General features: G+C 34.6%; 4 protein-coding genes and 4 long non-coding RNA genes across 8 annotated transcripts; 4 read left to right on the top strand and 4 right to left on the bottom strand.

Moving 5' to 3' along the window:
* Positions 1-33,629: 33,629 nt before the first annotated feature.
* Positions 33,630-34,368, bottom strand: LOC144345469 (uncharacterized). Its single transcript, XR_013419380.1, has 2 exons — positions 34,219-34,368; positions 33,630-34,080 (listed from the first exon to the last, which is right to left on the bottom strand). It is a non-coding gene; the product is annotated as an uncharacterized LOC144345469 (long non-coding RNA).
* A 377-nt stretch (positions 34,369-34,745) lies between these two features.
* On the bottom strand, positions 34,746-35,512 carry LOC146733797 (uncharacterized). The gene is made up of 3 exons (XM_085490963.1): positions 35,378-35,512; positions 35,136-35,264; positions 34,746-34,922 (listed from the first exon to the last, which is right to left on the bottom strand). The coding sequence occupies exons 1-3, from the start codon at positions 35,510-35,512 to the stop codon at positions 34,746-34,748; spliced, it is 441 nt and encodes a 146-aa protein (XP_085347089.1).
* Positions 35,513-38,996: 3,484 nt separating this feature from the next.
* Positions 38,997-39,763, top strand: LOC144345471 (uncharacterized). Its single transcript, XM_078006901.1, has 3 exons — positions 38,997-39,131; positions 39,245-39,373; positions 39,587-39,763. The coding sequence occupies exons 1-3, from the start codon at positions 38,997-38,999 to the stop codon at positions 39,761-39,763; spliced, it is 441 nt and encodes a 146-aa protein (XP_077863027.1).
* A 367-nt stretch (positions 39,764-40,130) lies between these two features.
* LOC146733798 (uncharacterized) lies at positions 40,131-40,870 on the top strand. The gene is made up of 2 exons (XR_014926723.1): positions 40,131-40,280; positions 40,420-40,870. It is a non-coding gene; the product is annotated as an uncharacterized LOC146733798 (long non-coding RNA).
* Positions 40,871-49,582: 8,712 nt separating this feature from the next.
* On the bottom strand, positions 49,583-50,318 carry LOC146733799 (uncharacterized). Its single transcript, XR_014926722.1, has 2 exons — positions 50,169-50,318; positions 49,583-50,030 (listed from the first exon to the last, which is right to left on the bottom strand). It is a non-coding gene; the product is annotated as an uncharacterized LOC146733799 (long non-coding RNA).
* Positions 50,319-50,695: 377 nt separating this feature from the next.
* On the bottom strand, positions 50,696-51,462 carry LOC146733800 (uncharacterized). Its single transcript, XM_085490964.1, has 3 exons — positions 51,328-51,462; positions 51,086-51,214; positions 50,696-50,872 (listed from the first exon to the last, which is right to left on the bottom strand). Exons 1-3 carry the CDS (start codon positions 51,460-51,462, stop codon positions 50,696-50,698), a joined length of 441 nt encoding a protein of 146 aa, XP_085347090.1.
* Positions 51,463-54,942: 3,480 nt separating this feature from the next.
* On the top strand, positions 54,943-55,712 carry LOC146733801 (uncharacterized). Its single transcript, XM_085490965.1, has 3 exons — positions 54,943-55,077; positions 55,191-55,319; positions 55,533-55,712. The coding sequence occupies exons 1-3, from the start codon at positions 54,943-54,945 to the stop codon at positions 55,710-55,712; spliced, it is 444 nt and encodes a 147-aa protein (XP_085347091.1).
* Positions 55,713-56,077: 365 nt separating this feature from the next.
* Positions 56,078-56,817, top strand: LOC146733802 (uncharacterized). Its single transcript, XR_014926725.1, has 2 exons — positions 56,078-56,227; positions 56,367-56,817. It is a non-coding gene; the product is annotated as an uncharacterized LOC146733802 (long non-coding RNA).
* Positions 56,818-60,948: the final 4,131 nt, after the last annotated feature.

A 60,948-nucleotide genomic window follows, 5' to 3' on the forward strand; every position in this document is an offset into this window, starting at 1 on the left:
TGTTGAAACAATGGTGAATTAGTTGGTGCATTTTAATCTCTCTGACTTTCAGTGGTTCTCGACTGTCCCTGTCAATGAAGAGATGTATACAATGTGCTCCCATAATTAAGATTTTTTTCTGCTATAGATTTTAGATGATTAAATTTATTACATATTTCCGGTGATGGTATCTAGAATTTCTTCTTGCCATCAATGGATTCAATCACAATGCGATCATCATATATTCCAGTTCTGCATTCCCCATTGGTGCTGCACGTTGAAAGTTTGTAGTCAAGTGTTGGCCCCTGTATCTCCTATATGCATAAAACAGATGGGTGTTTCTCATACATGCATTGGACTGATCATAGAGTACTACGTATGATTCTATGAAATGTGTTGGGTTGGATTGTTTGTAGACCTTTGCTAAAACCATTTTTCCATGTGAGCGCCGAAATGTACACTTAGCGAGTTTTAGACAATTTGTTATGGCTGTTTGAGCTCAATCAGTTCTTGTTAGTTCGGTTTCTGCACCATGTTGTGAAGTTGTGTCACCAGACTTGTGTAGACAAGTTATGTGGTTGGTGTTCTGACAGATACCACAATTAATGCGTGAGTTGCACTCTGTTGCAAGGTGTTTCTGTGTGCACCTAAAACAGAATATATTGTTTTTGCATAGATCAATCCTTTTATTGGTTGCTTAGCGATTGCCTTACAGTCGGATAAGTCATGTCCGGTTAGTTCATGGTACACACACTGTGATCATAATCTTTCATGCAGGAGGCATAGAAACTGACTAGAATACACATGTAGTGGTTAGAATCTTTTTAAGTTTGATCGTTAACCTTATTTGACGGGTGTTTTTGACGTTCTGAGGTTGCGAGTCCCATTTTAATTTGCACAGAATGTGGATTGATGTGAGATTGTGCAGAGCACCCTAGCGGGGATTTTGTTTAGAATAACGTGGTAGAGCCTGTGAACTCGCATTGTGTTCAGTATTGTAACGAAAACGTTATGCACGATCATTTGTCCACTGTAGTGGCAATGTGTACATTTGTTGGCAGTTGTCTTATTCTACAGCATTTTGAAAGGCCTCAGTGGTTGCTAGTGTTATGACTGCATTCTTTTCTGCTACGGCCTTTTAGCATGTTTGCTATATACTCAACTTCTCTGGCAGCTTTGTGGCTTCTTGGGTTATAGATGGCTTCTTCTCTGGACTTTGTTTCTCATATTTGTGTCTTAGTCTGTATGACGTTCTAGATGTGATGCAACCAAAAATATATAGTCTATGACCACGTGATGGCTTGATAGGGAGAGTGCGATCAAGTCGTCTGCTTGATATCTCATTGATTTCAGAATTAATGACTTGCATATTTCTAAAGTATACCATGTGATCGCTCGTTTCGTCTGAGCCCTTGTATGTGTACATACAGGTTTCAACGTATATTGATATTATTGTGTAAGGTATTCAATTTCGGCAAATATGGTATGTCTAACAATTCTGTTGACACATGTAAGTTTGTTAGTGTTCGTTTCAACTGTGTTTACACAGTTTTCATGCTTTTCTCTGCATCAGTGGTAGCATTGAATATGGTCTTTATTGTAATTTTAATTTGAAGTTGATGGCGCACTTTATCGTGTACAATTTCCAGATATATCTCATCCTCTGTTTTCGTGTCTATTCTTATCAGTAGACAACAACAGTAAAACTGGGACTACTCTTGCTGGAAGTAGACTTGTTGTACTCTTCTTGTCGTTATCTATTCAGAATTGTCACCGTTCCGATGTCAAGGCGCGTTTGTACTCGTACTCGTGTCAACAACTCGTTCACAGTTGATTTCCATAGTAGTTATAACGAACTCTGGCTTACACTGAATATAACATCGGTGCCTAAAGAGGGCGATATTCTGTTAAAAAATGAAAGGGCGTCCAGCACATGTTTGTTGTGAATAACCCTTGGTAACATAAACGAATCCCGACATGAGCTCACAACGATTACAATCATATATACTTATATCCAACATACTTAAAAAGAACTGAAACAATAGCCATCTAAAAATGGATGGAAATCTTTCTTACTAGCTGCTACATCACGCTAATTAAGAATGCCAAATTGTACAGATATTTGTCATGATTGCACTACTCCCCAAATCACAAATTTGATGGCTTCAAGTATCAATCTCTTTTCTGACATATACATTATCACATAACACATTATAAACACATTGATTAGGGACGGATACAGGATTTTTTTAATCGGGGGGGGGGTCCAAAGTTTAAAATCGCCAGACTAAGTTAATGATTTTCTTATATTAGAAAAAAAACAAATTGAATAAATTTGTCAACGGGGTAGGGGGGGGACAAGAACCCTCTTATTATTATAAATATGTCACCGTATCGCCATAAGTTACAGCGTGCCCTAACTTTGCGATATTTTACGGGGTATTTTCGCTTAGACAGCACGCTGTCGTATCGAGACTGCCGCTGTACTGTCTTCGTGCATACTTTGAGGTATCTTTGTAATAACCTTATAGTATTTAAACTAATTGTTACCAACTGAAACTTTTGAAACTTTTGATATATATTATTTATTTGCCATCTACATTTGTTACTCATTAAATGAGTACTTATCGTTGAAAACAGCCTAGTTGTGGAACAATAAATTGTGTGTACGCTTATATGGTCTTACCAACCTATAAGTACAACTGGGAATTGAGACACGTGCAGAATTAGATAATTTGTAGTCTAATGAAATTTGATACTGTTAAATTTGGTGAACGGTGGTTTAAAGTTTATGGCTACCTGCTCGGCCCTCTAATTTTTAACATATACATAAATGATTTGCCCAGTCTTAGACTACCTATTACATCGTCATGCTACATGCTGACGATGCTAACATTTACAAGCCAATTAAACTCGACCTGCACTGCGCGTCGGTCGACACTCCCGCTGTACTCTCTTCGTGCATACTTTGAGGTATCCTCGAAATAACCTTATTATTATACATCTTTTCCTTCCAATGATACATCGTGGATATGCCGAAATTCAAAACAATTAGAACATAATCAGGGAAATTCTTTGCGTGGAGGCCGGTCATATTTGTTTTTATTATTAGAGGACGCTTACGCGCGTAATCATTCCATATTTGGTATTCGCATTTCCTTATTTAGCAGGATGAAAATACCCCTGTAAAATTCCGCAAAATTAGGGCGTTACGGTGACAGATGTATAATAATAGCATATATGATTCATCTGGAATTGTTATGTCCCAAATCGTGCTTTTATATTTTACCCCTGTGGTTTGTCTATCAATATATTTAAACATACCCCACTTATGAGTTGCTTGAACAATTTCAATAATTTATTGCAAACTGGTTCAGAACTTGATATTTGAGCCGTTTGAAATCTAAGGTACATCAGTTAATTCTTCAAAATAAATAAATTAATTGTATTTTGATGTGTGTGTTGGGCCTGTAAATGAGACTTGTGCCCGCAAGTCTTACCAAGTAAGTACATAAATAAATGACCATATGTGTTGCAAACCTCATACTTGTCGAACTATGAAAGGAAAGATAGAAAAGGAAAGCAGAAACAAAAATTCAATGGATCACACAAACACTGAACAAAAATGTTTTACACAACATAATTGCGTTACATGAGGAGCAGGAGCTAGATTCAATAAGAAATTTGAACCTCTAATTAAAATCTGGAATAGCGATATTACTGCTTGGAGACCACAAACAATGAAAACAATACGACGTTGTGTTTTAATAAATAAATACATGTTATTCATCAAACAACACATTACGGGTGATAGTGGACATGAATATGATAGCGATAACATTCTTCTGATTGCAAAACGGTTCGATTCATTAGCTGCATCATAACCTCGGAGCAGCTCCATTAATACATAAACGACTTTTCCGAGAGTTTATGCGACGATAACATTGAGATGCCCTCTGAATCGCATGAGCAGTTGTGACTCAGTTGTCACAACATATCATCATACACATCATCTATCATCAAAAGTCCAACTTGTTCTACCACTGCTGAATCTTTCGCTGAATCAGAATTTTCCCACAAATCTATCATATTATCAGGTATGTAATGTAACGTAGTTTATTTTTTTATTTGGCGCAGTAGAGAAAAAAAATATTTGATAAACTTATTACGAAACATATTATCACTAATTTCATCTGTAAACAAATACCCCACGCAAAGCGGGCAGTCCAAGTTCAACATCATCTATCAGCAAAGGTCCAACTTGTTCTACCACTGCTGAATCTTTCGCTGAATCAGAATTGTCCCACAAATCTATCTTATTATCAGGTATGTAATGTAATGTAGTTTATTTTTTATTTGTAGCAGTAGAGAACAAATATTATCGCAAATTTCATCTGTAAACAAGTTTGACATATTATCAAAATAGAATGTGTAAGATAAATCACTGTTGCAAACCTTAAACCTTTGTTTAGGCTATAGTATTTGCGATGATGAATTAGAGAGTAATGAGCTTCACCAATTCATTCGTCAGGCTTTACGCGATATACATTTTGAAAAAAACTTGCCACCTGTTATAAAGCGTTTAGGCGTATCTATTCAGAATTCGTCATCATTTTCCCACACACTATACTCGTGTACTATTTGGGAGATTTAAGTCAAACCGCAGTCTGTGTGTCGCAGCCTGAAAATCATTATTACCTATATATTGAAATTTCAAACATATAACTTATGCCCTATTTATATAACTATCGATTATATATTATTTTCTCTCTTTTTTTGATCTTTTATGGCACATAAGTGATTCTGGCTTTGATTCTCATTAGAAAGAGTGTATATTGACTTTTCGATATTCTCAGTTTTGTAATCGATTTTTTACTTACTCATATTGTATCTTTCGTCGTGTTAAAAAAGAAATACTTAACCATGATAGAACTTTTTACTCCTTGTAACTGTTTCATAAATTTAACTTTATTTATCACTTTTTATTATTATTATTATTATTATTTATGTTACTCACTTTATTTGTTTTTAATTGAATTTTTTACTTACTCATATTATATTTCTCTTGACGTTTTCGTAGCAATCACATTTTTTACAGGGTAGGGTCGATAACCCGACGCCCAACCCTCCTCCTTTTCCGGGATTGGGACCGGCTTGGTGGTGTGTGCAAACCAAGGCGGAGGGCAGCTAACAGATGCATTCAATGTGACGACAGGAGTAAGACAAGGGTGTCTCCTCTCATCCTTTCTCTTCTTATTGGCCATTGACTGGATTATGAAGTCCTCCACCACTCACAAGAGGAATGGAATCAACTGGATGATCTTGATTTTGCAGATGACATCGCCTTGCTCTCACACACTCACAAGCAGATGCAAGATAAAACTGACATCATTAGAGATAAGTCAGGTCGCCTTGGTCTAAATGTTAACCAAACAAAGAGCAAGATTTTAAGAATCAATTCCTCAAATCAATCTGCCATCAGGTTGGAAAATACATCACTGGGAGAGGTTGAATGCTTTACATATCTGGGAAGTAACGTGGATAAACAAGGTGGGACAGATGCAGATGTAAGAATAAGGATAGGGAAAGCAAGGAGAGCATTCCATCAGCTAAATAACATATGGCGATCTACAAAACTACCAAGGAATATTAAAATACGCATCTTCAACACAGTTGTCAAGCCAGTCCTCCTTTATGGTGCAGAAACATGGAGAACTACTCTTGCCATTATTAGGAAAATACAGACCTTCATCAATACTTGTCTTAGGCATATCATCAGAATTTCCTGGCCTGAGGTAATTAGTAACCAAGACTTGTGGGAGATTGCTCATCAGCAACCCATTGAGGCAGAGCTCTTGCAGAGACGATGGCGGTGGATTGGCCACACCCTACAGAAACCAATGCCTAATATTACTAGACAGGCATTGACTTGGAATCCTCAAGGAAAAAGAAAAAGGGGAAGGCCTCGTAACTCATGGAGCAGAGACATGGAGGCAGATGTTAAGAAGATTGGCCGCACATGGAAAGAACTGGAGACGCTGGCTCAGGACCGCTCTGCCTGGAGGAACCTGGTTGACGGCCTATGTCCCAGGAGGGGCGATAGGCGTAAATAAAAAAATAAAAATATTGTATTTCTCTTAGCATTAAAAAAAGAAATATTTAACTACGCTATAAATGCATACTCCATGTAAGTATTTTATCAATTTTTACTCCCCCATAATCTACGCTAATTTATGTAAGAATTCTATTGTGGCGTCATAATTATTCAAGTGTCATATTCAAATTATTATATAATGTACCCTTAACTACTTATGATTTTTGCATAAAAACGAAAACAAATCACAATGTCGAAAACGTAATGTCTTTATCGCAGTGTTATTGTTTAGTGACCCTTTAAATAAACATAACCCGAAATCACCAATTTAATATTCTATGTCGACAAAACATACCTACATACATTTACTGTAAACAAAAAAATACTGTAACAAAATTATCATTTTCGTAAATATTTAACTTGTTAAAGAACAGAAACGTGAGAACTAGTGATAAACTACAATTATACTTCATATAGACAGTCCAAGCAAAGTTCATTAATTGGACCGTCACCTGATCATTATACCATGACAGAATTCACCGTCGAGGGCGCAAAGGCGCGTTCCCATGGTAAAACAAGCATGAGGTCAAGTGTTGTATAGTGTGTTCCTGTTAAATAGAACAAGATGTCAAGTGTCGTGACGCGTTTCTATGGGAATTCGAACGCGAAGTTGCGTATTATTTGGTTAAGCTATGACATGATGTAAGAAGGCAACATGTATTGGTTTATTATTGAAATTGATGGAGTTGTTGTTGCAGGAATGCAGATGCAGTATTTTGGCGCGTCCAATCAAATCATTCAATTTAACTAAGATCAATTTAGGTAATAAACATAATAAATTCACATCGTGACGTATTAATGACCCCCAGTCAACGTAGTAAGTCACATAATAAATTAATTATTCAAAATGAAAATGATTTATATGCATAGTCGTAGTTAAAATACATACTGCAGAAATGGAACAAGCCCACTATCACAGACGGGTTGGGGAAACCCCGAAATTCAAAACATAACCTTCTATTCAGTTGTTCGATGTCTATGCTTCCCAGATACCAAGAGACAGTGTAATTTCATCGTTCTAAAGTGGACGAAGTTTTGCAGTAATTGCAATGGAATATATTTTTTTTATCAAAGAACAAGATAAGATAAAACATATTTAGAGAGGAAAACATAACTAATCCAAGCTTGACCGATTGTTTCTTGAAGGTATTTTGTTTGGCCGGAATTGAAGAATTTATTTTGTTTCTTCCAGTTAGTTTCACGGGCCAGTATACAGCAATATACACTCCCTTGACTGTTACCGTTTTGCGAATAGAGTTAACGCTGAACCGAGGCGTTCGGGTCAAGCTTGTTCACCGACGCTACCGTGTATACAGCTAACAAAGCTCTATCCGGCTATGCCAAACCGAGCACGTCTCTCTTTGATATTTAACTATAAACCGAATCATGGCTAATGATTTCGTAAATGCTGAAACCAATCGCGTATTCCTGTAACTTGTCCGAAAAAAAATGGAGTTTGTAATAATTGTGTTTGTTCAGGTTTCTCACTGTGTACAGTCTAGACTGGGTATACCATCTGTATGTGAATATAAGAATGACTTTTGTTTGGACTTAATGCCATTATAATTAATCACTGTCGACTTAAACAGAATATCTTTACATTTTTTACATCTGTTCTCAGTACGTTCAAGTAAAGGGTGGGGTGGACTTATAAAAATAAATGGCACACGTCAAGTTGTTCAGATAAACGTTTCAGTTGGTCACGCCTCTGTTCTTTATTGCTTGGGTGTCAGTTAGCTGTTTTGAAATTTTGATAGCAAGTCTTCTTGCAAAACTGCAGTTATTCGCATGTTCCACAACAGTAAACTACCACTCCCTGTGGATATATGTCGTGATTTATACAAGGTATTGTGGTATACCCGAGTGCGTCGTGCCCCACACATTTATTAACATATGATAAAAGAAAACATGAAGTTTTAAGATATGACCGTTTCTACAAACTTCATATATACATCACTAGAGTAAGCACACGGTGATTTATCAATGCATTTTGACCAGTTCGTACAGAGTGTGCTTGCAGTCATTCACCTGTTCAACTGCCATAATTCATACTAACTAAATTACCCACTGACCTTCTTAGTGACGAGACGAATTGTGTGAACCATGTGCTCTCAGGAAATGATCATCATGCTTCGGTATACCAAGGTTGTTGTATTCTCCATATTATGAGAAAAGCAGTCAACTTTTTTGTAACCGCAACAAAGTATCAGTAATTATAACATGCATTTCTCTTTAACTTTAGAAGGAGGGCTATCCAGGTAAGTTTAAATCGCTTTAAATTTATATGATATGGTTTGAAAGTTGTCCATATTTGTAGTAATATGATGGCGGCCATATTTGATTTTTCAGTAAAGAGTAGTAGTCAATCTTTGACCTGTAACGCAAAACTGAACTGATAATGACCTCAAACATATGTGAATGATATGTAGAATAACATGTGTGAAGGTAATCGCCAACCACTCGACTGAACAGATTTTTTATTTGATTTACGTAATGTATGTCCCAGTGTTAATATTGCCATGACCAGAACGCAGCTGTGTTACATATATGTACTTGTTGCTGTGTACATTTAAAACTAGGTGCTTCCATAAGACATTCCCAAGTTATAACGAATTATCTAGCCATAAGTTTTGTTTTCTTCTTTTAACACTGCTTACTGTGTCGTTAAATCACTTCAACGTTTGTCTGCATTACGACCAGTACACACGACCATAAAACATAATATTTATTGTGACGGATATTACTCCGACTATTAGAGTTTTGTCTTGCCATTATATTACTTAAATAGTTAATGAGCTCCCACTCTAGTAGGTGATTTACCGTCCCATCTCGTGTAACGCGTGAAGGGCGAGGACGTAACGTCCGCAGCAATTTTTTTTGAAACTTGTACATATTTTGAGCAGACTACTAGCTCATGTGCACATTTCGAAATGATATTAATTATGTTTAGCTTATATTGTTGGTGAACATTGGCCCCTGGACGGATTTTACAGATTTGTTCATTTATTGGCAATATCGTTATTTCTGTGTGTTATTTCTTTGGTAAAGAGTAATATTTTCTTGAAAACTACCAGCTCAAGCATTTGAATATTTGATATATAGGTATCTTTGGTAGATCACTATCAGATTTGTTTAACAATATTATTACTTTATATTTTTGTGAAATGCTTCATTACTTATATGCTTTATAGGACATCAGTTTGTTTTCAACTGTCAGGTCTCCTGTCAGTATAGTTTTGTATGTAATATAGAGTTGCTATAGCAATGGACAGGGTCTAAAGATTATAACGCTCCCATTGAGTAACATGCATTATTAACAAACAGAATCATCTTGTTATTAAAGCTGGTTGATACGAATGATGTCATGGCTAGGATTCCTATGAATCGAAGATCTATGAACAATTGATAGTAGGTGTTTTTTATCACATGACCAACTTGAATATCAAAACTACGGAGAAATTGATAATTTATATATTTTTCATATGCCAATGTATGCTAATTAGGAGCGATCGTTTATATTTGTTATGTATTCCTATCAAGTACTGGCAACGATAGTTCAATAGCTTATTAGCACAATCCGAATATTTCGGCTTGCTGCTGAATTTAAACAAACCGGTGACTGAGAAAATAATAGAAAGAGACACAATGACATCTAAATTACAACTATTTAATGATTCTTGTTGGCGTTAAGGATTCCCTTAGGTAGACACATAACCGGATTTTTTCGTTCAACACGGCAAAATAAGGACACAGTACACCTATTCAGAACGTAAAATTCACGTTAATTATTTAATAGAATTGCATTAACTTATTTAATTCACTATATCATAACATTAGAAAATATAGTGTTACGCTAGGTGCGATCTTTCGCGTCATAAAAAGAAACGCAAAAGTCAAAGAGATATTTAATTATATTTTTTGAAATGTTTAAACGTGTGTTTACCAGAATATGTTGTTCGTTTCTGCATTTTGATAGCGTATACTTTATAATGCTTAAATTTATTTATAATAGTTTATATTGTCTGTGTACTATCAATGACCAATGACAGTCTTAATAATTGATAGAACACGTATTTAAGTTTTGCTCGATTAAGCCATATCTACCGTTATTCGTTATCAATTTTGCAGAATATTGCTTTTCAACAGTTTCTGATATTATTTATTTTGCTAGTCATATGCAGAAAGATTGTTGTAATTGATCACACGTCGTGAATTTTCTTTGTACAGCACAATTCACTCGATCCACCAGCCCGTGACATTTACAATGTTCTGACCAAAGATCTGTGTTGTAACCGTGACAAAATCCTTTAATTCACGTTTCCATACAAATATCGTGGTTGGAATGATGGTAAGGATGCTTATTGGTGAGATCGATTTTGTAAACTTTTAGTTCCATATATACAAAATGAAAATCAATGTCTCAATTGAACATCTATGAATATGCATATAGAAATTTGACTTATTCGATTATATTGGCATAGCTGCAGAGGTGTTTTCTCTAAAAGGGCAATGGAGGGGTTGTCCATCAAATTATTAATATTTTTAATGCATATAATACTAAATCAAAATTATGAGTAAATTAATGGTAACAACATACGACGTGGCATGTACTTTAATTTACTTTTATTTGACACATTTTGTGTTACGCAATGCTATCGGAGAAACCGCAGCTTCCGGTGTCGATAAAAATTCTAATGTCTGAAAATTACAAATTACAAAACGCAGCAGAAATGACTAAAATACCATGTCAAAGACACACGCACGCATGTAGGTCTTATATTCGTGGCTGTTTCAAATTTACATGGCTGAATATATATGATACATGCTTTGTCGGATTAAGGCCAGAAAAGTTTACACCAGGGACATAGTATTCGGGTGTTTCGGGTTTGCAATAGATGAAATATAATATGATTGCACACTACATACAGGGTTTGTATTTGTTTTTTCATGTCTCAGAATTACATTTAAAATATACTTGGTATGACATAATATTCCTAAAGCACCGTCACATTTGAGTGTGACACTCCCTGTGTCGTGAATTACACAATGTATAGTGGTATACCCGATTGCCTCGATGCATTACTCTTTTATCATGTGAATACAAAGAAAACTTGAACTTCTAAGGTATGACCATCTTTAACTTGACATCATCAGAATAAACACACAATTATCATTCAATGCACTTTGACCGGTTTGTATATTACATGAGGTAATTGCCATAATTGCTGTGTGAATTTGCCTTTCAAAACAAATTCCTTATAACGAAATAATTAGCATTGATGTTTTAGACCAGTTAAATAATTGCATAGGACAGGCAGTTAGTTTAACTTATTAGTCATCATCATGTATTCACGTGTCACTTAATTATTCGTTATATGGGCAGCTTAAAATTAAGTACGTGGGGCCAATTCACATCGAATATGTAGAATAATTGTTTTGACCAAGATTTTGTTTAATCAACTAATCATATATAATATTCCTAGCTGTTCTCGAATACGTTCACGTGCGTCGTCGCTATGCGTTTACAGTTGATAACACTAAGACCATGGCTAGCACTGTATTAAAGGTCTGTGGTCGTAGTCTAGCGTTCTGTTCGATTTAGGACTCATAGCAGCGTACACAACGCGTGTAAAATGCATTGTTTGATTACATACAATTCGAACATGCTCTGAGTGTTCATTCGTTCATTCATTCATTCATTCATTTGAAATTGCTGACACATAAAGTCAATATGTTTATTCGTTTATTCGATGACATTATCACTAATATATAGCTATATTCAAACACAAGCAACAATTATTAGTTTGCAATGTTGTGTAATACAATAAACAAACACACATATCCATTACTACGGTCCAATATTACAGTATTTTTTATATTTAAAGTTATTTCCGCATAAACTCAAATGAACCTAGTAATATGGAAAATAATTTGGTATTGCCCATGTTGGATTGGATTCACAAAACTGGTTAAAGGGTTAATAAACTTTGAATAAAACGAAATATTATAACATGAAAAAAGAATCGATTTTACTAGCAAACAAGCGAAAATCAATCAATATAATTACGTAATACAAAATGAGACACTAGTAAGAGAGCATGGTACTACTGTGATCTTTACTAGGTTGGACGTGCCACAGCAGCAAAGAATCCTTCAGCAGTACGCCAACCATTACCAGTACCACCCCACCCATTATGCAGATATATGTCGTTATCCCACTCGGTTACCCATCCAAAGCAAAGCCACCATATGCAATGACGGTAACGACGTGATCGACGGCGTAGTTTGGTTGCTACAGCGTAATGTTGTGCGAGGAAATTCCCATTAACACGATATCCAACGATGACAGGTCGCCCATCTTCTAAATTATCAATAATATTATCTGCAACTCGTGTACTGTAAAAACCAGCAAGGCCAAATGGTCCGCCAGTTTTACAGGTTGATATTCTTGCACGGCTTCCTTGTCTTGCTCGGTAGAATTCTTCCACATTATCCATATCACTTTGCAATGTTGCACCCTGACCTGCCAAACAGAATGTACCAAGTTCGCGACGGATATCCTCTACGTAACCTTTCACTGTATCTGTCATATACCTAGGGGCTTCGCAACTATCGGAGCCAGTTGTGCCAGATGACCCACATCGATACAATGATCGATAATGAGGGGACCGGTAGTTATAATGCGCCATACGATCATAGTACCCAAAAACCATTGCCCATGCCACTGGACCACAACCACTCATGCATCCACCTATGTCATGTTGATTATAATCAGGAAACAAGTTTTCGCTCGGTATATATGTATACGTGAACCCAGTCCAACTTCGCCTTTCTGTACGTCGTTTCTCTCGGTGTCTTGTATCATAGCTCAAATCAATCCCGAATCGTCTCAATACAACCTCTCCGTCGCCGAAGTGTATTTCTATATGAAAACCTATTTCAGTTTCCTCAAGTAACTCATTAAGAAAGTTACTATCCTCATGTAATTCCAACACAAGTACGCGTCGACCCATTGCATCTACGTGTAGTTTATTTTCATCTATTGTCTTATAACTTTTCGTATCACATACGTCAAGGAGAGCTTGACAGAGTCGTAACTGCCATGGAAACATTTCGTCTGGCCTCATACTTATGTTTATTGGCACCACCGTAATTATGAGCTCATCTACTGCATTGCCAAGCGGTATGTATATTTTTTCCCCTGAAGCAGAATACAAGAAGAGAAAATATCACTTACAATGATGTGATACAACTGCTGATTTATTATGAATTTCCGGAATGAATTGTATAATGAATAACGTTTCGTTACTAACCTGGTGATATAGCTTGTTCGGAGTAGGTTTCATTATAAAATAGGTTGATATGGTCATTTTCATCATCGTTCTCTAATGTCAGTTTATCGTATTTTGATATAGTTGACCATACACCAGACTGTTCAACTGTTACTCGGCGTTGGTCCCACTCCTCTTGTATTTCTTTTTTCTGTTCAACAAGAACCTTAGTCAGTTCATCCATTTCCATTTTGGTATTCTGTAAATAAATATAGATACCCGTATATGTATTGTTTTGCGTCTGATAAGATGCAACACGCGTAAACTGATATTTAAATCTCACAAACCACAAACCACAATTTAAAACATTTGCTTCGTACCTCAACATCTTTCATTAATATCGGAGATATTTCTGTTGTAATAGCTACAATTTCATCTAGATTGTTACGACAGATCATTTGACCAGCTGGTGACAGCATGTAATAACGGTGGCATTCAGACTCGGCCAGTGATGCATAGTTGTCAAGTAATGTGATAGGACTTGGCAATGGACCTTCTTGTGTTAATCGATAGTCACCAGTCTTCTCACTTGATGATATAATAACGAACTCTGTTTCATTTATCTCTAGCTCCCAGTAAGCTACGTAGTCATTTGGAAGATCTTCACGATAAATTGGACATGGCTTTCCTAAATGTAATATAACAAGCGGTGTAGACAATACATGATCAGAGATTACTTCGTGATCAGAAACTTATTGTTATCAGAGCAATAAAAATAAGATTCGTGGTCGTTATTTGGCAAAATGTTCATTCGTGTTATTTCTATCTACCGTACTGTATCTGTTTTCATTTGGTTATTATGCAATGAAATATGGTGTCTTACCTGTAAAATTTGGTGCATAACCAAACACATCTTCGAGTTGTTCCAGTTCGTCCAGTGTTTCCCAGGATAAGTTTGAAATATCAAACTCAGCATTACAAAAAATAATGCTACAAAGAAGAAAAGCTGTGCATAGGAGGATCCGTCTTCCTTCCATTGCCACCAAAAATATTATGTTTGCTCGTCGAATGCAACTACTTTTATACCGTATGAACCTATAAATCTTAACATCACGCCACTCTTTTATGGGTTGTTCCTGGTTCACGGGGTCAGAAAGGACATTTCTTGGTTCACGTCTTTTCGATGATGTAATCTAACTATTATTCAACGACTTTTTTACTGAATACAATGGAATATTAAAATAATATAAAATAACAAAAAAAAACATTTTGTAAGAGTGTGGAAACCCATTGTTAGGAATAAACTCAAGCAAGTTTTCTATTTGATAGAGTGCACGTATCAAGCTGACAGATGGTTTTGACATCTAATCATAGTTTTGTCACATGCCAATTCTATTCGGACAAGAAAAAAACTACGCAACACAATTATACCAACCGGGTCGTATATTAACGATTGTTCAGAAAGCGTTTTCTTGTTCACTGTGATATGTACCTAGTTTACATGGTTTACAATCTAATGATACTGTGTCATATCTATTTCTCAAATTGCATCTACCACACATTTTCAGCTATGCAGGGCCACTAATAATTTATTTAATTGATGGATTGGTGTTCAGTATCTTAGAAATAAATGAAAATAATTGTTGGGTAGTAAATTGGGTACTGCTGTCCTAGTTTATTATCAAACTAATTTACAAAACTAATTTATCATGTCAATCTGACTTTTGAAATTATTTGCAGTCATTCATTGATTGCATTCAAGTCTTGTTTCCTGTTTGTTCCAGGCGTGTTAAAATGGACAGCTGTAACTCACTGTCAGAAAATCATGGTAAAAGCGAACATTTGGAAACAGTTTTCGTTAAACTTACCTACCATTTTCACACAAACATACTTCTAGAAATACATTTGACAACTATGAGATGTAGCTGGTGTATACATCTGAAATACTGTAATTTCAATTAACTGTAACATTTTTTCCAACCAATATCACCGGGTTTTTAAGGGGCTAACAGCATCTTCCTGATTCATAATATGAATAAAGTTATGTTATGTGAAATTGCGTTTACTTCTTATGAGTTGTTCATGGTTCACGGGTCGGAAAGGACATTTTCCTGCTTTACGTCTGTTGTTTGCGATCAATATTACCGAATCTCCTTGGAGGGCTATATGCATAAAAAGGGCTTTTCCGGGTTCATATTGTTATAAAAGGTAAATATGCAAAATATTTTCTAGTTTTTATGAGTTGTTCCTGGTTTACCGGTCGAAAAGAAAATTTCCTGATTAAACATCTGTTGTTTGCGATCAATATTACCGAACCTTCTTAACGGGCTAACTGAATAAAAAGAACTTTTCCTGGTTCATAGTGTTATAAAAGGTAAATATGTTATATCTGGCTATCATTAAAAGGCTTGTCTGGGTTCATAATGTTTTAAAAGATAAATGTGTGAAATTATTGTTTCTTTTTTATGACTCTGGTTTACGAACACGAAAGAACATTTTGCTGATAATAATGCTGTTTTCAAACTATATCTCAAATTGTCTGCACCAGACATTCTCAGCTCTGCACTACGCATTTATTCAATTTGCAAATCAGTTTGAAAGCTTCTTCTTTTTCACATGATTTCGCAGTGTAGTATCTAAATACAATGTTCATTAAAGCTTCAGGCTATTTTGTAAATCAGTCTTTAAAAAATAAAATTCGCTTATGCCTATAAAAGCAGACGCCACGTAGTACGCTATAAACATAAATCAAATGTTTGACGTTTTTGATTTTAAGAAATTACACCCATTGGAAATACGAACACCATTTAATATTGGAATGTGTTGTTTTAAAGTCATGTTTCCTGTGCAGTTGCATACTAATTCCTTACAGTTTAAACTACTGAACAAAATTTCAAAAATGAATTAGGAAAATATGACGTTCTATTGAGAAATTTGTAAAATTAGAAGCTGTGCTTCCGAGTCAATTTACAGGAAAAGAAAAAAACAAACATATGATGCATAATATAAATTGGATTAGTCAAGAATAAAGCTTCATGCAGTTTTCAATGAATAATTATAATTAATATAAAACGAAGTACTTATGTAATGATAGAATAACATCTATAGATACTTAAAGATTATCCACATTATACTGGAAATCAAAACATTACCCATGAAAAAGTCATAACCATGTGAAAAGCCAATGTAACAACTCCACTATTTCGATATTCAAATAGTGTAAACCAGTGTATACCTTTCTTCAACCAGGTGTGCTTTAGATTTATATGACAGAGACACACTAGGAAGCATGTTCTATTTATAAACTAGGGGATTTCTGTGAGTCATTCATTTCGCCTGTTTTAATGTTCTATATTTAGATTTGGGAAATTTCCGTAAGCTCTTGGGAGCGTTATTTATCTGTATTAAAATTACATTCAGGGTATGTTGTTTGATGTGAACAACCCTTAGTAATGAAAAAAATAATCCCACATGAGCTCACAACGATTTTATCATATCTGCATATATCTAACATACTCAATACTGACTGAAACAATAGCAAACTAAACAGGGGTTGGATCATTCTAACTATCTACATCATGCTAATTAACAACGCAAAATCGTACAGATATTTGACATGATTGCACTACTCTCCACAAATCAAAAAATTCATTGCTTCAGCCTAGACAATATATTATCGTAAAACAGATTATAAACACATTGGTGTATATAAACTTGTATTTAAACTAATTGTTACAGATTGAAACTTTTAATATCCCTTACTTCATTTGCCATCTACATATGTTGCTGATTAAATGAGTACTTATGGTTACACACATATTGATCTTATAAGTGATTACGTATTATTTGTCTTGATTAATATTTGTCTCATCGGGAAAGCAAGGTAAAAATATGTATTTCAATTTTTTGTTCTTACTATGGTTTATATGGAAATGATCATCAACATGTGTCCTGTCAAGATTAAAACTCGAGAAAACTAACAAGTAATGAATTAGTGGCTAGATTTGTTTACCAGTATATCACTTGATAATACACCATGCATACAAGTAATGAATGCTTTATATGCACGGGTCTAACTATTCAACTACGCATGCAGTAGGCATATGACATGATTCAAACAAAATAGTTTATTGCAATGTAAAAATTGATTACTAATACATTATCAAAGCTATTGCCAGACATTCTGCTACATAGACAATATCCATAATAAATACTTTAGATTGATGCACATAACAAGCCTGGCATGCTAGGTTTTACGATTAACTCCCAAAGATTAACAAAGATTAAAAAGCTTAACTCTCTTTATTTATTTTTTTATTCTGACGTTAATTTGTCATTGCATTATTTTATTAAGGTTGACATCTGTAGGCATTGTTCGTTCAAACGTAACCATTCAAGCAATCATCACTGCTAGTAAATAGAAATACAGTAATTGTAATTAGTTGTTTTGCAATCAATAACGGGCTTATAGATAACAGTTTTTTCTTAGTTCATAATATTATAAATGGTAAATATGTGAAAATATTATTTCCTTCTTATTAGTTGTTCCTGGTTCACGGGGTCGGAACGGACATATCTTCGTTCACGTACTCTAATTGTTATACATAGACTTGTTTGCTTTTCGCAATGTATGAAACCCAGACAGGCGGCCCACAAGCGTGACGATACAATGAGTAACGTGGCATATCCTTTGCCAATAAGCAAATAAATATATATTTAGAATCCTTTCAAGCTGCACGAACAGCCATGGTGTACTCATTCATTTATATTTGCCTTTCTCAAGCTTTACAATGAGACTAGGTGAAAGGCTATGGAAGACCCAATCATCCATTGTCACCGCACTAAATGAGCATATCAATAACAACATATCTTTCTAAATAAGAGGCCGAAAAGGAAGACACGATAGAGAGCACGCTGTATTTATGAACTAAGGGATTTCTGCAGGGTTGTTCATTACGCCTGTTTTAATGTTATATTTTTAGATTTGGGGAATTTCGATAATCTGCTGTGAACTTTAGTTCCGAAGTCCAGGTGCGTTTTTACTCGTATTCGTGTCAACCACTTCTAATATAATTCATCAGGGTAGCCAGTTATTCAAGATAGCTATAAAAACTTTAACAGTATAAAGAAATTGCATATCAAATGACGATGACTAAATGAACAGGCATGAACAATTTACGGAAAACGCATGAAAACTGCGAGATATACAAACATTACAACACCCGACACTAATGTCGCCTGAGTAACTCACGAGTCAATAAATGTAGAAATAAGCTTAGTCTAGTGTTCTTTCAGAAGGACTCTAGGTAGCAATTGTTGGTCATACAAAATGCGTTCAGCGTACGCATATGAGACTCTGTCAACAGGATTCATTCACCTTCATTGATGTTAATAGTCTGACTCCACTTGCGTCTTGGTTGACGACTTTGTAGCAACTCCTGCATTCAACGCACTCAGAATTGGTCGGCTAGATATTGTATGCAACACCATCTTTTGCTGCTGTACATGTCTTGCTGTATGAATGTACCTGAAGGAGAGTGTATTTGTTCTGTTTTGATAGTGAGTAGCATGTTAGAGGAGTAGTTAGAGGTATGATGGTATGATGACCACGGCACAAAATTCAGCTAGTAATGTGGAGAGTAAATCGTGGTTTGCCAAGTTGGACGCACATATAGTGAAGAACTTATCTGATGGTACCAATTTGTCTTTCACATTTACACTTGATTCTGGTCAAGTTTCTTAATTCGTTCTTTGCTCTAATGAAGTTAGTGTCACATCTCAGTCTTTTAACAGGGCCATGAATAGCTATGAAGCAACGCAGTATGTTGATGAAGGCAGATGTATCTATTGAGTAAAAGATCTCAATGAGTATGGCAGTTGTATACATATAAACATAAAAAGATCACAGACCATCATTTGGCTCCTGATGAACCACCTCTTATTACCTCCTGATTACTACACTTCAGGGACTGCGGACATCTCTCCCCACTAATCCCCATTCAGTTCTGTCTGCTGGGAAGGCACTCATCACTGGTATCAGTCCTCCTCAGCTTTTTGCAGGTTGTACATTTATGTAGCATGGTTCACGTAGGCTAAGACCTCACAAACATGTAGCTCTAATAGCTGTATGTGTGAGTTGATGGCTTCTGTGTGTTCAGACTCTTGATGAATCGATAACTGGTATGTGGCTTGTTTTGGCAGTAGTAATGGATGGCCGCCGCAGGGATTGGGGTCAGTTTGTTGAAGTCTGCCTCCAACATGGATGAGTTTATTCCTTATCCAGGAATGGATTGAGCCGATAGACTTGGCTCATTTTATGTTATTGTTACGATCATCTGCTGTGAAATATCTTTAGTTAATCTGGAATGCCTCTTCTTGTACTGTGTTGAGGATAATGATTTCTGCTCATGCGGAAGTGACAATCTTAGTTGGAAGTTTACAATTGTCACTCAGGTGTTTCTGTAGCTTGGTTATAATAAATCGCTTTCGCCATACAGTAGACATCTCTTGCTGGGCTGAAACAGATCTCATTGTAGTATCGGCATGATAATGTTCCATGATCACATGTTGTCATTGGGTTGGTACATTAGGTATATTCTGTACTTGATTTGCCACATAAACATGGAAGCGTTTTAATCGATTGTTAAAGTGACCGAGGACTATCAGTGTGATAAACTGTACAGTCTATAGTGTGATCGCTCATTTGTTCCAATTGTGTTACTTAAATGACTGTGCAAAGTTGTAAGTGAGGGATTGACACGATGTGTGAGATGTTGACTTTAGCTTTGCCAAGAAGTGAGTACTTGAACCTATCCATCTTGGTTCACTAGTCGTAGATGGATACCGCTATGAGAACAGCTTGTCCTTGAAGTCTACTTTGAATGTGAAAGTGTAAGCTTGAAGGAACCATTGCATCTCCAGCGATTGCTGTGAGGGTAAAATGTCTTGACTACAATCAGAACATGGCAGGTTCGTAGCTGTACTTTACTTGGAAGGCCAATCATAACATTCTTGTCTTGGAGACTATTTTGTGGAAATTAATGTTCTTGGGGGCTAAGATTTATTGCTGTCACTGCATCAGGTTGAGATATTTAACCATAATCTACATAGAAATAATTTTTTATGAAGTTTTCACGTCTTCACTATAGGTGGATTGTTAGGTAGTTCGATTGGATTTCGTTTAAAAGGTAGAGGGAATTGAAGGTTTCTTTGAGGGTTTGTGTGAGCAACCTCTTGTAAAATAACGAGGAACTGTTTGCCTTCAACAAAGAGAACAAATTTCTCATCATCTGCAGTCTCTTCTAGTATGTCTATATTGGCACGTGTAGAGGTTACTGGGTCTCTAATATGCAGGTGGTGGTCACATTTGAGTGTTGTATCTGTTCTATCTGCCATGTGTGTGTCCTGGTGTAGTTCTGGTGTAGTTTTACAGTGTAGCAAAGCTCTGATCACATCCCTTACAGTTTCCATACACAGTTCACGAGATACCGTCCACCTTAGGTTGATGTGTTGAAACAATGGTGAATTAGTTGGTGCATTTTAATCTCTCTGACTTTCAGTGGTTCTCGACTGTCTCTGTCAATGAAGAGATGTATACAATGTGCTCCCATAATTCAGATTTTTTTCTGCTATAGATTTTAGATGATTAAATTTATTACATATTTCCGGTGATGGTATCTGGAATTCTTCTTGCCATCAATGGATTCAATCACAATGCGGTCATCATATATTCCAGTTCTGCATTCCCCATTGGTGCTGCACGTTGAAAGTTTGTACTCAAGTGTTGGCCCCTGTATCTCCTATATGCATAAAACTGATGGGTGTTTCTCATACATGCATTGGACTGATCATAGAGTACTACGTATGATTCTATGAAATGTGTTGGGTTGGATTGTTTGTAGACCTTTGCTAAAACCATTTTTAGCGAGTTTTAGACAATTTGTTATGGTTGTTTGAGCTCAATCAGTTCTTGTTGGTTCGGTTTCTGCACCATGTTGTGAAGTTGTGTCACCAGACTTGTGTAGACAAGTTATGTGGTTGGTGTTCTGACAGATACCACAATTAATGCGTGATGAGTTGCACTCTGTTGCAAGGTGTTTCTGTGTGCACCTAAAACAGAATATATTGTTTTTGCATAGATCAATCCTTTTATTGGTTGCTTAGCGATTGCCTTACAGTCGGATAAGTCATGTCCGGTTAGTTCATGGTACACACACTGTGATCATAATCTTTCATGCAGGAGGCATAGAAACTGACTAAAATACACATGTAGTGGTTAGAATCTTTTTAAGTTTGATCGTTAACCTTATTTGACGGGTGTGTTTGACGTTCTGAGGTTGCGAGTCCCAATTTAATTTGCACAGAATGTGGATTGATGTGAGATTGTGCAGAGCACCCTAGCGGGGATTTTGTTTAGAATAACGTGGTAGAGCCTGTGAACTCGCATTGTGTTCAGTATTGTAACGAAAACGTTGTGCACGATCATTTGTCCACTGTAGTGGCGAAGTGTACATTTGTTGGCAGTTGTCTTATTCTACAGCATTTTGAAAGGCCTCAGTGGTTGCTAGTGTTATGACTGCATTCTTTTCTGCTCCGGCCTTTTAGCATGTTTGCTCTATACTCAACTTTTCTGGCAGCCCTGTGGCTTCTTGGGTCATAGATGGCTTCTTCTCTGGACTTTGTTTCTCATATTTGGGTCTGAGTCTGGATGACGTTCTATATGTGATGCAACCAAAAATATATAGTCTATGACCACGTGATGGCTTGATAGGGAGAGTGCGATCAAGTCGTCTGATTGATATCTCATTGATTTCAGAATTAATGACTTATATTTCTAAGGTATACCATGTGATCCCTCCTTTCGTCTGAGCCCTTGTATGTGTACATACAGGTTTCAACGTATATTGATATTATTGTGTAAGGTATTCAATTTCGGCAAATATGGTATGTCTAACAATTCTGTTGACACATGTAAGTTTGTTAGTGTTCGTTTCAACTGTGTTTACACTGTTTGCCATGCTTTTCTCTGCATCAGTGGTAGCATTGAATATGGCCTTTATTGTAATTTTAATTTGAAGTTGATGGCGCACTTTATCGTGCACAATTTCCAGATATATCTCATCCTCTGTTTTCGTGTCTATTCTTATCAGTAGGCAACAACAGTAAAACTTGGACTACTCTTGCTAGAAGTAGACTTGTTGTACTCTTCTTGTCGTTATCTATTCAGAATTGTCACCGTTCCGAGGTCAAGGCGCGTTTGTACTCGTACTCGTGCCAACAACTCGTTCACAGTTGATTTCCAGAGTAATTATAACGAACTCTGGCTTACACTGAATATAACATCTGTGCCTAAAGAGGGCGATATACTGTTAAAAAATGAAAGGGCGTCCAGCACATGTTTGTTGTGAATAACCCTTTGTAACATAAACGAATCCCGACATGACCTCACAACGATTACAATCATATATGCTTATATCCAACATACTGAAAAAGACCTGAAACAATAGCAATCTAAAAATGGATGGAAATCTTTCTTACTAGCTGCTACATCACGCTAATTTAGAATGCCAAATTGTACAGATATTTGTCATGATTGCAATACTCCCCAAATCACAAATTTGATGGCGTCAAGTATCAATCTCTTTTCTGACATATACATTATCACATAACATATTATAAACACATTGATTAGGGACGGATACTGGATTTTTTTAATCGGGGGGAGGGTTCCAAAGTTTAAAATCGCCAGACTAAGTTAATGATATATTAAAAAAACAAAACAAATTGAATACATTTTTTCAACGGGGGAGGGGGGGGGGACAAGAATCCCCTTATTATTATACATCTGTCACCATAACGCCATAAGTTACAGCGTGCCGTAACTTATTTGTAATAACCTTATAGTATTTAAACTAATTGTTACCAACTGAAACTTTTGAAACTTTTGATATATATTATTTATTTGCCATCTAAATTTGTTACTCATTAAATGAGTACTTATCGTTGAAAACAGCCTAGCTGTGGAACAATAAATTGTGTGTACGCTTATATGGTCTTACCAACGTATAAGTACAACTGGGAATTGAGACATGTGCAGAATTAGATACTTTGTAGTCTAATGAAATTTGACACTGTTAGATTTGGTGAACGGTGGTTTAAAGTTTAAGGCTACCTGCTCGGCCCTCTAATTTTTAACATATACATAAATGATTTGCCCAGTCTTAGACTACATATTACATCGTCATGCTACATGCTGACGATGCTAACATTTACAAGCCAATTAAACTCGACCTGCACTGCGCGTCGGTCGACACTCCCGCTGTACTCTCGTCGTGCATACTTTGAGGTATCCTCGAAATAACCTTATTATTATACATCTTTTCCTTCCAGTGATACATCGTGGATATGCCGAAATTCAAAACAATTAGAACATAATCAGGGAACTTCTTTGCGTGGAGGCCGGTCATATTTATTTTTATTATTAGAGGACGCTTACGCGCGTAATCATTCCATATTTGCAATTCGCATTTCCTTATTAAGCAGGATGAAAATACCCCTGTAAAATTCCGCAAAATTAGGGCGTTCCGGTGACAGATGTATAATAATAGCATATATGATTCATCTGGAATTGTTATGTCCCAAATCGTGCTTTTATATTTTACCCTGTGGTTTGTCTATATATTAATATATTTAAACATATCCCACTTGTGAGTTGCTTGAACAATTTCAATAATTTATTGCAAACTGGTTCAGAACTTGTTACTTGAGCCGTTTGAAATCTAAGGTACATCAGTCAATTCTTAAAAATAAATAAATTAATTGTACTTTGATGCGTGTGTTGGGCCTGTAAATGGGACTTGTGCCCACAAGTCTTACCAAGTAAGTACATAAATAAATGACCATAGGTGTTGCAAACCTCATACTTGTCGAACTATGAAAGGAAAGATAGAAAAGGAAAGCAGAAAAAAAATCAATGGATCACACAAACACTGAAATAAATTGTTTTACAATGCATAATTGCGTCACATGGGAGCAGGAGCTAGATTCAATAAGAAATTTGAACCTCTAATTAAAATCTGGAATAGCGATACTACTGCTTGGAGACCACAAACAATACGACGTTGTGTTTTAATAAAAAAACAAAAAAACAATAAATAAATAAATAAATAAATAAATAAATAAATAAATAAATAAATAAATAAATAAATAAATAAATAAATAAATAAATAAATAAATAAATAAACTCACGAAGCACTGTCATTCGTAGATGACTTCTCAGGTGTGCTGTCTTCACTGAAAAATAAGCGAGATATTATTCTCAATCTCACTCTCATGCAGACGGCATTTTGTAGCACGACGAGAACTTCACATTATTATAATGCATTTAAACGGACAAATGATGATTAGACGGCACTATGACACATTGGCAACACAGCAGGGCAAGTTTCATACGCTACATTTATACATGGGCGATATAACATTTGTCATTGTCTGTAACGAAATATAGTCTTCTGTCTGGGAAAATAAGAAACAGAATAATGTTGGGGACGTCTTAGTTATTTTCTATGCTCGGATTTAGAGCGGCCAACCGAGAGTTCATCTCGCCGTGAGAAGTCCCTTGTTTGACATGAATAATACCAGTAATGTACAATATGTCAAAAACTTGTTCGACCTCCATTTCAAGCAAGATCACAAATCAGTTAGCGTGCGTCTAGTTCCCGAATATGATGTCATATAAGAAAATTTAAGCTTGTGCGTTGTTGGACTAACCGTCGACTGAAACTATGCAAATGACTGAAAAGTCCCCCTAGCGATTCAATGAAATGAAACGCTCCAAATTAAAAATAGGATATTTTTGTCGCTCATTTCAAAATCCTATTTTTGAAAACTAAATACCGCCACCACGGCTTCGAGATACACAGCTAAAATCTAAATTGTGATTACTTACTGCCAATTCATCAATTGAAATTCCTTAAAAACCAAAATGTCAGATTCCGGAAAAATAAAATAATCGAGTTTCACTTAGCTGCCATTAGCCATGATCCTGAATCATTGGCGGGTGTTTACAATAGAAAACGTGTTGATAACCTTAATTTTACGGTTGACAAAATATGGCGTCCGAGGTGTAGAGTTCGCTTAGCCGTTATATCTTTTATGTAGTCACACAGCTTATAGAGTGATTTGGTATATACACTTTTAAATGAACTTTGCTTTTTATAGGCAAAACTCAGTTGTGACATGGACGTTAACCCCTAAGAACATGTGTTATTCATTAAACACTTTACAGTTGATTTTGGCGATTCGGGAACATTAAACTCCAAAACCAGTCACGCTCATAAAAGCACATGTTATTCATCAAACAACACATTACGGGTGATAGTGGACATGAATATGATAGCGATAACGTTCTTCTGATTGCAAAACGGTTCGATTCATTAGCTGCATCATAACCTCGGAGCAGCTCCATTAATACATAAACGACTTTTCCGAGAGTTTATGCGACGATAACATTGAGATACCCTCTGAATCGCATGAGCAGGGCTAGGGTATATACCCCGGTACACAGTTGTCACAACAATATATTGACACAACTCGCTCCAAAAAACAAATACCCCACGCAAAGCGGGCAGTCCAGGTTCAACATCATCTATCATCAAAGGTCCAACTTGTTCTACCACTGCTGAATCTTTCGCTGAATCAGAATTTTCCCACAAATCTATCATATTATCAGGTATGTAATGTAATGTAGTTTATTTTTTATTTGGCGCAGTAGAGAAAAAAAATATGTGATAAACTCATTACGAAACATATTATCGCTAATTTCATCTGTAAACAAGTTTGACATATTATCAAAATAGAACGTGTAAGATAAATCACTGTTGCAAACCTTAAACCTTTGTTTAGGCTATAGTATTTGCGATGATGAATTCGAGAGTAATGAGCTTCACCAATTCATTCGTCAGGCTTTACGCGAGATACATTTTGAAAAAAAAAGTGCCACCTGTCATAAAGCATTTAGGCGTCTCCATTCAGAATTCGTCATCATTTTTCCACACGCTATACTCGTGTGCTATTCGGGAGATTAAAGTCAAACCGCAGTCTGTGTGTCGCAGCCTGAAAATCATTATTACCTACACAAGAAATGGATTGTCAATTATCTGAAATCACACAGTGGTATATAAAATGATTTATACATCAAAATTTCAAACATATAACTTATGCCCTATTTATATAACTATCGATTATATATTATTTTCTCTCTCGTTTTTTATCTTTTAGGACACATAAGTGATTCTGGCTTTGATTATCATTACAAAGAGTGTGTATTGGCTTTTCGATGTTTTCAGTTTTTTAATCGATTTTTTTACTTACTCATATTGTATCTTTCGTCGCGTTAAAAAAGAAATACGTAACCACGCTAGAACTTTTTACTTCATGTAACTGTCTCATATTGTATTTCTCTTAGCATAAAAAAAGAAATATTTAACTATGCTATAAATGCATACTCCATGTAAGTATTTTATCAATTTTTACTCCCCATAATCTACGCTAATTTATGTAAGAATTCTATTGTGGCGTCATAATTATTCAAGTGTCATATTCAAATTATTATATAATGTTCCCTTAACTACTTATGATTTTTGCATAAAAACGAAAACAAATCACAATGTCGAAAACGTAATGTCTTTATCGCAGTGTTATTGTTTAGTGACCCTTTAAATAAACATAACCCGAAATCACCAATTTAATATTCTATGTCGACAAAACATACCTACATACATTTACTGTAAACAAAAAAATACTGTAACAAAATTATCATTTTCGTAAATATTTAACTTGTTAAAGAACAGAAACGTGAGAACTAGTGATAAACTACAATTATACTTCATATAGACAGTCCAAGCAAAGTTCATTAATTTGATCGTCACCTGATCATTATACCATGACAGAATTCACCGTCGAGGGCGCAAAGGCGCGGACTCTAGTGCGTTGCCATGGTAAAACAAACATGAGGTCAAGTGTTGTATAGCGTGTTCCTGTTAAATCGAACAAGATGTCAAGTGTCGTGACGAGTTTCGATGGGAATTCGAATGCGAAGTTGCGTATTATTTGGTTAAACTATGACATGATGTAAAAAGGCAAAATGTATTGGTTTATTATTGAAATTGATAGAGTTGTTGTTACAGGAATGCAGATGCATAGTAGTAGTGATTCACATAATAAATTAATTATTTAAAATGAAAATGATTTATATGCATAATCGTAGTTAAAATACATACTGCAGAAATGGAACAAGCCCACTATCACAGGCGGGTTGGGGAAACCCCGAAATTCAAAACATAACCTTCTATTCAGTTGTTCGAGGCAAACAAACAAATCAGTGAAATGGGTCTATGCATCCCAGATAACAAGAGGCAGTGTAAATTCATCATTCTAAAGTGGACGAAGTTTGGTAGAAATTGCAACTGAATATTTTTTTATCAAAAACGGTGCAAACAAGATAAGATAAAATATATTTAGTGAGGAAAACATAACTCGTCCAAGCTGTTGTCGCATGACCGATTGTCTTTTGAAGGTATTTTGTTTGGCCGAAATTGAAGAATTTATATTGTTTCTTCCAGTTAGTTTCACGGGCCAGTATACAGCAATATACACTCCCTCAACTATTACCGTTTTGCGAATAGAGTTAACGTTGAACCGAGGCGTTCGGGTCAAGCTTGTTCACCGACACTACCGTGTATACAGCTAACAAAGCTCTATCCGGCTATGACAAACCTAGCACATCTTTCTTTGATATTTAACTATAAACCGAATCATGGCTAATAATTTTGTAAATGCTGAAACCAATCGCGTATTCCTGTAACTTGTCCGAAAAAAAGGAGTTTGTTCAGGTTTCGCGCAGTGTACAGAGTCTAGACTGGGTATACCATCTGTATGTGAATATAAGAATTACTTTTGTTTAGACTTAATGCTATTATAATTAATCACAGTGGACTTAAACAGAATATCTTTACATTTTTTTACATCTGTTCTCAGCACGTTCAAGTAAAGGACGGGGTGTACTTCTAAAAATAAATGGCACACGTCAAGTTGTTTAGATAAACGTTTCAGTTGGTCACGCCTCTGTTTTTATTGCTTGGGTGTCAGTTAGCTGTTTTGAAATTTTGATAGCAAGCCTTCTTGCAAAACTGCAGTTATTCGCACGTTCCACAACAGTAAACTACCACTCGCTGTGGATATATGTCGTGAATTATACAAGGTATTGTGGTATACCCGAGTGCGTCGTGCTCCACACATTTACTAACATGTGAATACAAAGAAAACTTGAAGTTTCAAGATACGATCGTCTCTACAAACTTCAAAATTACATCATTAGAGTAAGCACACGATGATTGTTCAATGCACTTTGACCAGTTCGTGCTTGAGTGTGCTTGAAGTCATTCACCTGTTCAACTGCCATAATTCATACTAACTAAATTACCCACTGACCTTCATAGTGACTAGACGAAATGTGTGTACCATGTGCTCTCAGGAAATGATCATCATGGTTCGGTATACCAAGGTTGTTTTATTCTCCGTAGTCAGCTTTCTTGTAACCGCAACAAAGTATCAGTATTCTCTTTAACTTTAAGGATAGTTATCCAGGTAAGTTTAAATTGCTTTAAATTTATGTGATACGGTTTGAAAGTTGTCCATGTATGTAGTAATATGATGGCGGCCATATTTGATTTCTCAGTAAAGAGTAGTAGTCAGTCTTTGAGCTGTAGCGCAAAATTGAACTGATAATGACCTCAAACATATGTGAATGATATGTAGAAAAACATGTGTGAAGGTAATTGACAACCACTCGACTAAACAGATTTGTTATTCCATTTACGTAATGTATGTCCCAGTGTTGATATTGCCATGACCAGAACGCAGCTGTGTTACAATATATGTACTTGCTGATGAGTACATTTATAACTAAGTGCCCCCATAGGACATTCCCATAGCATAACGAATGATCTAGCCATCAGTTTGTTTGATTTTATAACTGCTTACTATGTCTTTAAAGAACTACAACGTAACACGTACTTTGTTTGCACTTGAAGTACATACGACCATAAAGCATTATAACATTTATTGTGGCGTATATTGCCCCGCCTATTAGAGTTGTATCCTCCTTTATATTACTTAAATAATAAATCAGCTCCCACCTTAGTAGGTGATTTGCCGTCCGATGTCGTTTAACACGTATAGGATGCAGACGTAACGTTCACAGCAACAATCGATTGCATTACAACTTGTACATACTTTTGGCGGGCTCCCTGGTCATGTGTACATTTCGAGAAGATATTATTTTTAGCTAATGTTTATGGCAAATATTGGCATTTCCGATAGTTACACTTGGACGGGTTTTACAGATTTGTTCATTTCTTGGCAACATCATTATATGTCATCAGATTGTTTTCAACTGTCAGGTCACCTGTCAATATAGTTTTGTATGTATATAGAGTTGCTATGGCAATGGAAGAGTCTAAAGGATGTAACGCTGCCACTGAGTAACATGCATTATTCAGAAACAGAATCACCTTGTTATTAAAGCTAGTTGATACGAATGATGTCATGGCTAGGACTACTGTGAATCTATGAATAATTGATATTAGGTGTTAACTTTTTTTCATCACATGACCAATTTGAATATCAAAACGATGGGGTAATTGTTAATTTATATATTATTCACATGCAAAATTATGTTTTTCATGTATCCCTATCAACTGCTACCATATTCATAATAGTGAGATTTCATTAGCTTATTGGCACAAGCCGAATATTTCGGCTTGCAGCTGAATTTAAACAAATCGGTGACTGGGAAATAATAACAAGAGGCACATTCTTAGTTAGACACCTAACCGAATTATTCAGTTCAACACAGCGAAATAAGGATGCAGTCACAAAGCAAAATTCACGTTAATTACTTTTATAGAATAAATGCATTAACTAATCTAATTCACTAAATAGTAAAATTACAAAATATAGTGTTACATAAATAGAAAAAAAAAACATTTAAAGAAGTTTTACTATATCCTGCAAACTATTGATTATTATTTTCACATACATGCGTCGTTTATTGCAACCCCAAAATTCGAAAAATCCTTGATTGGTGTTCCATTGACGCTATGATACATTTCCTTACTGCTACCTTTTCCTGTAAATGAAGGAAAAACACTATAAAATATGAGTCCTACAGTTGTATTTACAATATGATGATATGAATTGCAAGCTGTATTAGATATTGAACATTGACTGAGATTATGATTATGAGATTGTGTCCTTGCCATTACAGGTTAAAAGTACATCTCGAATAATAACAAAAATGTGACATGAGGGCACGAGAAACGGCCATCGAGATGAAATAAACGTATATTTCGACTGCCGCGCTTTAACTGGTCGTTGTAGCTATGTGTTCTGCTTGTACCAACTTTTAACTTCTTTCTACAGAAGGTACGGGATAATCGTAAACATACTAAACCTATTGAGCAACCACTCCTGCATGCCGACATCAAACTGAGAATAAATATCGAAGGCTTATTTATATGTATTCATTTAATTGCGCCCCTAAGCTTCAAAATCTATCTTACTACTTCAGAAGTATTCAAACCAACAAATGTGTGTCGCTGTACCAGAAACTACTGTACGTAAATAAAATGCACAACATAATGACTATGAAATATAACACACTGCTGCCTTCATTAAACATTTTACGGTGTGTGTATTTTATACAAATCAACAATAACAACTTCAAACATTTGGTTTATGTCGATATCGTACGGCGTCTGCTACGTGGCGTCTGCTCTTACATGTAGAATCCAATGTAATTTTTGAAGACCCCGATCTGTGAAATAGACTACGAACTTACAGAGAAATAAATGACTAGAAGATGAATGATTTCCTATCATTACTAAAATTACAATTCTGTTTTAATTGTACAGTTATGTTTGATATAATAGAATAAGCACCAAATACGTCGCAGATATAATTTGATATCATAATATCACAAACTTGACTCTGTGTTGGTGACCTTCTAGCCTTGCCTTAAGATATTAAACCCAATTTCCACATAATAAGTTAGTCAGGGCATACGGTCTTAAAATCCTTGCACCAACTCTACCTCACATGTGAGATATTACCTGATAAAAGCAACCTTTACGTTTATTTAAATATGTATATATTTGATTTGGGTAAGATTTTAAACTACATTCGGTTGTGAAGTCTATGGACTTAAGAATAAGGTTATCCTTTGCCACAACAACCTCCAGGTCACCCTTGGGCAAGGTGTAGGTACCTGTCAGCCTTGGATGCCAACTTCCCACATAACAAGTTTGGTTGACGTCAGTAAAGTCATACGGTCGTAAAATTCCTGCACAAACAGATCCGCATAGGTGGACAATATTTCATGTAAATGTGTATATATATGTTTCAGTTTTCCTTAGTATTTGGCAGGGGGGTCGTAACCTCTTGTATTGAAAACCAGTGTGACTGGCCTGCCTACGGGATGCTAAGGTTTTTATAGTAAAAGTTATCAGTCACATCCGTTAATGTAATTTCGTTTTACTTATTCATAAATCAAAAATCACTATAATGTTATACAGCCGAATTGAAGATTGCGGGGAATTTGCTATAAATCTTGTGACATACTGCCAACCTGGTATGTTCACTCGCAATATAAATATTAATATACAACTTAGTGATTGATATGTAAATCACATTTGAAACTCTATGTATTTGAAAGACACATTAACTCTTCGAACTTGGACGTTAATGTTAAATACACGTACTTAATGTCACCATGTCTCACACAGTCGTGATAGATTATAGTGTGACGCGGATTCCCGGCATAAATGAAGAACATCAGTGAAATAATGTATTCTAGATCTAAAATTGTACGTATAACTGTTATTGACTGAGTTACACGACTAACAAATAAGTTGATAATGTCTTTCCAAGACTTTGCAAAATCAAATTTATTACATAACAATTGCACTGTGGCGTTAATTGTTATCCCGAGTTGGTTCACATTGAATCGAATAACTAGAACTAAAACATGATCGGAGCAAATTAAGTGAGTATCAAATATTGGTAAAAGTAGGCGTTTTGATAGCTTCAATCATGATTTGATATACATGATAAGAATAACGATAAAATGTTGGAAATTGAACTAATTATAACTATTCCTCATTATTCCTCATTAAACAATGTACAAATACTGAAAGGCTGAATAATTACAGATATAAATTATAAAAGCAAAAAATAAATATACCACAATGTAACATTACACGCCGTTGCACAGGAAGAGATCTAGACCTGAGTAGAGGAATTTCACTTCCGGTCGCATAGCGTTGCTGGGGAGTCGAGAAGAGAACAGAGGTAGACTACTCTATATGTTACAACTGCAAAGTGGATTATTATAGACAATCTAATTGCAATAAATTTGACATAGTTGATTTGTGTAAAAGAGTTTAGTTTTACTAACGAAAACAAGACAAGAGTGTACAATGAGTGTACAAGGAATAACTCAGTACCGATGCAGAACCTTCGTTATATGGGTATTGAATAAATGATAATAAAAGTGGAGGTCGCCAACTGCTCGTCAGAATAGCCTTTTGATTTTATTAGATTTTATTTGCTGTCTTTATCAGTCGGTATTTTCGTCACTGTAGATTAATAGATCGCCTGGTTAATATCTCCAATCATATTATAGAGTAGGTCACAACCTTTCATACTTAGTGGAACGTGTAGGTGTGCTTTGATTACAAATTTCCTGGGGTCTTTAACAAATTTGGGAACGTAATAATAACAGAAAACCATGTACTCGCCCTGGCAGGTAATTTATATTAATGAGGGAGATATTTTATGCAAGTTATTACATTAAAAATAGTGTGAACATTTGTACTTTTTAAAATTATTTGTGTTGCACAAATCACTTTGAGCGCTATGAAGGTGACAGTACGCTTTAATTTCCTATACGAATTTTGATTGGGTAGAATGAATTTTCCAGCGTAGCTGCCGAGGTGTTTTCAAGAAATAGGCAAGGGATGCGATGTTCACCAAATTATTTATATTCTAAATCCACATAATACTACGCCAAAATTAATTTTGAGTAATCCAATGTAATATCATGTAAAAAGGCTTGTATTTGTCATAATAGTCACTCCCATTGAAGTTAAATAATAAACTGATCCAAGTTATATGTAGTTTATAATATCTTTATTGTGAAATAGATCAAGAAACTATTTTATCTGAACGTGCGTAGCAATGAAATTTACATGTATGCTAATATTTTCAATTGATAACGATGTAAATAGAATTTAAAAAATATTAATGAGGAAATGAATTATAACAAAATAATACATACAGGTCTCTAAAATTCAACAACAAATCTAGTACGAATGGTAGGTGTGCTATATTAACTAGAATTATTCATTGAAAAATGAATACAGTTTTATTCTTGACTATTACAAATAGAGCATCAAATTAATGTGTCTACATTAGCTAATCGGTGACTGACATGGGAACACAACTGCTATGGAGTATTTGATCAGCAAAAGTAAATACACCCACAGCTTCTGACCCAAAAAAACAGGAAACGAGTCCACCAACATGTATACAAATATCTGCAACTCCGCTTCATCATATCTAGAGAAAAAAGTACATAGAAACACATTGACGTAATTTACATTTCATCTTGAAAATAATTAGTTATATTTGCAAAAGAGGGGCGCAATCAACATCTCGAATTTTACATACAAGTAACACCAGAGAATGTTCTCTCACCTCCGTCAGCATGGTTTACAATGTCCAGCCAGTACATTTCCCTTCCTAAACATGCGTCGTTTATTGTAACCCCAAAGCCGGAAAAGTCTTTGATTGGTGCCCCATTGGCACTGTAATGCATTTCCTCTTCGTTTCCATACTCTGCTACTTTTTTCTTTGAAGGAAGTTAAAAAAACAATATACATTATGAATTCTACAGCTGTATTTACGGTTACTGTAGTGATTCGCAAGCCGTATTATGTATTACAGATTGACTGACACTATGACAAAAAAGTGAATTGATGTACACTAGAATCCGAAAATATTTGTGACCATAATCAAATGTACATCATCCATATGTATATTTGCTGTTACAGATTAAAATACATCTCGAATAATAACAAACGAACATCGAGATAAAATAACACATATTTAAATGTAATTAATTTATGAGTATCAACAGTACTTGTGTTTCATTATTAACATTTACAAGAGCCGTAATTAACTAGACAGTCGAAACATAAGGTAGGTAACAAAAGCAACATTTTTCAAGCATGGTTGCAATTGACGTTCGCATAGATATCCAAACATAAATGTATATCACATACCTCTTCTTCCTCTTGTAATATAATTTTCTTCAATTTAGACGGTTCTTGCTCAGTTTCTATGTTCAGTGTGGTAGCATAACACTTGTTCCCAATAGCAGGGGCAATCACTTTAATTCTCTGCAATAAAAAATGTTTTTTGGTGATTGTGTTAGTAGAAGTATGAATAAATCATGAATAAAGTCCATTTGTGAAATGAATAAAAAATGGGCGAAAAAATGAGCGTGGTTTCCTACGTGAGTAAGTTCAATTGGCTGTTTTAAAATCGTTGATGACTATAAATAGAAGAATTAAATACAAATCGTTAGAAACCATGTATATAAAGCACTTTACCAGGTTAAAATTATCGATGATTAAAGCATCGTCAGCGTATGTTGAGTGGAAGACTTCAGTATTTTTCTCTTCGTCAATGACGATGTCCTGCTCATCATCGCCAAGTTGTATCTTGAAATTCACCGCCGACTGTGATGAATTGAAAACAAATACTAGCAGTAAACACATTATATTCTGTACTTAGAAAAGGGAAAAAATGGATTTGAATTGATGATAGATCTGAAAGTGAGGAGCGAACTTACACTCGTTGTTTCGTTAGCAGGAGCTGACGCAACCAAGTTGGCTACCAAACCGAGTAGTAGTATAGTAATCTTCATCTTCAGTGCTTGTGGAGTCTTCGTATTAGAGACAAAGTGAAGAAACATTTGACAGACCATGCTTATATAGGTTTACCATTACCTTCTATGTGTATACATTTCAATAAAATACATCCTTGAAACTTGTCAATACATGCACTTCTAGGGTACTCGAATCCAAATTAGTTTGCAACTCGAATTTTTACTTTATATTTCCTTATGACATATATCAATATCCCAAAGTGGTTTGTGACAGTGAAACAATGGGTACAATAATACATTTGGATAGGAAACTTAAAATTATAGATTGCCTTTTTCATAATTTGAAAACTTATAAATATTTTTGTAAATTCGTTAGTTTTAGGAAAACATTCTCAAAAAACATTAATATTTACAATATAGAATTTGCCACAGACTCGTGTTTTAATTTTTTCCAATATATGTTCCTGGTTCACAGGGTCACGCACAAAGCGTCTTTCCTGGTTCAACATAACTGACATTGTATAATTTATCATATCATATAGTTTGACGGACACTTTGACCAGCCCAAGACGGAAACTCGTGAAACAGATGAGAATTTATTTTGCGAATTTTTAAAATGTACTCTTTACCTATATTCACCTAAATTAAAAAGACAGTCTCGTAAGCGTATTTGCCATGGGTGTATTTCCTACAAATGAACAGTAAAAACATCAAACATTCGATTTATGTCTATATCGTGCTACGCGGCGTCTGCTTTTATGGACATAACCGAATTTAAAGACTACAAATCACAAATAGTCTTAAAATATAGGGGAATGAATGTATAGAAGAAGAATGACTCCCAATTATAAATGAAAATTGCAATTCCACTGTTTTTATATTTGGTTAGAGCTGAAGCATTACTGACAACAATTATACAATCCGCTCCAATGATGAAATATGTCTGTATATGTGTTCTCTGTTCTACAATTATGTACTCAGTACGTCGCAGATTTGTTAGTTGTTGACATCGTACTACAATGATATTACAGCCGTCTTGTACGCTGTGCGGAATTTGGCTGTGGAGTGCAAGTGAATCAACATATTGTCAGTAGATGCATCTGTTTGAATTTCACTACTGTCGTTAGTTATTTCTATCTATAGTGTAACCTCGAGCAAGTTGTTCTCCTGATGAACTCCATGAAAGAGGTTGGCGTCGGCACATTTCCACTGTCGAATAAATATATGATACAATTGTAAACATTCTTGCTGTTATTAGATTTCACTGTTTTTCTTGATACTGGCGCCTGCTCCTACAGGCGGGACCCTATTATATTTTAATGACTGTAAATCTGATAAGGAAATAAATAAAGGAGAAGAAAGGACTATATTTGCAACTCCGTTTTAGTCTATCAGCCTATGGAACCATATTACATTTTTAAATATTTCATAATATCTCTAGTAATATGGAAAAAAACCGTGTCAATTGGTGCTTACTGTTACTAAAGTAATCTTTTCGCTGGTAATTCCGTAGAATATTGACATATTTGACGATTTATTGCACTGACAAAATCAATATATTCCTATTTGATTGATATCATTTCTTCTCAACTAAATAACAAAATATATGCGAGTAGCCAACATGGTAGCAATTAAAGTGTCGAAGGGGAAGGAGATGGGTTGACATTTTCAATCAGCATGACACTAAGCAAACATTATTTTCATTTAATCAATGTCTATATTTCATGGCGGTCATTCACTTCGACAGTGTGATCTATTGTTATGATAGGGTTATTTATTATATGTATATTTTCGTATTCATGTAATTATCATATTTCCTTGCATGTATGTATGTGTGATATTTAAGAGCATTGACATAAATTATTTTATCAAATCATAAATGGAACAAATAGGCGAGCTTGATGATTTATTTTATAAATCAATACAAATCTAGTACAGACAATTTCATGAAGTTTATTATTAATAATTATGCACTAAATGGTATATATAGCATGAATACCTGGTTTATTGAAACATGCATATCATTAATCACATATGTGTCTTCAGTGTCTGCATACTCTAAATTAAGATAGATGAACTTACTCAGAACCAAAACCAGCCAATACGACTAGACAACAACCTTCCTTCATCATTTCTACCAAAAAATGATATTTAAATAACTCGCATTATGTACTGAGAAATATTGTTAATAATAACAACATCCTAACTATCGAACTCATGTATCACAACAAATGTTTTCTCACGTCCATCTACATGGTTTACACTATTTAGCCAGTACATGACCCTTCCAGTATCAATTGTCACTTGTTAAAACGTCCCATCACCGTCAGTTCTTGAGACTATAGACAAGGTGAACAAAAACTGGAAAGGCCGTGCTTATAGATTTATATTTTGTTTATGTGTACTTGATGGAATGCAGGATTTGTTTCCAAAAATATTCACAACATTGATTGTATAACAGAACACATATACAGATACATTTCGTAATTGGAGCGAATTGTATAATTTTTTTCAGTAATATTTCAACTCTTAAACAAATTATGGTAACCAACTATAAAAGCAGTAGAAATGAAAATTTCATTTATAGTTAGAAATCATTCTTATTTGATACATTCATTTCCCTATATTTTAAGCCTATTTGTGATTTGTAGTCTTTAAATTCGGTTATGTCCATACAAGCAGACGTCACGTAGTACGATATAGACATAAATACAATGTTTGATGTTTTTATTGTTCATTTGAAGGAGATACACCCATGGCAAATACGCACATGTTTTAACGGAAGGCAGAGTTGTGTCTTTTAAAAAAGTCGAGTTTTTTTGTGTGCATGTACATACTAATTGCGTAAAGAAAGTGCAGTTTAAACTAAATAATTACAAGACCTGTTCAAGACCTAATTTTGCCTTTATAAATAAAATTACAAAAAGCCTATGTAAATACACTTTGTTGTAGCAATACAACAGGATTGAGGCATTAGAAAATATAATCAATTCAGGTGACAATCGTTTTGCGAATACGAGAATGCCTTTTGAATTTAAGTGAATATTGGTAATAAATAAATTTTAAAAGTTTGCAAAACAAATTCTCATCTCTTTATTACGAGTTTGCGTCTTCGCCTGTTCAAAGTGTCCTTCAAACTATATGGCCATTGCTATTATAAATTATACAATGCCAATTATGTTGAACCAGGAAAGACGCTCTGTGTGTGACCCTGTGAACCAGGAACATATATTGGAATAAATAAAAACACCTATGCACGAGTCTGTTGTTCGTTTTTTGAGAAAATAGTCCCAAAACTACGAATCCTATAAAATACACAACACCAGTTTTCAAATTATGAAAAAGGCAATCTATAATTTCATGTTTAACGCTATTCAAATGTATTATTGTACCCATTGTTCCACTGTCGCAAACCACTTTGGGATATTGATATATTATATGTCATAAGGAAATATAAAGTAAAAGTTTGGGTTGTAAACTATTTTTGATTCGAGTACCCTAGAAGTGCATGTACTGACAAGTTTCAAGGTTGTTTTTTATTAAGATGTACATACATAGAAAGTGGTGTCAACCCTATATAAGCATGGTCTGTCAAATGTTTCTTCACTTTGTCTCTAATCCGAAGACTCCACAAGAACTGACGATGAAGATTACTATACTACTACTCGGTTTGGTAGCCAACTTGGTTGCGTCAGCTCCTGCTGAAGAAACAACGAGTGTAAGTTCGCTCCTCACTTTCAGATCTATCATCAATTCAAATCCATTTTTTTCCTTTTCTAAGTACAGAATATAATGTGTTTACTGCTAGTATTTGTTTTCAATTCATCACAGTCGGCGGTGAATTTCAAGATACAACTTGGCGATGATGAGCAGGACATCATTATCGACGAAGAGAAGAATACTGAAGTCTTCTACTCAACATACGCTGACGACGCTTTAATCATCGATAATTTTAATCTGGTAAAGTGCTTTATATACATGGTTTATAACGATTTGTATTTAATTTTTCAATTTATATTCATCAATAATCTTACAACAGCCAATTAAACTTAGTCACGTGGGAAATCACGCTCATTTTCTCGCCCATTTTTGATTCATTCCACAAATGGGTTTTCGTCATTATTTATTCATACTTCTACTAACACACTTATTATTTTACAATTATTATTGCAGAGAATTAAAGTGATTGCCCCTGCTATTGGGAACAAGTGTTATGTTACCACACTAAACACAGAATCTGAGCAAGAACCGTCCAAATTGAAGGAAATTCTATTACAAGAGGAAGAAGAGGTATGTAATATACAAGTATGTTTGGATATCTATGCGAACGTCAATTGCAACCGTGCTTGATAAATGTTGCTTTTGTTACCTACCCTACGTTTCGACTGTCTGGTAAAGGCTCTTGTAAAGTTAATAATGAAACATAAATACTGCTGATACTCACAAATTAATTACATTTAAATATGTGTTATTTCATCTCGTTTTCACATGTATTTTTGTTATTATACGATATGTATTTGTTAACTGTAAAGGCAAGAAAACATATGGATGATGTACAGTTGATTATGGTTCTAGATATCTTACATCAATTCACTTTTTTGTCATAGTGTCAGTCAAACTGTAATACATAATACGGCTTGCGAATCACTACAGTAACCGTAAATACAGCTGTAGAATTCATAATGTATATTGTTTTTTAAACTTCCTTCAAAGAAAAAAGTAGCAGAGTATGGAAACGAAGAGGAAATGCATTACAGTGCCAATGGGGCACCAATCAAAGACTTTTCCGGCTTTGGGGTTACAATAAACGACGCATGTTCAGGAAGGGAAATGTACTGGCTGGATATTGTAAATCATGCTGACGGAGGTGAGAACAAATTCTCTAGTGTTACTTGAATCTAAAATTCAAGATGTTGATTGCGCCCCTGTTCTGCTAATATAGCTAACTATTTTCAAGATGAAATATACATTATTTCATTGTGTTTCTATGTTCTTTTTTTCTCTAGATATGATGAAGAGGGGTTGCAGATATTTGCATACTTGTTGGTGGGCTCGTTTCCTGTTTTTTTGGGTCAGAGTCTGTGGTTGGATTTACATTTGCTGATCAAATACTCCATAACAGTTGTTTTCCCATGTCAGTGAACAAATAGCGAATGTAGACACATTAATTTGATGCTCTATTTGTGTTAGTCAAGAAATCAACTGTATTCATTTTTCATAGAATAATTCTAATTAATAGCACACCTTGCCATTCGTACTAGATTTGTTGTTGAATTTTAGTGACATTCATGTATTATTTTATTATAATTCATTTCCTCAATTAATATTCGTAAAATCTATTTACTTCTTTATCAAATGAAAAAATTAGCATACATGTAAATTTCACGTAAATTTCACATTCAGATAAAATAATGTCTTGTTCTATTTCACAATAAAGATATTATAAACTACATATAACTTTGAATCAGTTTATTATTTAACTTCAATGGGAGTGACTATTATGACAAATACATGCCACCTTACATGTTATTACAATGGATTTACTCAAAATTAATCAAGGCGTAGTATTATGTGGATTTAGTCAAAACCCCTCGGCAGCTACGCTAGAAAATTCATTCTACCTACCCTGTATTCGTATAGAAAACTCGAATTAAAGCGTGTTGTCACGTTTATAACGCTGAAAGTGATTTATGCAACCCAATTAATTAAACGAGGTGCAATCAATTATAGCAATAGCACTGCAAATGACTATAATTCTAAAACTACGATTTTGATGGCAATCTCTATTTTGAATAAAATAGCTTTCATAAAATAACTCTCACATTAAATAAATATTATGCAAATATAAAAAATACATAGTTAAGTGCAGATTACTATGACAGAATTCACGGCCTGGCCTGACGTGTGTTGAGTGTGGAAGGTATAAGTTATATCATAAAATGCTGTATGGATACACTGTATCACCCGAATCGAGTTTATCGTTTGTGTTCTTGCACATATTGCCTGACCTGGGGTCAACAAACCGGATGGAAGATCATATTTTGAACGTTCCAAGCGCGCAGAGTCGCAGTGCATAGAACATCACAGTTACCAATTAAAAAATTGCACACTATTCTGCCTAAGCAAGAATAACGAACATGCAAATTATCTTTGGCTATATTTTCATATTTTTTGCGGGTATTTTGGGAGTTGAAAAGCTATGTCACGGTCATATTTTACTCACACGTGTATATTTCATTGTATGTATGTGCTTACGACATTTAAGATCATTGACTTAAGGTAGAAGCCTACTCATAAAACCAAATTGGTCATTAATTGCATAAAAATGTTAATTAGTTTACTATGTAAAATCATTTCAAATACACACGAACCATCTCTATTTCAGTCCATTTTCTCTGAAAAATCATCTTTTTCAACTGGAAATCCACGTTCCCTACCTGTCTTAAATAGCTCTTCTAGCTGCCTTCGTCTGTCTGTACCCACATTCACTCACTCCGTTATCTTTAAAAAAAAAACATGTTTAAAATATGCCGCTAACTTCTTCCGGGCTGCATGTCTACCGGTGCTATTTTGACTTTTTATATTTTAATCCTACCCTCGCCGGTGTTACGCATGCGCAAATATAATAACATCGCGTCTGATTGTAATTCAGGAATCGGAAATTCGTGTGGCAATTGTTTTGCGAGTACGAGATAGATTTATTAATTTAACTATTAAATATTGACAAAGAATACATGTGACATATGCCCATCAATACTTTGCCTCTTGTGCTGGTCAATATGTCCTTCAAACTATATGGTCATTCTCATGATTTATGATACAATGTCAATGTTGAACCAGGAAAGTCGCTATTTGACCCTGCAACATGTGATTAGAATAAATTTACTGTGGTAATTGCAGTTGCTATCTTGTTAATATTAATGTATTTTAAACAATCATCTTAACTAAGGAATCGTGCATACCATAAAACACAAATAAAATCTTGTATCTGGTCACAAATCTATAAGTTTGTCGATGTACAAATTTACGATCATACTTATTGCATCAGTTATACATCGAAATTTCAAACATATAACTTATGCCCTATTTATATAACTATCGATTATATATTATTTTCTCTGTTTTTTTATATTTTATGACACATAAGTGATTATGGCTTTGATTCTCATTACAAAGAGTGTGTATTGACTTTTCGATGTTTTCATTTTTTTAATCGATTTTTTTACTTACCCATATTGTATCTTTCGTCGCGTTAAAAAAAAGAATACTTAACCACGCTTGAACTGTTTACTCCATGTAACTGTTTCATAAATGTAACTTTATTTATCACCGTTTATTATTATTATTTATGTTAATCAGATTTTGTTTGTTAATTGAATTTTTTACTTACTCATATTGTATTTCTCTTAGCATTAAAAAAAGAAATATTTAACTATGCTATAAATGCATACTCCATGTAAGTATTTTATAAATTTTTACTCCCCATAATCTACGCTAATTTATGTACGAATTCTATTGTGGCGTCATAATTATTCAAGTGTCATATTCAAATTATTATATAATGTTCCCTTAACTACTTATGATTTTTGCATAAAAACGAAAACAAATCACAATGTCGAAAATGTAATGTCTTTATCGCAGTGTTATTGTTTAGTGACCCTTTAAATAAACATTACCCGAAATCACCAATTTAATATTCTATGTCGACAAAACATACCTACATACATTTACTGTAAACAAAAAATACTGTAACAAAATTATCATTTTCGTAAATATTTAACTTGTTAAAGAACAGAAACGTGAGAACTAGTGATAAACTACAATTATACTTCATATAGACAGTCCAAACAAAGTTCATTAATTTGATCGTCACCTGATCATTATACCATGACAGAATTCACCGTCGAGGGCGCAAAGGCGCGGACTCTAGTGCGTTGCCATGGTAAAACAAACATGAGGTCAAGTGTTGTATAGCGTGTTCCTGTTAAATCGAACAAGATGTCAAGTGTCGTGACGAGTTTCGATGGGAATTCGAATGCGAAGTTGCGTATTATTTGGTTAAACTATGACATGATGTAAAAAGGCAAAATGTATTGGTTTATTATTGAAATTGATAGAGTTGTTGTTACAGGAATGCAGATGCATAGTAGTAGTGATTCACATAATAAATTAATTATTTAAAATGAAAATGATTTATATGCATAATCGTAGTTAAAATACATACTGCAGAAATGGAACAAGCCCACTATCACAAGCGGGTTGGGGAAACCCCGAAATTCAAAACATAACCTTCTATTCAGTTGTTCGAGGCAAACAAACAAATCAGTGAAATGGGTCTATGCATCCCAGATAACAAGAGGCAGTGTAAATTCATCATTCTAAAGTGGACGAAGTTTGGTAGAAATTGCAACTGAATATTTTTTTATCAAAAACGGTGCAAACAAGATAAGATCAAATATATTTAGTGAGGAAAACATAACTCGTCCAAGCTGTTGTCGCATGACCGATTGTCTTTTGAAGGTATTTTGTTTGGCCGAAATTGAAGAATTTATATTGTTTCTTCCAGTTAGTTTCACGGGCCAGTATACAGCAATATACACTCCCTCAACTATTACCGTTTTGCGAATAGAGTTAACGTTGAACCGAGGCGTTCGGGTCAAGCTTGTTCACCGACACTACCGTGTATACAGCTAACAAAGCTCTATCCGGCTATGACAAACCTAGCACATCTTTCTTTGATATTTAACTATAAACCGAATCATGGCTAATAATTTTGTAAATGCTGAAACCAATCGCGTATTCCTGTAACTTGTCCGAAAAAAAGGAGTTTGTTCAGGTTTCGCGCAGTGTACAGAGTCTAGACTGGGTATACCATCTGTATGTGAATATAAGAATTACTTTTGTTTGGACTTAATGCTATTATAATTAATCACAGTGGACTTAAACAGAATATCTTTACATTTTTTTACATCTGTTCTCAGCACGTTCAAGTAAAGGACGGGGTGTACTTCTAAAAATAAATGGCACGTCAAGTTGTTTAGATAAACGTTTCAGTTGGTCACGTCTCTGTTTTTATTGCTTGTGTGTCAGTTAGCTGTTTTGCAATTTTGATAGCAAGCCTTCTTGCAAAACTGCAGTTATTACACGTTCCACAACAGTAAACTACCACTCGCTGTGGATATATGTCGTGAATTATACAAGGTATTGTGGTATACCCGAGTGCGTCGTGCTCCACACATTTACTAACATGTGAATACAAAGAAAACTTGAAGTTTCAAGATACGATCGTCTCTACAAACTTCAAAATTACATCAATAGAGTAAGCACACGATGATTGTTCAATGCACTTTGACCAGTTCGTGCTTGAGTGTGCTTGAAGTCATTCACCTGTTCAACTGCCATAATTCATACTAACTAAATTACCCACTGACATTCATAGTGACTAGACGAAATGTGTGTACCATGTGCTCTCAGGAAATGATCATCATGGTTCGGTATACCAAGGTTGTTTTATTCTCCGTAGTCAGCTTTCTTGTAACCGCAACAAAGTATCAGTATTCTCTTTAACTTTAAGGATCGTTGTCCAGATAAGTTTAAATTGCTTTAAATTTATGTGATACGGTTTGAAAGTTGTCCATGTATGTAGTAATATGATGGCGGCCATATTTGATTTCTCAGTAAAGAGTAGTAGCCAGTCTTTGAGCTGTAGCGCAAAATTGAACTGATAATGACCTCAAACATATGTGAATGATATGTAGAAAAACATGTGTGAAGGTAATTGACAACCACTCGACTAAACAGATTTGTTATTCCATTTACGTAATGTATGTCCCAGTGTTGATATTGCCATGACCAGAACGCAGCTGTGTTACAATATATGTACTTGCTGCTGAGTACATTTATAACTAAGTGCCCCCATAGGACATTCCCATAGCATAACGAATGATCTAGCCATCAGTTTGTTTGATTTTATAACTGCTTACTATGTCTTTAAAGAACTACAACGTAACACGTACTTTGTTTGCACTTGAAGTACATACGACCATAAAGCATTATAACATTTATTGTGGCGTATATTGCCCCGCCTATTACAGTTGTGTCCTGACATTTATATTACTTAAATAATAAATCAGCTCCCACCTTAGTAGGTGATTTGCCGTCCGATGTCGTTTAACACGTATAGGATGCAGACGTAACGTTCACAGCAACAATCGATTGCATTACAACTTGTATATACTTTTGGCGGGCTCCCTGCTCATGTGTACATTTCGAGATGATATTATTTTTAGCTAATGTTTATGGCAAATATTGGCATTTCCGATAGTTACACTTGGACGGGTTTTACAGATTTGTTCATTTCTTGGCAACATCATTATATGTCATCAGATTGTTTTCAACTGTCAGGTCACCTGTCAATATAGTTTTGTATGTATATAGAGTTGCTATGGCAATGGAAGAGTCTAAAGGATGTAACGCTGCCACTGAGTAACATGCATTATTCAGAAACAGAATCACCTTGTTATTAAAGCTAGTTGATACGAATGATGTCATGGCTAGGACTACTGTGAATCTATGAATAATTGATATTAGGTGTTAACTTTTTTTCATCACATGACCAATTTGAATATCAAAACGATGGGGTAATTGTTAATTTATATATTATTCACATGCAAAATTATGTTTTTCATGTATCCCTATCAACTGCTACCATATTCATAATAGTGAGATTTCATTAGCTTATTGGCACAAGCCGAATATTTCGGCTTGCAGCTGAATTTAAACAAATCGGTGACTGGGAAATAATAACAAGAGGCACATTCTTAGTTAGACACCTAACCGAATTATTCAGTTCAACACAGCGAAATAAGGATGCAGTCACAAAGCAAAATTCACGTTAATTACTTTTATAGAATAAATGCATTAACTAATCTAATTCACTAAATAGTAAAATTACAAAATATAGTGTTACATAAATAGAAAAAAAAAACATTTAAAGAAGTTTTACTATATCCTGCAAACTATTGATTATTATTTTCACATACATGCGTCGTTTATTGCAACCCCAAAATTCGAAAAATCCTTGATTGGTGTTCCATTGACGCTATGATACATTTCCTTACTGCTACCTTTTCCTGTAAATGAAGGAAAAACACTATAAAATATGAGTCCTACAGTTGTATTTACAATATGATGATATGAATTGCAAGCTGTATTAGATATTGAACATTGACTGAGATTATGATTATGAGATTGTGTCCTTGCCATTACAGGTTAAAAGTACATCTCGAATAATAACAAAAATGTGACATGAGGGCACGAGAAACGGCCATCGAGATGAAATAAACGTATATTTCGACTGCCGCGCTTTAACTGGTCGTTGTAGCTATGTGTTCTGCTTGTACCAACTTTTAACTTCTTTCTACAGAAGGTACGGGATAATCGTAAACATACTAAACCTATTGAGCAACCACTCCTGCATGCCGACATCAAACTGAGAATAAATATCGAAGGCTTATTTATATGTATTCATTTAATTGCGCCCCTAAGCTTCAAAATCAATCTTACTACTTCAGAAGTATTCAAACCAACAAATGTGTGTCGCTGTACCAGAAACTACTGTACGTAAATAAAATGCACAACATAATGACTATGAAATATAACACACTGCTGCCTTCATTAAACATTTTACGGTGTGTGTATTTTATACAAATCAACAATAACAACTTCAAACATTTGGTTTATGTCGATATCGTACGGCGTCTGCTACGTGGCGTCTGCTCTTACATGTAGAATCCAATGTAATTTTTGAAGACCCCGATCTGTGAAATAGACTACGAACTTACAGAGAAATAAATGACTAGAAGATGAATGATTTCCTATCATTACTAAAATTACAATTCTGTTTTAATTGTACAGTTATGTTTGATATAATAGAATAAGCACCAAATACGTCGCAGATATAATTTGATATCATAATATCACAAACTTGACTCTGTGTTGGTGACCTTCTAGCCTTGCCTTAAGATATTAAACCCAATTTCCACATAATAAGTTAGTCAGGGCATACGGTCTTAAAATCCTTGCACCAACTCTACCTCACATGTGAGATATTACCTGATAAAGGCAACCTTTACGTTTATTTAAATATGTATATATTTGATTTGGGTAAGATTTTAAACTACATTCGGTTGTGAAGTCTATGGACTTAAGAATAAGGTTATCCTTTGCCACAACAACCTCCAGGTCACCCTTGGGCAAGGTGTAGGTACCTGTCAGCCTTGGATGCCAACTTCCCACATAACAAGTTTGGTTGACGTCAGTAAAGTCATACGGTCGTAAAATTCCTGCACAAACAGATCCGCATAGGTGGACAATATTTCATGTAAATGTGTATATATATGTTTCAGTTTTCCTTAGTATTTGGCAGGGGGGTCGTAACCTCTTGTATTGAAAACCAGTGTGACTGGCCTGCCTACGGGATGCTAAGGTTTTTATAGTAAAAGTTATCAGTCACATCCGTTAATGTAATTTCGTTTTACTTATTCATAAATCAAAAATCACTATAATGTTATACAGCCGAATTGAAGATTGCGGGGAATTTGCTATAAATCTTGTGACATACTGCCAACCTGGTATGTTCACTCGCAATATAAATATTAATATGCAACTTAGTGATTGATATGTAAATCACATTTGAAACTCTATGTATTTGAAAGACACATTAACTCTTCGAACTTGGACGTTAATGTTAAATACACGTACTTAATGTCACCATGTCTCACACAGTCGTGATAGATTATAGTGTGACGCGGATTCCCGGCATAAATGAAGAACATCAGTGAAATAATGTATTCTAGATCCAAAATTGTACGTATAACTGTTATTGACTGAGTTACACGACTAACAAATAAGTTGATAATGTCTTTCCAAGACTTTGCAAAATCAAATTTATTACATAACAATTGCACTGTGGCGTTAATTGTTATCCCGAGTTGGTTCACATTGAATCGAATAACTAGAACTAAAACATGATCGGAGCAAATTAAGTGAGTATCAAATATTGGTAAAAGTAGGCGTTTTGATAGCTTCAATCATGATTTGATATACATGATAAGAATAACGATAAAATGTTGGAAATTGAACTAATTATAACTATTCCTCATTATTCCTCATTAAACAATGTACAAATACTGAAAGGCTGAATAATTACAGATATAAATTATAAAAGCAAAAAATAAATATACCACAGTGTAACATTACACGCCGTTGCACAGGAAGAGATCTAGACCTGAGTAGAGGAATTTCACTTCCGGTCGCATAGCGTTGCTGGGGAGTCGAGAAGAGAACAGAGGTAGACTACTCTGTATGTTACAACTGCAAAGTGGATTATTATAGACAATCTAATTGCAATAAATTTGACATAGTTGATTTGTGTAAAAGAGTTTAGTTTTACTAACGAAAACAAGACAAGAGTGTACAATGAGTGTACAAGGAATAACTCAGTACCGATGCAGAACGTTCGTTATATGGGTATTGAATAAATGATAATAAAAGTGGAGGTCGCCAACTGCTCGTCAGAATAGCCTTTTGATTTTATTAGATTTTATTTGCTGTCTTTATCAGTCGGTATTTTCGTCACTGTAGATTAATAGATCGCCTGGTTAATATTTCCAATCATATTATAGAGTAGGTCACAACCTTTCATACTTAGTGGAACGTGTAGGTGTGCTTTGATTACAAATTTCCTGGGGTCTTTAACAAATTTGGGAACGTAATAATAACAGAAAACCATGTACTCGCCCTGGCAGGTAATTTATATTAATGAGGGAGATATTTTATGCAAGTTATTACATTAAAAATAGTGTGAACATTTGTACTTTTTAAAATTATTTGTGTTGCACAAATCACTTTGAGCGCTATGAAGGTGACAGTACGCTTTAATTTCCTATACGAATTTTGATTGGGTAGAATGAATTTTCCAGCGTAGCTGCCGAGGTGTTTTCACGAAATAGGCAAGGGATGCGATGTTCACCAAATTATTTATATTCTAAATCCACATAATACTACGCCAAAATTAATTTTGAGTAATCCAATGTAATATCATGTAAAAAGGCTTGTATTTGTCATAATAGTCACTCCCATTGAAGTTAAATAATAAACTGATCCAAGTTATATGTAGTTTATAATATCTTTATTGTGAAATAGAACAAGAAACTATTTTATCTGAACGTGCGTAGCAATGAAATTTACATGTATGCTAATATTTTCAATTGATAACGATGTAAATAGAATTTAAATATTAATGAGGAAATGAATTATAACAAAATAATACATACAGGTCTCTAAAATTCAACAACAAATCTAGTACGAATGGTAGGTGTGCTATATTAACTAGAATTATTCATTGAAAAATGAATACAGTTTTATTCTTGACTATTACAAATAGAGCATCAAATTAATGTGTCTACATTAGCTAATCGGTGACTGACATGGGAACACAACTGCTATGGAGTATTTGATCAGCAAAAGTAAATACACCCACAGCTTCTGACCCAAAAAAACAGGAAACGAGTCCACCAACATGTATACAAATATCTGCAACTCCGCTTCATCATATCTAGAGAAAAAAGTACATAGAAACACATTGACGTAATTTACATTTCATCTTGAAAATAATTAGTTATATTTGCAAAAGAGGGGCGCAATCAACATCTCGAATTTTACATACAAGTAACACCAGAGAATGTTCTCTCACCTCCGTCAGCATGGTTTACAATGTCCAGCCAGTACATTTCCCTTCCTAAACATGCGTCGTTTATTGTAACCCCAAAGCCGGAAAAGTCTTTGATTGGTGCCCCATTGGCACTGTAATGCATTTCCTCTTCGTTTCCATACTCTGCTACTTTTTTCTTTGAAGGAAGTTAAAAAAACAATATACATTATGAATTCTACAGCTGTATTTACGGTTACTGTAGTCATTCGCAAGCCGTATTATGTATTACAGATTGACTGACACTATGACAAAAAAGTGAATTGATGTACACTAGAATCCGAAAATATTTGTGACCATAATCAAATGTACATCATCCATATGTATATTTGCTGTTACAGATTAAAATACATCTCGAATAATAACAAACGAACATCGAGATAAAATAACACATATTTAAATGTAATTAATTTATGAGTATCAACAGTACTTGTGTTTCATTATTAACATTTACAAGAGCCGTAATTAACTAGACAGTCGAAACATAAGGTAGGTAACAAAAGCAACATTTTTCAAGCATGGTTGCAATTGACGTTCGCATAGATATCCAAACATAAATGTATATCACATACCTCTTCTTCCTCTTGTAATATAATTTTCTTCAATTTAGACGGTTCTTGCTCAGTTTCTATGTTCAGTGTGGTAGCATAACACTTGTTCCCAATAGCAGGGGCAATCACTTTAATTCTCTGCAATAAAAAATGTTTTTTGGTGATTGTGTTAGTAGAAGTATGAATAAATCATGAATAAAGTCCATTTGTGAAATGAATAAAAAATGGGCGAGAAAATGAGCGTGGTTTCCTACGTGAGTAAGTTCAATTGGCTGTTTTAAAATCGTTGATGACTATAAATAGAAGAATTAAATACAAATCGTTAGAAACCATGTATATAAAGCACTTTACCAGGTTAAAATTATCGATGATTAAAGCATCGTCAGCGTATGTTGAGTGGAAGACTTCAGTATTTTTCTCTTCGTCAATGACGATGTCCTGCTCATCATCGCCAAGTTGTATCTTGAAATTCACCGCCGACTGTGATGAATTGAAAACAAATACTAGCAGTAAACACATTATATTCTGTACTTAGAAAAGGGAAAAAATGGATTTGAATTGATGATAGATCTGAAAGTGAGGAGCGAACTTACACTCGTTGTTTCGTTAGCAGGAGCTGACGCAACCAAGTTGGCTACCAAACCGAGTAGTAGTATAGTAATCTTCATCTTCAGTGCTTGTGGAGTCTTCGTATTAGAGACAAAGTGAAGAAACATTTGACAGACCATGCTTATATAGGTTTACCATTACCTTCTATGTGTATACATTTCAATAAAATACATCCTTGAAACTTGTCAATACATGCACTTCTAGGGTACTCGAATCCAAATTAGTTTGCAACTCGAATTTTTACTTTATATTTCCTTATGACATATAATATATCAATATCCCAAAGTGGTTTGTGACAGTGAAACAATGGGTACAATAATACATTTGGATAGGAAACTTAAAATTATAGATTGCCTTTTTCATAATTTGAAAACTTATAAATATTTTTGTAAATTCGTTAGTTTTAGGAAAACATTCTCAAAAAACATTAATATTTACAATATAGAATTTGCCACAGACTCGTGTTTTAATTTTTTCCAATATATGTTCCTGGTTCACAGGGTCACACACAAAGCGTCTTTCCTGGTTCAACATAACTGACATTGTATAATTTATCATATCATATAGTTTGACGGACACTTTGACCAGCCCAAGACGGAAACTCGTGAAACAGATGAGAATTTATTTTGCGAATTTTTAAAATGTACTCTTTACCTATATTCACCTAAATTAAAAAGACAGTCTCGTAAGCGTATTTGCCATGGGTGTATTTCCTACAAATGAACAGTAAAAACATCAAACATTCGATTTATGTCTATATCGTGCTACGCGGCGTCTGCTTTTATGGACATAACCGAATTTAAAGACTACAAATCACGAATAGTCTTAAAATATAGGGGAATGAATGTATAGAAGAAGAATGACTCCCAATTATAAATGAAAATTGCAATTCCACTGTTTTTATATTTGGTTAGAGCTGAAGCATTACTGACAACAATTATACAATCCGCTCCAATGATGAAATATGTCTGTATATGTGTTCTCTGTTCTACAATTATGTACTCAGTACGTCGCAGATTTGTTAGTTGTTGACATCGTACTACAATGATATTACAGCCGTCTTGTACGCTGTGCGGAATTTGGCTGTGGAGTGCAAGTGAATCAACATATTGTCAGTAGATGCATCTGTTTGAATTTCACTACTGTCGTTAGTTATTTCTATCTATAGTGTAACCTCGAGCAAGTTGTCCTCCTGATGAACTCCATGAAAGAGGTTGGCGTCGGCACATTTCCACTGTCGAATAAATATATGAAACCATTGTAAACATTCTTGCTGTTATTAGATTTCACTGTATTTCTTGATACTGGCGCCTGCTCCTACAGGCGGGACCCTATTATATTTTAATGACTGTAAATCTGATAAGGAAATAAATAAAGGAGAAGAAAGGACTATATTTGCAACTCCGTTTTAGTCTATCAGCCTATGGAACCATATTACAATTTTAAATATTTCATAATATCTCTAGTAATATGGAAAAAAACCGTGTCAATTGGTGCTTACTGTTACTAAAGTAATCTTTTCGCTGGTAATTCCGTAGAATATTGACGATTTATTGCACTGACAAAATCAATATATTCCTATTTGATTGATATCATTTCTTCTCAACTAAATAACAAAATATATGCGAGTAGCCAACATGGTAGCAATTAAAGTGTCGAAGGGGAAGGAGATGGGTTGACATTTTCAATCAGCATGACACTAAGCAAACATTATTTTCATTTAATCAATGTCTATATTTCATGGCGGTCATTCACTTCGACAGTGTGATCTATTGTTATGATACGGTTATTTATTATATGTATATTTTCGTATTCATGTAATTATCATATTTCCTTGCATGTATGTATGTGTGATATTTAAGAGCATTGACATAAATTATTTTATCAAATCATAAATGGAACAAATAGGCGAGCTTGATGATTTATTTTATAAATCAATACAAATCTAGTACAGACAATTTCATGAAGTTTATTATTAATAATTATGCACTAAATGGTATATATAGCATGAATACCTGGTTTATTGAAACATGCATATCATTAACCACATATGTGTCTTCAGTGTCTGCATACTCTAAATTAAGATAGATGAACTTACTCAGAACCAAAACCAGCCAATACGAATAGACAACAACCTTCCTTCATCATTTCTACCAAAAAATGATATTTAAATAACTCGCATTATGTACTGAGAAATATTGTTAATAATAACAACATCCTAACTATCGAACTCATGTATCACAACAAATGTTTTCTCACGTCCATCTACATGGTTTACACTATTTAGCCAGTACATGACCCTTCCAGTATCAATTGTCACTTGTTAAAACGTCCCATCACCGTCAGTTCTTGAGACTATAGACAAGGTGAACAAAAACTGGAAAGGCCGTGCTTATAGATTTATATTTTGTTTATGTGTACTTGATGGAATGCAGGATTTGTTTCCAAAAATATTCACAACATTGATTGTATAACAGAACACATATACAGATACATTTCGTAATTGGAGCGAATTGTATAATTTTTTTCAGTAATATTTCAACTCTTAAACAAATTATGGTAACCAACTATAAAAGCAGTAGAAATGAAAATTTCATTTATAGTTAGAAATCATTCTTATTTGATACATTCATTTCCCTATATTTTAAGCCTAATTGTGATTTGTAGTCTTTAAATTCGGTTATGTCCATACAAGCAGACGTCACGTAGTACGATATAGACATAAATACAATGTTTGATGTTTTTATTGTTCATTTGAAGGAGATACACCCATGGCAAATACGCACATGTTTTAACGGAAGGCAGAGTTGTGTCTTTTAAAAAAGTCGAGTTTTTTTGTGTGCATGTACATACTAATTGCGTAAAGAAAGTGCAGTTTAAACTAAATAATTACAAGACCTGTTCAAGACCTAATTTTGCCTTTATAAATAAAATTACAAAAAGCCTATGTAAATACACTTTGTTGTAGCAATACAACAGGATTGGGGCATTAGAAAATATAATCAATTCAGGTGACAATCGTTTTGCGAATACGAGAATGCCTTTTGAATTTAAGTGAATATTGGTAATAAATAAATTTTAAAAGTTTGCAAAACAAATTCTCATCTCTTTATTACGAGTTTGCGTCTTCGCCTGTTCAAAGTGTCCTTCAAACTATATGGCCATTGCTATTATAAATTATACAATGCCAATTATGTTGAACCAGGAAAGACGCTCTGTGTGTGACCCTGAGAACCAGGAACATATATTGGAATAAATAAAAACACCTATGCACGAGTCTGTTGTACGTTTTTTGAGAAAATGGTCCCAAAACTACGAATTCTATAAAATACACAACACCAGTTTTCAAATTATGAAAAAGGCAATCTATAATTTCATGTTTAACGCTATTCAAATGTATTATTGTACCCATTGTTCCACTGTCACAAACCACCGTGGGATATTGATATATTATATGTCATAAGGAAATATAAAGTAAAAGTTTGAGTTGTAAACTATTTTTGATTCGAGTACCCTAGAAGTGCATGTACTGACAAGTTTCAAGGTTGTTTTTTATTAAGATTTACATACATAGAAAGTGGTGTCAACCCTATATAAGCATGGTCTGTCAAATGTTTCTTCACTTTGTCTCTAATCCGAAGACTCCACAAGAACTGACGATGAAGATTACTATACTACTACTCGGTTTGGTAGCCAACTTGGTTGCGTCAGCTCCTGCTGAAGAAACAACGAGTGTAAGTTCGCTCCTCACTTTCAGATCTATCATCAATTCAAATCCATTTTTTCCCTTTTCTAAGTACAGAATATAATGTGTTTACTGCTAGTATTTGTTTTCAATTCATCACAGTCGGCGGTGAATTTCAAGATACAACTTGGCGGTGATGAGCAGGACATCATTATCGACGAAGAGAAGAATACTGAAGTCTTCTACTCAACATACGCTGACGATGCTTTAATCATCGATAATTTTAATCTGGTAAAGTGCTTTATATACATGGTTTATAACGATTTGTATTTAATTTTTCAATTTATAGTCATCAATAATCTTACAACAGCCAATTAAACTTACTCACGTGGGAAACCACGCTCATTTTCTCGACCATTTTTGATTCATTCCACAAATGGGTTTTCGTCATTATTTATTCATACTTCTACTAACACACTTATTATTTTACAATTATTATTGCAGAGAATTAAAGTGATTGCCCCTGCTATTGGGAACAAGTGTTATGTTACCACACTAAACACAGAATCTGAGCAAGAACCGTCCAAATTGAAGGAAATTCTATTACAAGAGGAAGAAGAGGTATGTACTATACAAGTATGTTTGGATATCTATGCGAACGTCAATTGCAACCGTGCTTTGTAAATGTTGCTTTTGTTACCTACCCTACGTTTCGACTGTCTGGTAAAGGCTCTTGTAAAGTTAATAATGAAACATAAATACTGCTGATACTCACAAATTGATTACATTTAAATATGTGTTATTTCATCTCGTTTTCACATGCATTTTTGTTATTATACGATATGTATTTGTTAACTGTAAAGGCAAGAAAACATATGGATGATGTACAGTTGATTATGGTTCTAGATATCTTCCGTCAATTCACTTTTTCTGGCATAGTATCAGTCAATCTGTAATACATAATACGGCTTGCGAATGACTACAGTAACCGTAAATACAGCTGTAGAATTCATAATGTATATTGTTTTTTAAACTTCCTTCAAAGAAAAAAGTAGCAGAGTATGGAAACGAAGAGGAAATGCATTACAGTGCCAATGGGGCACCAATCAAAGACTTTTCCGGCTTTGGGGTTACAATAAACGACGCATGTTCAGGAAGGGAAATGTACTGGCTGGATATTGTAAATCATGCTGACGGAGGTGAGAACAAATTCTCTAGTGTTACTTGAATCTAAAATTCAAGATGTTGATTGCGCCCCTGTTCTGCTAATATAGCTAACTATTTTCAAGATGAAATATACATTATTTCATTGTGTTTCTATGTTCTTTTTTTCTCTAGATATGATGAAGAGGGGTTGCAGATATTTGCATACTTGTTGGTGGGCTCGTTTCCTGTTTTTTTGGGTCAGAGTCTGTGGGTGGATTTACATTTGCTGATCAAATACTCCATAACAGTTGTTTTCCCATGTCAGTGAACAAATAGCGAATGTAGACACATTAATTTGATGCTCTATTTGTGTTAGTCAAGAAATCAACTGTATTCATTTTTCATAGAATAATTCTAATTAATAGCACACCTTGCCATTCGTACTAGATTTGTTGTTGAATTTTAGAGACATTCATGTATTATTTTATTATAATTCATTTCCTCAATTAATATTCGTAAAATCTATTTACTTCTTTATCAAATGAAAAAATTAGCATACATGTAAATTTCACGTAAATTTCACATTCAGATAAAATAATGTCTTGTTCTATTTCACAATAAAGATATTATAAACTACATATAACTTTGAATCAGTTTATTATTTAACTTCAATGGGAGTGACTATTATGACAAATACATGCCACCTTACATGTTATTACAATGGATTTACTCAAAATTAATCAAGGCGTAGTATTATGTGGATTTAGTCAAAACCCCTCGGCAGCTACGCTAGAAAATTCATTCTACCTACCCTGTATTCGTATAGAAAACTCGAATTAAAGCGTGTTGTCACGTTTATAACGCTGAAAGTGATTTATGCAACCCAATTAATTAAACGAGGTGCAATCAATTATAGCAATAGCACTGCAAATGACTATAATTCTAAAACTACGATTTTGATGTCAATCTCTATTTTGAATAAAATAGCTTTCATAAAATAACTCTCACATTAAATAAATATTATGCAAATATAAAAAAAATACATAGTTAAGTGCAGACTACTATGACAGAATTCACGGCCTGGCCTGACGTTTGTTGAGTGTGGAAGGTATAAGTTATATCATAAAATGCTGTATGGATACACTGTATCACCCAAATCGAGTTTATCGTTTGTGTTCTTGCACATATTGCCTGACCTGGGGTCAACAAACCGGATGGAAGATCATATTTTGAACGTTCCAAGCGCGCAGAGTCGCAGTGCATCGAACATTACAGTTACCAATTAAAAAAATGCACACTATTCTGCCTAAGCAAGAATAACGAACATGCAAATTATCTTTGGCTATATTTTCATATTTTTTGCGGGTATTTTGGGAGTTGAAAAGCTATGTCACGGTCATATTTTACTCACACGTGTATATTTCATTGTATGTATGTGCTTACGACATTTAAGATCATTGACTTAAGGTAGAAGCCTACTCATAAAACCAAATTGGTCATTAATTGCATAAAAAATGTTAATTAGTTTACTATGTAAAATCATTTCAAATACACACGAACCATCTCTATTTCAGTCCATTTTCTCTGAAAAATCATCTTTTTCAACTGGAAATCCACGTTCCCTACCTGTCTTAAATAGCTCTTCTAGCTGCCCTCGTCTGTCTGTACCCACATTCACTCACTCCGTTATCTTTAAAAAAAAACATGTTTAAAATATGCCGCTAACTTCTTCCGGGCTGCATGTCTACCGGTGCTATTTTGACTTTTTATATTTTAATCCTACCCTCGCCGGTGTTACGCATGCGCAAATATAATAACATCGCGTCTGATTGTAATTCAGGAATCGGAAATTCGTGTGGCAATTGTTTTGCGAGTACGAGATAGATTTATTAATTTAACTATTAAATATTGACAAAGAATACATGTGACATATGCCCATCAATACTTTGCCTCTTGTGCTGGTCAATATGTCCTTCAAACTATATGGTCATTCTCATGATTTATGATACAATGTCAATGTTGAACCAGGAAAGTCGCTATTTGACCCTGCAACATGTGATTAGAATAAATTTACTGTGGTAATTGCAGTTGCTATCTTGTTAATATTAATGTATTTTAAACAATCATCTTAACTAAGGAATCGTGCATACCATAAAACACAAATAAAATCTTGTATCTGGTCACAAATCTATAAGTTTGTCGATGTACAAATTTACGATCATACTTATTGCATCAGTTATACATCGAAATTTCAAACATATAACTTATGCCCTATTTATATAACTATCGATTATATATTATTTTCTCTGTTTTTTTATATTTTATGACACATAAGTGATTATGGCTTTGATTCTCATTACAAAGAGTGTGTATTGACTTTTCGATGTTTTCATTTTTTTAATCGATTTTTTTACTTACCCATATTGTATCTTTCGTCGCGTTAAAAAAAAGAATACTTAACCACGCTTGAACTGTTTACTCCATGTAACTGTTTCATAAATGTAACTTTATTTATCACCGTTTATTATTATTATTTATGTTAATCAGATTTTGTTTGTTAATTGAATTTTTTACTTACTCATATTGTATTTCTCTTAGCATTAAAAAAAGAAATATTTAACTATGCTATAAATGCATACTCCATGTAAGTATTTTATAAATTTTTACTCCCCATAATCTACGCTAATTTATGTACGAATTCTATTGTGGCGTCATAATTATTCAAGTGTCATATTCAAATTATTATATAATGTTCCCTTAACTACTTATGATTTTTGCATAAAAACGAAAACAAATCACAATGTCGAAAATGTAATGTCTTTATCGCAGTGTTATTGTTTAGTGACCCTTTAAATAAACATTACCCGAAATCACCAATTTAATATTCTATGTCGACAAAACATACCTACATACATTTACTGTAAACAAAAAATACTGTAACAAAATTATCATTTTCGTAAATATTTAACTTGTTAAAGAACAGAAACGTGAGAACTAGTGATAAACTACAATTATACTTCATATAGACAGTCCAAACAAAGTTCATTAATTTGATCGTCACCTGATCATTATACCATGACAGAATTCACCGTCGAGGGCGCAAAGGCGCGGACTCTAGTGCGTTGCCATGGTAAAACAAACATGAGGTCAAGTGTTGTATAGCGTGTTCCTGTTAAATCGAACAAGATGTCAAGTGTCGTGACGAGTTTCGATGGGAATTCGAATGCGAAGTTGCGTATTATTTGGTTAAACTATGACATGATGTAAAAAGGCAAAATGTATTGGTTTATTATTGAAATTGATAGAGTTGTTGTTACAGGAATGCAGATGCATAGTAGTAGTGATTCACATAATAAATTAATTATTTAAAATGAAAATGATTTATATGCATAATCGTAGTTAAAATACATACTGCAGAAATGGAACAAGCCCACTATCACAAGCGGGTTGGGGAAACCCCGAAATTCAAAACATAACCTTCTATTCAGTTGTTCGAGGCAAACAAACAAATCAGTGAAATGGGTCTATGCATCCCAGATAACAAGAGGCAGTGTAAATTCATCATTCTAAAGTGGACGAAGTTTGGTAGAAATTGCAACTGAATATTTTTTTATCAAAAACGGTGCAAACAAGATAAGATAAAATATATTTAGTGAGGAAAACATAACTCGTCCAAGCTGTTGTCGCATGACCGATTGTCTTTTGAAGGTATTTTGTTTGGCCGAAATTGAAGAATTTATATTGTTTCTTCCAGTTAGTTTCACGGGCCAGTATACATCAATATACACTCCTTCAACTATTACCGTTTTGCGAATAGAGTTAACGTTGAACCGAGGCGTTCGGGTCAAGCTTGTTCACCGACACTACCGTGTATACAGCTAACAAAGCTCTATCCGGCTATGACAAACCTAGCACATCTTTCTTTGATATTTAACTATAAACCGAATCATGGCTAATAATTTTGTAAATGCTGAAACCAATCGCGTATTCCTGTAACTTGTCCGAAAAAAAGGAGTTTGTTCAGGTTTCGCGCAGTGTACAGAGTCTAGACTGGGTATACCATCTGTATGTGAATATAAGAATTACTTTTGTTTAGACTTAATGCTATTATAATTAATCACAGTGGACTTAAACAGAATATCTTTACATTTTTTTACATCTGTTCTCAGCACGTTCAAGTAAAGGACGGGGTGTACTTCTAAAAATAAATGGCACACGTCAAGTTGTTTAGATAAACGTTTCAGTTGGTCACGCCTCTGTTTTTATTGCTTGGGTGTCAGTTAGCTGTTTTGAAATTTTGATAGCAAGCCTTCTTGCAAAACTGCAGTTATTCGCACGTTCCACAACAGTAAACTACCACTCGCTGTGGATATATGTCGTGAATTATACAAGGTATTGTGGTATACCCGAGTGCGTCGTGCTCCACACATTTACTAACATGTGAATACAAAGAAAACTTGAAGTTTCAAGATACGATCGTCTCTACAAACTTCAAAATTACATCATTAGAGTAAGCACACGATGATTGTTCAATGCACTTTGACCAGTTCGTGCTTGAGTGTGCTTGAAGTCATTCACCTGTTCAACTGCCATAATTCATACTAACTAAATTACCCACTGACCTTCATAGTGACTAGACGAAATGTGTGTACCATGTGCTCTCAGGAAATGATCATCATGGTTCGGTATACCAAGGTTGTTTTATTCTCCGTAGTCAGCTTTCTTGTAACCGCAACAAAGTATCAGTATTCTCTTTAACTTTAAGGATAGTTAT

This window comes from Saccoglossus kowalevskii, chromosome 16 (assembly GCF_978046115.1).
Source record: "Saccoglossus kowalevskii chromosome 16, keSacKowa6.1, whole genome shotgun sequence".
Classification (NCBI taxonomy): Eukaryota; Metazoa; Hemichordata; class Enteropneusta; family Harrimaniidae; genus Saccoglossus; species Saccoglossus kowalevskii.

Bases quoted from the DNA above. Each gene is read 5' to 3' on its own strand.
- LOC146733801 (XM_085490965.1), top strand. From the start codon at position 54,943: ATGGTCTGTCAAATGTTTCTTCACTTTGTCTCTAATCCGAAGACTCCA. The intron at 55,078-55,190 runs GTAAGTTCGCTC...AATTCATCACAG, and splicing joins CTGCTGAAGAAACAACGAGT to TCGGCGGTGAATTTCAAGAT. The intron at 55,320-55,532 runs GTAAAGTGCTTT...TTATTATTGCAG, and splicing joins TCATCGATAATTTTAATCTG to AGAATTAAAGTGATTGCCCC.
- LOC146733797 (XM_085490963.1), bottom strand. From the start codon at position 35,512: ATGGTCTGTCAAATGTTTCTTCACTTTGTCTCTAATACGAAGACTCCA. The intron at 35,265-35,377 runs GTAAGTTCGCTC...AATTCATCACAG, and splicing joins CTGCTAACGAAACAACGAGT to TCGGCGGTGAATTTCAAGAT. The intron at 34,923-35,135 runs GTAAAGTGCTTT...TTTTTATTGCAG, and splicing joins TCATCGATAATTTTAACCTG to AGAATTAAAGTGATTGCCCC.
- LOC146733800 (XM_085490964.1), bottom strand. From the start codon at position 51,462: ATGGTCTGTCAAATGTTTCTTCACTTTGTCTCTAATACGAAGACTCCA. The intron at 51,215-51,327 runs GTAAGTTCGCTC...AATTCATCACAG, and splicing joins CTGCTAACGAAACAACGAGT to TCGGCGGTGAATTTCAAGAT. The intron at 50,873-51,085 runs GTAAAGTGCTTT...TTTTTATTGCAG, and splicing joins TCATCGATAATTTTAACCTG to AGAATTAAAGTGATTGCCCC.
- LOC144345471 (XM_078006901.1), top strand. From the start codon at position 38,997: ATGGTCTGTCAAATGTTTCTTCACTTTGTCTCTAATCCGAAGACTCCA. The intron at 39,132-39,244 runs GTAAGTTCGCTC...AATTCATCACAG, and splicing joins CTGCTGAAGAAACAACGAGT to TCGGCGGTGAATTTCAAGAT. The intron at 39,374-39,586 runs GTAAAGTGCTTT...TTATTATTGCAG, and splicing joins TCATCGATAATTTTAATCTG to AGAATTAAAGTGATTGCCCC.